At 32.4% G+C, this 72,089-nt stretch overlaps 2 protein-coding genes across 2 annotated transcripts; one reads left to right on the top strand and one right to left on the bottom strand.

Moving 5' to 3' along the window:
• Positions 1 to 43,665: 43,665 nt before the first annotated feature.
• On the bottom strand, positions 43,666 to 47,715 carry LOC133036015 (uncharacterized). Its single transcript, XM_061112482.1, has 3 exons — positions 47,584 to 47,715; positions 46,237 to 47,270; positions 43,666 to 46,129 (listed from the first exon to the last, which is right to left on the bottom strand). Exons 1-3 carry the CDS (start codon positions 47,713 to 47,715, stop codon positions 43,666 to 43,668), a joined length of 3,630 nt encoding a protein of 1,209 aa, XP_060968465.1.
• A 21,452-nt stretch (positions 47,716 to 69,167) lies between these two features.
• Positions 69,168 to 69,785, top strand: LOC133036014 (uncharacterized). Its single transcript, XM_061112481.1, has one exon. The coding sequence runs from the start codon at positions 69,168 to 69,170 to the stop codon at positions 69,783 to 69,785; it is 618 nt and encodes a 205-aa protein (XP_060968464.1).
• Positions 69,786 to 72,089: the final 2,304 nt, after the last annotated feature.

Here is a 72,089-nt window from a genome sequence, read left to right as displayed (position 1 = left end):
ACGGGACAACACTGAATTCCAATCTTGATCGAATAAAAGGTTGCTAGAATGTTTAACATTTTAGATGAGCTGACAACTCTATTCAATGGATGGTAGCTTTGACTCTCGCCTAAACAGGACACTGATATCAGTTTGTTGAAAACCTTGGAAATTATTTAGGATTGTAAGTTTTAGTATTTTCACTTGTCATTCCTACTTGCTATATGTTTATAATTGCTGAATTGTGTATGAATTTATATTGAACCATGTTATTTTCTGTTATTAAGTTGTAGTTTAATTTTGAATCTTTATTGTTGGTCTAACTTGGCTTGTTTATCTAATGAGATAAATCCCTAGTGGATTTTCACCATTAGACATACATAATAGTGTTAGATCTCGAAAGATAAATATTGTATATGCGACATCTAGTTGTTCATCAATTGATGACACCTTAGACTAGTATTTTTACGACATGAAACAAGAAGATTGTATAAATAAGATTACTTTGACATTCGCTAATCAAAGCATCGTTGGATTCTTATTTATAAACGAAATTATCCTAATTCCTCTTAGCTTATTCATTGCGAATTAGCTCAATAACATATCATTGGATGAATGGTCTATAAATCATTTCATGTCATTATATTTTCTCTTAAGAAATTAAATGACGCATATGATTATAATCCCGAAATTCTATTCCCAATTGATATAAATCCTCAATCTTAGAAATCTCCTACTTGTATGGGCAAATCTGACTTAGAGTTTAAATAGTAGTGGTGGTCCAAGAAAGAATTACTCATTATATTTGGTTGAATTTAAGTCTTTGACTTTAATTTTAGAATCCAAACAGAAATTTTCTTATATTTCAAATTCCAGATAAATACAGTTACACTTTCTCAAGTGTTTAATATCCATCTTTTATTAATGGATTCAAACTGTATGGAATATGAGTTAGGTATTCTAAGACCAGGATCCACTTGCACTATTCTAAGAATTCTTTGATGTAACTAAACCTAAGTCATCAAAAGACACTACCACATTTTTTTAATCTATGGCATTTGTATCTTGTTCATAGTGGTTTTGACAAGATCAATCTCTGCAAAGAGTTAATATGCCTATATCCACTGAAAGTAGTTCATCTCATTGGCAGATGGATGTACATTCAGGGGTGGATATGAGTTTTTCGTTGTATTCCTAAAACGTAACTCTACATTATACCTTATGCAAAGAAATTTGAAATGTTTGAAAAATTTCATTAATTTCTAGCAATGGTTAAAACCATTAAGGTAAGTGGTTAAAGATCTTGCGAACTGATAGGGGTGGAGAAATAGTTAGTAGATATGCAGTTCAAAGATCATTAAATTGATTTTTTAATTATATCCAAACTTACCTCCCCAGAAATTTCGAGTTGCATGTTGATGATTAGTTACTAGAAATTTCTATGCTAATACAATTTCAGAATGATGTAATTGTTGTATACTTAATGTAAATCATTACTAGATTCATGGATGACCTAATCAAAATCTTAAGAAAAGCTAGAACTGTTAACCATGGTTTGTTAGCTATTCTAAGTGATTAGGGGTGGACCATCCCATAGTCAATAGATAAGAAAGTGTTTGTTCAAACAAATACTACTTTTCTAAGAAAATGACTAAGTCTGAAAAATAAAGTAGCAAATAAAGGAGATATTTTTTCTTGATTCCAATAGTGTTCTATCATCTTATATGACATATGATGATCCCACTGCCTCTGTTGTCTTGTCACAACCAAAGAGGTTAATACCATTTAGTTTTCTTAGACATAATTCACGGTACCTTGTCGTAGTGGGAGAGTTTCTAGGAACTCACCTTCTTATGACTTGGGAGACACTAGTGATTAATATCCATTGTTAGTTTAAACAAATAATGGATTGTCAAGATAAGAAACTAAGAAGAAAAGCCAATAGAACTATGGTTTAATCCATTCACATGGAATAACCTAAAGTTTTCTATTACAACGACATAAAAGGAAATTCTAGTTAATAAGTCTATTCTATGGACTTAACAAACTTCCTGTTCCTAGTATTATAGGTTTGAGTTTATCTAAACCTATGGCTTGTTGTATACCTGGTAATTACTTGCTCTAATGCAAGCAACTTACTTTAGTAAGAAGCATTTTCTTTCTAATGGCAATCTATAGAAGCTTCTCAACTTCTTAGGCATAGATTTTATTTATCTAAGGAAAAGTCTCAACTATTCTAGAAAAGATAAAGCCATGAAAGAATTTCTTAAATCAACAGTGAGAGGTCTTAGATATGCTTTTGTATGCCTTAGACCAGACACCTGCTGTTGAGTAGGAGTAATGAGTAGGTATCAGATTAATCCAGGAGAAGAACATTGGAAGACAATCAAGTAAATCTTAAGATTAAGAAGAGGAACTATATGTTAGTCTTTAAGGGTGTGTTTAAAAACTCTTAGACTACACCACATCAGATTTCGAAATTTGCCTTTGTGCTAGAAATTCTTTCTGATAAGATGGTGATTACTCTGGGGGTGGAATAGTGATTTTGGAGAAGTGTAAAAACCTATCTGAAGTCTCTAGGTGTACCAGAAAGGGACTGAATGTTAAGGTTGCAGGAAAAGTACTTATTCAGTCTAAGGAAAGTTCTATACATTTTTGGCATCATTCCAAATTGCCTTAAACTACTAGTGTTAATTTCCTGATTAACCACAAAGTAGTTGCCAAAGATATAGAATCCAGTATCCCAAGAGAGTAGACATATAGAGAGGAATTTCACATTATCAATGATTTTGTGATTAAGGAAGAGTAATGGTGGAAAAAGGTTGTGTTTAATTCAACCTTTCAGATCCTATTACGAGGAGTTTACTACTACTACACTTGATTTGTATATCAAGGTGTTGAGATTATTTGAAATGCACATTTTGTTTTATATTAGTGCAAGTGGGAGTTTGTTGGGTTTTATGCCCTAAATAAAACTCATTTCAATATAATCAGATTTACTTATTAATATAGATCAGAAATAACATTTAATGTTGCATGGTTCACATGATTTATTTCATGATTATATGTACATTATGTATAAATTCATCTGAAACCCTTTTCACATACTTGATCCTGTTTATTGTGCTGTCAACACATTGGAAAGTAAACATGACTATGTGAATAAAGTTTCCTAGATTTATCAGACATAGGGTTTTACTGATATGATAATCTACAACAGAGTTTACTTGCATTTGGAGAAGTGCTATGTTCTTTCCAGAGCATTGGTTAAAGTAAAGCTCAGGTTGGATGCATGGAGTATGCATCGGAAGGGAGCGATATTGAACTTTGACTTAGATTTATTAAACTTACCGTAATATCTATTCAAGTCAATATCGCCTAGTTGATCCTAGATCAAATGTTCTTAATCCTGTTATGATTAGGCTCAATCTTGAAAGGCTATTTGTGTTCTTTGATTTGTTAGTTAAGCCTACTTTTAGGTTAGGGTGATACGTACATTTTGGGAACACGGTAGTGCAATTGAGTGGGAGCGCTATCCTAAACATGGAATCTATAGCTTCTATCTGGCGAATAGTAAGCAAAGGATGATCTCCTTCGAGCTTGACCAAACGAACATAAATGGTGGAGTACTCATTTCACATAAGCTGAAATATCATTTATACGGGGTTAAGTGTTTTAAGGAATAAATACATTGTAGAGTGTAACGGTAATCTAATCCCTTTATAGTGTAGATCATTCATATAGAGGATCAGTGATCAAATTAGGATTATAACAATGGATAACTAATGATGTGTCTATATGGTGGAACATATAGAGCATTCTATATACTGAGAGTGCAATTCTAAGTTCTATGCGTGGATTCAACGAAGAATTAATAAGTTAGCGAATTTTAGTGCTAAATTCTTGATCTACTTATTGGAAGCTCGGTTATATAGACCCATGGTCCCCGCACTAGTTGAGATAATATTGCTTGTAAGACTCATGTAATTGGTTTTGATTAATCAATTATAATTCTCAAATTAGACTATGTCTATTTGTGAATTTTTCACTAAGTATGGGCGAAATTGTAAAGAAAGAGTTTTAGGGGCATATTTGTTAATTATTATACTTTGTATGGTTCAATTAATAAATATGATAAATGACAATATTATTTAATAATTATTTATAGTTATTAAATAGTTAGAATTGGCATTTAAATGGTTGAATTAGAAAATTTGCGTTTTTGAGAAAATCAGATGCAGAAAAGGTAAAACTGCAAAATTGCAAAAAGTGAGGCCCAAATCCACTAAGCATGGCCGGCCACTTTTGTAGGCAATTTAAACAGATATTTTCATTATTTTAATGGCAAATAATTTAAACATAACCCTAGTGGAATGCTATAAATAGATAGTGAAAGCTTCAGGAAAATTACACTTTTCTTCTGACACTTCTAATTCAGAAAAAACTGAGCCTTCTCTCTCTCCCTATCTTTGGCCGACCCTTCTCTTTCTCCTTCCCTCTTCAATTTCGAAAATCTTAGTGTGAGAGTAGTGCCCACACACAGCAAGTGATACCTCAATCATAGTGAGGAAGATCGTGAAGAAAGACTTTCAGCAAGAAGGAGGTTTCAGCATCAAAGATTCAGAGAAAGAGATCCAGGTTCAGATATTGATAATGCTCTGCTACAGAAAGGAATCAAGGGCTAGATATCTGAACGGAAGGAGTCATTATATTCCGCTGCACCCAATGTAAGGTTTCCTAAACTTTATATGTGTTTATTTCATCGTTTTAGAAAGTTCATATTTAGGGTGTTAATCAACATACTTGTGAGTAGATCTAAGATCTTGGTAAAATAATTTCCAACAAATGGGTCGTCTTCAATACCGTCACCAACGACCATATTGATTTCACCATCCAAGCCATAACTAGCTGGTTTTGTTGAAACCCTCCCACTACGACGAGGAGCGGTGATCTTTTGAACAGGAACTTTAGTAGTAGTTTTCTCAGTTGGTTCGACAAAGGGAGTCGGATTATCCTCTTCTTGAGTGGAAGAGGACGGAACATTGGAAGGACTTATATCTGAAAGCATTTCCTCCAACACTACTTTACTTTGTTGTTTGAAATTTTTAATATAGTCATCTTCAAGGAAAGTGGCGTTTGTGGAAACAAACACTTTATCATCCTTGCGACTATAAAATAGTCCACCCCTAGTCTCCTTAGAATTTCCGACAAACATGTAAACTTCAGTTCGTGATTCAAGTTTGCCTTCTTTCTTTCTCAAGACATGATCAGGGCACCCTTAGATTCTGTAATGGCGTAAACTAGGCGTACGACCATTCCATAGTTCTAAAGGTGTCTTATGGATTGATTTAGATGGAACAACATTTAAAATGTCGGTTGCCATCTGAATTGCATATCCCCAGAAGAACGTAGGTAGAGTTGAATAACTAAGCATGGACCTAACCATTTCCAAAAGCGTGCGATTCCATCTTTCTGCAACTCCATTTTGCTGTGGAGTGCTAGGGGCGGTTAATTTGGATTCAATTCTAAGTTCAATTAAATGATCTTTGAACTGCATATCCATATATTCTCCACCCCTATCAGTTCGCAAGATCTTTAATGTTTTACCTAATTGGTTTTGAGCCAAAGCATGAAATTCTTGAAACTTTTCAAACGTTTCAGATTTCTTATGCATAAGGTAAATATGTCCATATCTAGATTAATCGTTAATGAAAGTGACAAAGTACTCATAACCACGTCGGGCTTTTACATTCAAAGGTCCGCAAACATCTGAATCCACTAACCCTAGGGGTTGTTTGGCATGCTCTCCCTTTGCAGAGAAAGAACGTTTGGTCATCTTTCCTTCTAGGCAAGACTCGCAAACAGGTAATTCACCTAAGACGACATCTTTCAATGGACCATCTTTGGTTAGCTTATTTAGTCTGCCATAGCCTATGTGACCCAAACATAAATGCCATAGATATGTTTCATTATCATCATCGATCTTTTGCTTTTTGTGGTTTCTAGGTTTAGCTACTTTAAAAAGTTCGTTATGTAGGGCAAATGGTGTTTCTGGTCTAAGAACATAAAGCCCCTGTTCCATGGATGCAACACAAATATGAATGTCATTTCGAGAAATGGTAGAACCAAAACTCGAAAAATCTAATTTGTATTGTTGCAATTGTAAGCATGAAACAGAAACCAAGTTTCTACTGAAATTTGGAATGTATAAGACATTGTCTAATTCCAAAATTGTGTTTTGAAACTTGAGTTTGGCTTTTCCTCTAGCTCTAACCGAAACCATTTCGCCATTACCAACCTTAAGTTTCAACTCTCCGGATTTCAAATAATTCCATTTCTCAAGAAATTGCAACGAACAACTTACATGGTTTGTAGACCCAGAATCAAGAATCCAAATGGATTTATCATTCTCTAAAACACATGATTCGAAGACTAAAGCATCACTGCTTATTCGTTTGAGAATTATTGTTCTTGCTGGTTCATTTTGTTGTGAAGTATAACTTGAGGAAGTGGAATCACTTTCTCTTATCTTCTCAACTAAGCTTGAAATAGTAGGATTTATGGAGTTATGAACTATTTGCTCTTCAGAGTGAACAATTCCCAGCTTACCTGCTTTCTGGAATTTCATGTTCATCATGAGCACATTTGAAGTATTACTCTGACCAGGAGTTTTATTCATATCTTCAAGTTCATTTGCTAAGATATTAACTAGGAGTGGATTGGGATGAGGGTTATTGGCACTACGATACATCAATAAAACAGAAGTAAGGTTTTGGTTCAAATTCATACACAAGTTCAGAAAATAACGAATAATAACATATGTTATAAAAATACTAAATCTAACATACTTTATTTTCCAAGGTTTCCAACATAATGAAATACAGTGTCCCGGTAGGCGAGAGTCAAAGATAACATTATTTGAATAGAGTAGTCAGCTCATCTAAAATAAAACCATTTTAGCAACCTTTTATTCGATCAAAATGAGAATCCAACGTTGTCCCGGCAGGCGAGAGTCAAGGTTATTCTCATTTTATGAGCTTCCACCATTGTTTCATGTTTTATGAGTTTATCTCTAAGTAGTCACCGTAGGGGAGAGTCTAATAGAGACGAAAACTCACAAAACACTTATCAAATGAAATCTTACGGTGTTAAAAGTTTTCAACGAATAACCATCCATAAGGGGGACGAAGTCTAGCGTCTTGAGGTTATATTGAAAAAATTTAACTATCGTAAGACCAACAATGGAGATCGAATATCTTTTGATTAAAGCTCATTATTTAAAAAATATATGTATTTTATTTAATCATCTGTTCCATATTTTAATAATGAAAAATTACAAATTAAAGTTGGTTTAAATTAAAAATCAACTTTAATTAAATTTCAATTATTATTTAAATTCGAAATTAATGGAACAAATTTGAAAATATCTGGTTTAAGTTGTTTAGAAGAATCTAAAAAAATCAACTTAAATATCTTTCAAATTAGATTTAATTAAATATAAAATTAAGTTGTAACCACTTAATTTGAAAATATTCCATTTTAAGTTAATATTTGAAAAAATATCAACTTAAAAAATATCTAAAGAATCTTAATAACCAATTCCTAAAATTCATCAACTTTATTTTGAAATTTGAAATTCAAAAGATATTCAGATTTAAGTTGATTAGTTAGAGATAACTAATTTTCAACTTAAATAGGAATATTTAATGAAAATTTTAAATTAAGCTTCAGAAAGAATCTAGTTGGTTATAATTTTATATTTAATTAAATACAAGAAAATACATATAGTTTAGCTTAGAATATAATTTATTAAACTATATTTTTCTTAAATTAATTTCAAAATAAATGAAATTAATTATGTTGCTAATCAATTTTATTAAGTTAAACTAATTTAATTAACCTAGTACAGTTATCCAAATCAGGCAAATGAGCCTTCACAATTGGGGTAGTTCATGTGAGGGGGAGCTGGGTTCAGTATGTCGTACCCACTTCTATGGCCCCCAACTCTCACACAAGGCCCAAAAGAGAGAAAATTAACCTTAAAATGAACAACTGTTATTAATTGAATAGGCCCCAAAACTAAATGGGCATAAATAAAATCTATCAAAAACTATGATATTTTATTTAGCAACAACAACCTATATGCATCTATAACAAAATTAAACATATAGGCTCACACATGCACACATTTGGATGGATCCTATCATGTTGTTAGGTCATACACAGATGAAAGAAGATTGTAAAATTTACATGTTACAAATTATTTACTTGACCTATTGACAATTGAACCATGGGTTAAAATTAGATCATTGGATCTGTCAACAAGTTAACCATGGCAATTTAGATGAAGCAATAATAGGTTTTATAAAACTTACAAACAAGCTAAAACACATACTCCTGCAACAAGATGAATTGGATAGTTGGATGTAGAAATTATTTAATTTTAAATAAAATTTTGAAAATAATTAAATATAAAAAAATATTTCGGTTTTTAAGAATAAAATAATAATAAAAAATTTAAAATTAAACCTACAATTTTTGAAAAAATAGGTTTCAACTAACCTAAATATCATTTCAAAAAATAATTGCTAACCACCTTTTAAATTTTAAAGTTATTTTATAAATTAAATATAAAATAAAAAAAATAAATATTTTTCAGATTTTATAATTTAATTTAAATAAAAAAAACAAAATTTAAAAATTAGCAAAATATCTTACTTCTATTTAAAATTACATGATTATAGTAATCTTATTTTAAATTTAAATAAGGTCAAATAATTTTAAAAAAATTAATTTAAAAAATATTTAATATCTGACCTTTAAATTTAAAAATAAGATAAACTAATCAAATTTAAAAATAAGATATAAAATCAAGCAAAAAGATAGATTTTTACTTGTTTTCAAATTCAAATTACACTAATATCTAAAATTAAATTTAAAAAATTCAAATTAATTTATTTCTGATATTAGATTTGAAAATTGAAAAGTAAAAATTAAAATACAAAACTACATAAAAAATCGGAAGTTAAATCCATGAAATAGCATGAAAAATCGAAGGCTTGACTGAGAAAACTCGAAAACTCGGTGCAAGAGGCTGCTAGCAGCCTCTCCGCGCGCAAAGGCTTGGTTTCAGACACGAATTCGTGTCCGTGCGCGTGCTGTCTGAAGGAAAGTCCCTCATGCGTGTGCGTGTGACAGTTGCACCATCCCGATATTTTTCGAAACAAAATCATAACTAATTCACATTGAATCGAAATTGAGTTCTGTAAAAAAGTAAATTGCTTAATTTTTCCCAAACTATCCAATAAAAATAATTCCAGAAACCGATATTCAATTATTTTTCACGAAAATTCACAAACATCAATCAATCATCATACAACACACAAAACAACATGATACCATCCAAAACACAAACAAATCGTTTTAAGTCCAAATTTCTTGCAAGAAAATCAATTACCATGGCTCTGATACCAGTTGTTGGAAATTATTTTACCAGGATCTTAGATCTACTCACAAGTATGTTGATTAACACCCTAAATATGAACTTCTAAAACGATTATAAAATAAACACATATAAAGTATGAGAAACCTTACATTGGGTGCAGCGGAATAAAATCTCTCCTTCCGTTCAGATCTCTAACCCTTGTATCCTTTCTGTCGCAGAGTATTATCAAGATCTGAACCTGGATCTCTTTCTCCCCTTCCTTTAGTGTTGAAACTCCTTCTTGTTGAATGTCTTTCTTCGTATCACTTGCTGTGTATGGGCACTACTCTATCACTAAGAGGTTCGAAATTATTCAAGGAAGAAGAAGAGTATGAAGGTGGCGGCTAGAGTTTAGAAAGAGAAGGCTCAGGTTTTTCTTTGAAGGAAACCAGAAGTGAAAAGTGTAAATTTCGTGAAGCCTTCACTATCTATTTATAGCATTCCACACAGGGTTAGGTTTGAATTATTTGGCATTAAAATAATGAAAATATCAGATGATAATGCCTATAAAAGTGGCCGGCCATGGCTATATGGATTTGGGCCTCACTTTTTGCAATTTTGCAGTTTTATCATTTCTGCATCTCATACTTTTCAAATTCAACAATTTAAATGCCAATTCTAACTATTTAATAATTATAAATAATTATTATATAATATTGTAATTTATCATATTTATTAATTGAACCATACAAAGTATCATAATTAACAAATATGCCCTAAAAACTCTTTCTTTACGATTTCGCCCTTACTTAGTGAAAGATTCACAAATAGACATAATCTAATTTGAGAATTATAATTGATTAATCAGAACCAATTAAATGAGTCTTACAAGTAATATTATCTCAAAAAGTGGGGGGACCATGGGTCTATATAACCGAGCTTCCAATAAGCATATCAAGAATTTATAACCTAAATTCACTAACTTATTAATTCTTCGTTGAATCCACACATAGAACTTAGAATTGCACTCTCAGTATATAGAACGCTCTATATGTTCCACCATATAGACACGCCATTAGTTATCCATTGTTATAATCCTAATTCGATCAATGATCCTCTATATGAATGATCTAGACTGTAAAGGGATTAGATTACCGTGACACCCTACAATGTATTTTATCCTTAAAACACTTAACCCCGTCTAAATGATATTTCAACTCTGTGAAATGAGTACTCCACCATTTATTTTCGTTTGGTCAAGCTCGAAGGAGATCATCCTTTACTTACTATTCGCCAGATAGAAGTTATAGATTCCATATTTATGTTAGCGCTCCCACTCAATTGCACTATCGTGTTCCCAAAATGTACGTATCACCCTGACCCAAAAGTAGGCTTAACTAACAAATCAAAGAACACGAATAACACTCTTGAGATTGAGCCTAATCATATCAGGATTTAGATTATTTGATCTAGGATCAACTAGGCGATACTGACTTGAATAGATATTACGGTAAGTTTGATAAATTTATGTCAAAGTTCAATATCGGTCCCTTCCGATGCATACTCCATGCACCCAACCTGAGCTTTACTTTAGCCAATGCTCTGGAAAGAACATAGCATTATACCAAATGCAAGTAAACTCTGTTGTAGATTATCATGTCTTTAAAACCCTGTGTCTGATAAATCTAGGAATCTTTATTCACATAGTTATGTTTACTTTCCAATGTGTTGACAACACAATAAACAGGATCAAGTATGTGAAAAGGGTTTCAGTTGAATTTATAAATCAAATAGACAAGCAATTGATAAGATGAACCAAAACATACACAAATGAATGAAAAATACTTCTGTTTCTTTATTGATGTTGAATAAAATGGATTACATTGAATTGGAGTTTTATTTAGGGCATAAAACCCAACAATACGTACATTTTGGGAACACGGTAATGCAATTGAGTGGGAGCGCTAACATAAATATGGAATCTATAGCTTCTATCTGGCGAATAGAAAGTAAAGGATGATTTCCTTCGAGCTTAACCAAACGAAAATAAATGGTGGAGTACTCATTGCACTTAGTTGAAATATCATTTATACAGGGTGAAGTGTTTTAAGGATAAAATACATTGTAGGGTGTTTCGGTAATTTAATCCATTTACAGTGTAAATCATCTATATAGAGGATCATTGATCACATTAGGATTATAACAATGGATAACTAATGACGTGTCTATATCATGGAACATATAGAGCGCTCTATATGACTGAGAGTGCAATTCTAAGTTCTAAGAGTGGATTCAATAAGGAATTAATAAGTTTGGGAATTTACTTGGTAAATTCGGTTCCACTTATTGGAAGCTCGGTTAGATAGACCCATGATCCCCATACTAGTTGAGAACATACTACTTGTAAGACTCAGTTAATTGATTTTAATTAATCAATTATAATTCTAAAGTTAGACTATGTCTACTTTATGAATTTTCACTAAGCAAGGGCGAAATTGTAAAGAAAAGAGATTCTAGGTTTATTTATTAATTAAGATACTTTATATGTCTAAATTAATAAATCTATTAAATGGCAGTATTATTTAATAATTATTTTAAAGTTATTAAACAATTAGAATTGGCATTTAAATGGTTAAATTGGAAAATTGACATTTTTGAGAAAATGGGAATGAGAAATAACAAAATGGGAAAGTTGCAAAGTGAGGCCCAATTTCCTTATATGAGCCGCCCACTATGCAAGAGGTTTACCATTTTATTTTTTCCATTATTTTAATGCCACACAATTCTAACCTAAACCTAGAGGGCATTTTATAAATAGAAAGTGTTGGCTTCAGGAAACTCATAACTTTGCACATTGTTTCCTTCAGAGAAAAGCCAAGCCTCCCCTTCTCTCTCTTTTCTTCTTATCTAATTTCGAAATTCCCTTGAGTGATAGAGTAGTGCCCACACACATCAAGTGGTACCTCAATCATAGTATGTAAGACTGTGGAAAATCAGCATCAAAGAAGGAGAGAAAGAGATTCAGATTCAGATCTTGATAATGCTCTGCTACATAAAGGAATCAAGGGCTAGAGATCTGAATGGAAGGAGTCATTATATTCCGCTGCACCCAATGTAAGGTTTTCTTAAACTCTTATATGTTTATTTCATTGTTTTAGAATTCATATTAGGATGTTAATCAAACATACTTGGTAGTAAATCTAGATCCTGGTAAAATATTTCCAACACTTACTACCTCTAACAATTGGAGAAAGTCCCACAACAAGAATGCTTATGGCACAATTTGTGGTAATTGACGTAACATCGACCTTCAATGTAATGATAGGTCAGCTAGCCTTATTTAACCTGAAGGCAGTAACAATAATTTACCACCTATGCCTAAAGTTTCCAACAAGGCATGGGGTGGGATGCCTAAGGGGAGATCAAAAATATACCCAACACTATTACAACCTGGCTTTGTCTAAAGCCAAGAAAGAGAAGATGTCTGCCAAGAGTGGGAAGCAACAATAGATCCTCGCTTTGGGGATCCTGTAGAAAGCTTTGGACCTGTGGAAGAATTAGAAGAGGTGGAGATCAACCCCACTCTTCCAACCAAAAAATTGAAGATTAGAAAGGGTTTAGTGCTAGAAATAAAATAAGCATTGATAAAATTTCTAAGAGAAAACCTCGACCTCTTTGCATGGTCACATAATGACATGGTAGGAATAGACCCATCTGTAGTGACTCATGCACTAAATATAGATTCGAACTTTTGACTTGTACAACAAAATAGGAGGTTGCTAGATAAAGAGCATGCACAAGCTCTGAAGGATGAAGTCAAAAGGCTAAGCGCCAATGAATTCATCAATGAAGCTTACTACCCACTTTGGGTATCCAACCCTGTGTTGGTATCCAAACTAAGCAACATGTGGAGAGTGTGCATAGATTTTACCAAATTGAATAAGGCATGTCCAAAAGACTGCTTCCCGCTTCCAAGGATCGATTAGCTAGTGAATGTTACAACTAGTCATGAAATCCTAAGCTTCATGGATGTTTATTCAAGTTACATTCGAATCAAAATGCACCCACCAGACCAAGAACATACAAGTTTCATGATAGACCTAGGTTTGTACTACTATAAGATGTTGGTCAAGTCCAAAAAGCTTGGGGGGCACGTGGAGAATCTAAATGAATACTTCAAGGTCATTTGAGTGTAAAATATGAAGCTCAACCTTCTCAAGTGTTTGTTCGGAGTAGGCTCAAGAAAATTTCTTGGCTTCGTAGTCAATGCAAGGGGAATAGAAGCAAACCTAGACTAGATGTAAGCGTTTTTGAACACGAAGTCACCCACAAATATAAAAGAATTACTAAGTTTGACTGGACACATTGTAGCATTAAGTAGATTCGTCTCAAAATCCATCGACAAGTGTGTCCCTTTCTTCAACATACTCAGAGGAAAAAAAAATTGAATGGACAGAGGAGTGTGAAATAGCATTCCAAGAGCTAAATAAATAACTAGCTCAACCTCCCATCCTATCAAAGCCTTTGGACAATGAGTAATTAGGCATATACTTGGCTATTACAGAATATGTTGTCAGTTCATTCCTAATCAGAGAAGATGATGGCACCCAGCATCCAGTATATTGTGTCAGCAAAAGGCATATTGACGCTGAAAGTCGATACCCACTTATGGAGAAGCTGGTATATTGCTTACTCTTAGCATCAAGAAAGTTAAGGTCATACTTCCAAGCTCACCCAATAAGGGTGTACACGGACCAGCCCTTGCCGTAGGTGCTATAGACAACACTTAAGTGGGTCATTGAGATTGGCCAATTCGAGATAACATACCAACCAAGATTGACCATAAAAGGCCAGACTCTCGCTAACTTTGTGGCTGAATGTACAGACATATCTTCTGAAATATCTCATGATTTGGAAGAAAAGAAAAAGCTAGAGAAGAAGCAAGAGCAAGAGAAGAAGAAAGAGCACAAAAATTAAGCTTGGAAGTTACATGTTGACTGAAGCTGTATTGACCACCTGTCTGGTACAGGCATTGCCCTCGTTACACCTGGGGGTAACAACTGCATGGGGCAATCAAGTTTGGTTTGAAGGCCTCCAACAATAAGGCTAAATATGAAGCCCTAATTGCTGGCCTCAAGCTAGAACACGAAATATGGGCTGACCACCTAGACATATACAACGACTCTCAAGTAGTCATAAATCAAGTCCTAGGCGAGTATACAACTCGAGGTGAAAAAATAATATCATATTTGAGCAAGATTCAAGACTTAATAAGTTGGCTCAAAGGATATACTATAAGGCAAATCCCCAAGGCTGAGAATGTGACAGTTGATGCACTCGCTCATCATGCAAGAAGTACCTTGACTGACAAGGAAAACTTTGTGCCCATACACTTCTTAATAGAACCAAGAATTAATATTCTAGAAGAAGTTGAAATGTTGGACGATAGTCCAACCTAGATGACGTCCATAACAACATACCTCTAGACATGAATCTTGTTAGAAAACAAGAGTGAAGTAAGAAACATGAGGAGGAAATTTGCTCCGTATTTAATCTTAGACGGAGTGATGTATCGATGTGGCCTCTCAATGCCACTTCTAAGATGCATCACCAAGATATATGCTGAGAGGATATAGGTGGATGTGCATGAAAGCTTTTGCGGTAATCATGCTGAAGGGCAAAGCCTATCCAAAAAGATACTCAGATAAGAGTATTTTTGGCCTACCATGATCGATGATTCAATGGACTGTGTCAAAAAGTATGACAAGTGCCAAAGATTCTCAAAAATCCTGAGAGGTTTACCAAACGAGCTCACATTCATAAATAAGACATAGTCTAATTATAGAATTATAATTGATTAATTAAAATCAATTAACTAAGTCTTGCAAACAGTATTGTCTCAACTAGTATGGGGACCATGGGCCTATATAATCCAGCTTCTAATAAGTAGCTTTAGAATTTACCAAGTAAATGCTCTAACTTATTAATTCCTCCTTGCACCACTATAGATTTGGAATTGCACACTTAATTATATAGAGCACTTTATATGTTCCACGATATAGATAAGCTATGAAATTATCCATTGTTATAATTCTAATAATCAATGATCCTCTACAGATGATCTACATTGAGTAGGGACAAATTTACAGTTATACCCTTCAATGTATTTTATCCTTAAAATACTTAGCTACCTATAAATGTTTTTTCAGTAAACTAATATAATCACTTAAATGAGTACTCAACTATTTATCCCTATTAAGCCAAGCTCGAAGAAAATCATCGTTTCACTTCTATGTCCAGATAGAAGCTATAGATTCCGTATCTATGATTAGTGCTCCGACTCAACTAAACTACCATGTCCTTAATCTATATGTCCTGAGAAGATCCATTAGTCGAATTTAACGAACCGATTGAAGAACATAAATAATACAAATGAACTACAACCTAACCATGTCATGATTGAGATCATTTGATGTAAGATCAACTAGGTGATATTGAATTGACTAGATATTATGGTAAGTTTATTATATCTTATCCAAGTTCAATATCTGTCCCTTCCGATGCATACTCCATGTATCCAACCCAAACTTATTTTAACCAATGCCTTAGAAACGACATAGCACTTATCCAAAGTGAAAGTAAGCTAAATTGTAGATTATCCTATCGATTAAACCCTGTGTAATGATAAATCATGGGAATACATTTAATCACACAATCTTGATTACTTTTCACTATGTTGACAACACAATAAATAAGAATATCAATGTGATAAGGATTTAGATTAATTTATAAATCAAACAAGTGATCACATAAACCAAATAACACATTAAATAAGTAATGAAATAAATTTATTTCTTTATTGATAAATGAATATAAAAGATTATATTGAAATAGAGTTTTATTTAGGGCATAAAATCCAATACTAAACCACTCATTTGGGCATGAGAATGGGCCTCCATGAGGTTAGACGAATCTTGGAAGTAGACGTGTAACCCTGCTGAAAAATACAGATAACAATTATTATTATTCCTTTTAATACATTTTTGCTTCAATTTATTGCTAAAAAAACTTTTATTTACATTGTGTTTTTTAAAAATATATTATTATATTTTTTTATAGAGCTTTAAATAAATATTTTTTTCATGTCAAAAAAATATTTTTCAATTTGGTTTGGCAAAGTAAAAGTCTTGTTGTTAATGGCGTAATCTTATCTAATATAGCATATATTATAATTAAATGCATACATTATTATTAAATAATAGTTATATTTCAAGTTAGAATGCTTCTTCTTGTTTTATTGTAGATAATTTAGAGGTACCTAATTTTGATATGATTAAGATTAATGTAGGTACGACTGTTATTAGTAGGATTGACACTTTTGGTATTAGTTTGCTAGTCCGTGATAATGGCAGCAATATTTTGCACATTTGCTCTACATTGGTTCCTAGGTGTGTTCAGCCTAACATGGCAGAGGCAGTGGGGGTGAAAGAAGTTCTTAGTTTAATCAAACAACAAAACCTTCACAACAGTGTAGTGCAGCCTAATTGCAAGGTTGTGGTTAATACAAATTTTAGTTCTCTTCAAATAATTTAACTGGTTTAATTATCACATATTGTATTTCTCTCCTTTCTTTTTAAACAATATTTTTAATTGTCTTTGTAAAACGGTCTGTGAACATAGCTACCAATTTCTTGGCTAAGAGTGTTTGTTGTTTCCTAGATCATAACTACAATGAGAGGGTGGGGATTTGTCCCTGCTAAGATGCATTTTATTTCGCTTACTGATTTGCTATAATATTAATAAAGCATCATTTTTCAATAATAAAAAAACATATTTTTTTTAACTAAAATAATATTATTTATTTAATTAAACTATATATTTTTATCTTAACATTTAAAAATCAAAACACATAACCTAAAAAAAATTATAATATAATTAAGTATAAAAAAATTATTAATACCATGTAATCATAAAATAAAATATATTTAACAATTATATTTATATTATTTTTAATAAAATCTAAATAAAAAAGTATTAAATATTTATATTATTAATTGATAAATACTATTTATTTGTAAGATTCAATAAAATATATGTATATGCATTTATAAAATGATAGTAATAATACTTTATTTTAAAATATATATAATACATATTAAAAGTTTTCAAAAAGAAAAATTTCATTTAATATACATAAAAAATATTTCTATTTCAAAAAAAAAACCCTTAAATATTTTATACAATATCATCCTATTAACTTCTCACTTTACCCGAGGTTATTCTATTGGCAAGAGTAGTCCTTAATCAATGGAGAAATGCTCAACAAAGGAGAATGGGGTCTTTATTTGTTCCTTCGGGTTCGAACATAGACTTGGAGCATTGGGTGAAACCGGTTATGGGAAAGATTAAGGTAAATGTTGATGGCGCAATCTTTGCAAATGACGGAAAATTTGGAGCGGCTGGCGTGGCTCGAGACCATGATGGGCGGTTCATTGAAGCCTTCACGGTCCTCTTGGAGGGGTGCGTGGACCCGGTCATAGCTGAAGTTGTGGGGGTTAAGGAGGCTCTGAGTTGGATAAAGAGACACCAATGGGGTCGGGTTGATGTTGAGACGGATTCTTTGGTTGTTGTTCAAGCAGTTCGAGGTTCGGTATTCATTCCATCTCCTTTTGGTCAACATGTGTCTGTTTGTCGTACATTGTTGGCTTCCTTACCTTTAGTCACTATTAATTTTGTTAAACGTTCTGTAAACAAAGCTGCACACTGTCTTGCTCGTAGCTCTTGTTTGTATTCAGATCGTATTTTCAGTGAGAGTACTGCTCCTACTGATCTTTTATCTATTGTAATGGTTGAACGTTCATTCTAATAAAGTTTACCATTTTCCTTCAAAAAAATAAAAAAAAACTTCTCACTTTACCCAAAATACCCTTATTATTACTTTATTTATAAAACATAAATAAACCTAAAATAAAATTCTCTATCCCAACCCTAACATAACACCCGCTCCCTTTATTGAGCCCCCTCCGCCCACTACCAACCCCGATCGCCTCCCCCAGCCACCACTCGTGTGTTGTAGCCCCCTCCGCCCACATTTTAACCAAATTCATGATTCCCACCAACTCGTCTAACCCCAACGTAGGCATCTAGCCACCCGCGCGAAGAACGAAGAACAATCTTCGTGGGTTTCTGTCCACCAATTATCTTTGTGGGTTGCCGTCCACCAACGATTGGAAAATCTTTCGTCCACGCCGATCTTTTGCCATCCACGCAAGGTATTGTTAAAAAAAATTGTTGCTAGTTTTTTCGTGGTTAATTTAGAGCGATTATATATCATTTGTGTTGAAATAAACTTCATTTTAATGAAGTTTTCTTAATTTGTGGTCGGTTTTATATGGTGGTTATGGTGTTTTCTAATCTAGTGTGGTGGTGGTTCAGAAAAGTAAATATGGTGTATGCTCTCGATTATTTATCGAAAGATTCTCGATAGATTATCGACAAGGTTTTGTTAAAAAAAGTTTGTTAGTTTTTTTTGTGGTTAATTTAGAGCGATTATATATTATTTGTGTTGAAATGCACTTTATTTTGATGAATTTCTCTTAATTTATGGTCGGTTTTATATTGTAGTTATGGTGTTTTCTAATCTAGTGTGGTGGTGGTTGAGGAAAATAAAAATGATGTATGTTCTCGATTATTTATCGAATGATTCTCGATAGGTTATCAACAATGTTGTTGGGTTTTATGACCTAAATAAAACTCATTACAATATAATCAGATTTACTTATTAATATAGATTAGAAATAACATTTAATGTTGCATGGTTCACATGATTTATTTCATGATTATATGTACATAATATATAAATTCATCTGAAACCCTTTTCACATACTTGATCCTGTTTATTGTGCTGTCAACACATTGGATAGTAAACATGACTATGTGAATAAAGTTTCCTAGATTTATCAGACACAAGGTTTTACTGATATGATAATCTACAACAGAGTTTACTTGCATTTGGAGAAATGCTATGTTCTTTCCAGAGCATTGGTTAAAGTAAAGCTCAGGTTGGATGCATGGAGTATGCATCGGAAGGGAGCGATATTGAACTTTGACTTAGATTTATTAAACTTACCGTAATATCTATTCAAGTCAATATCGCCTAGTTGATCCTAGATCAAATGATCTTAATCCTGTTATGATTAGGCTCAATCTCGAGAGGCTATTCGTGTTCTTTGATTTGTTAGTTAAGCCTACTTTTAGGTCAGGGTGATACGTACATTTTGGGAACACGGTAGTGCAATTGAGTGGGAGCGCTAACATAAACATAGAATCTATAGCTTCTATTTGGCGAATAGTAAGTAAAGGATGATCTCCTTCGAGCTTGACCAAACGAAAATAAATGGTGGAGATCTCATTTCACATAAGCTGAAATATCATTTATACGGGGTTAAGTGTTTTAAGGATTAAATACATTGTAGGGTGTAACGGTAATCTAATCCCTTTACAGTGTAGATCATTCATATAGAGGATCATTGATCAAATTAGGATTATAACAATGGATAACTAATGATGTGTCTATATGGTGGAACATATAGAGCATTCTATATACTGAGAGTGTAATTCTAAGTTCTATGCGTGGATTAAACGAAGAATTAATAAGTTAGTGAATTTTAGTAATAAATTCTTGATCTACTTATTGGAAGCTCGGTTATATAGACCCATGGTCCCTGCACTAGTTGAGATAATATTGCTTGTAAGACTCATGTAATTGGTTTTGATTAATCAATTATAATTCTCAAATTAGACTATGTCTATTTGTGAATTTTTCACTAAGTAAGGGCGAACTTGTAAAGAAAGAGTTATTAGGGGCATATTTGTTAATTATGATACTTTGTATGGTTCAATTAATAAATATGATAAATGACAATATTATTTAATAATTATTTATAGCTATTAAATAGTTAGAATCGGCATTTAAATGGTTGAATTTGAAAATTGGGGTTTTTGAGAAAATCAGATGCAGAAAAGATAAAACTGCAAAATTGCAAAAAGTGAGGCCCAAATCCACTATGCATGGCCGGCCACTTTTGTAGGGAATTTAAACTGATATTTTCATTATTTTAATGCCAAATAATTCAAACCTAACCTTGGTGGAATGCTATAAATAGATAGTGAAGGCTTCATGAAATTTACACTTAAATTTTCTATTTTTCCTTCAGAGAAAAACCTGAGCCTTTCTCTCTCCCTATCTTTAGCCGCCACTTCTTCTTTCTCTTCCCTCTTGAATTTCGAAATTCTTAGTGTTAGATTAGTGCCCACACACAGCAAGTGATACCTCAACCATATTGAGGAAGATCGTGAAGAAAGACTTTCAGCAAGAAGGAGTTTCAGCACTGAAGAATCAGAGAAAGAGATCCAGGTTCAGATATTGATAATGCTCTGCTACAGAAAGGAATCAAGGGCTAGATATCTGAACGGAAGGAGTCATATTATTTCGCTACACCCAATGTAAGGTTTCCTAAACTTTATATGTGTTTATTTCATCGTTTTAGAAAGTTCATATTTAGGGTGTTAATCAACATACTTGTGAGTAGATCTAAGATCCTGGTAAAACAATTTCCAACAACTCGCCTCATAGCCATGGTAATTGATTTGCTTGCAAGAAATTTGGACTTTAAAACGATTGTTTGATGTTTTGGATGGTATCATGTTGTATTGAGTGTTATTTGATGATTGATTGATGTTTGTGAATTTTCGTGAAACATAATTGAATATCTGTTTCTGAAATTATTTTTATTAGATAGTATGGAAAAAATTAAGCAAGTTACTTTTTTACAGAACTCAATTTCGATTTAATTTGAATTAGTTATGATTTTTTGAAGTTTCGAAAAATCGGGGATGAGCAACAGGGCACGTGCGCGCGCGGAGAGGATGCTAGCAGCCCCTGCGCCGAGGTTGCACGCCCATGCAGCCCCTTGCGCGCCCATGGACAGTATGCTTGGCATACTGTCCGTACAGTTTGCAATTTTTTTCGTTTTTCTTCGTTTTTTCATGCTTTTTTATGAAATTAACTTCCGATTTTTTGTGTAGTTCTGTATTTATACATTTACTATTCCTAATTCAATTCTAATTATCATTATGAATTAATTAAATATTTTTTAAATTTAATTCTAGATATTAGTGTAATTTAAATTTAAAAATAGTTAGTATCTATCTTTTTTGCTTAATTATCTATCTTATTTTCAATTTTGATTATATCTTATCTTATTTTTGAATTTAAGGTCAGATATTAAATTTTTTAAATAATTTTTTTTTTAAATAATTTGACCTTATTTAATTTAAAATAAGATAACTATAATCATGTAATTTTAAATAGATGTAAGATATTTTGCCAACTTTTAAATTTTGTTATTTTATTTATTTAAATTACATTTAAAATGTGAAAAAGATATTTATTTATCTTTTTTAATTTTTTATTTAATTTTTATTTATAAAATAACATTAAATTTTTAAAAAGTAGTTGGCAAATTTTTAAATGATATTTAGGTTGGTTGAAACCTAATTTTTCAAAATTGTAGGTTTAATTTTAAATATTTTTTTTATTAATTTCGAAAATATTTAAATTTTATTTTATTTTATTATTTTTTCGAAAATATATTTTTTTATTTTTTTAATTATTTTTCGAAATTATTTATTTAAAATTAAATAAATCCTTCATCCAACTATCCAGCTAACCTTGTTGCAGGAGTATGTGTTTTAGCTTGTTTGTAAGTTTTCAAAACCTATTATTGCTTGATTGCAAATAGCCATGGTTAACTTTTTGCCAGATCTAATGATCTGATGGCTCCCTTGGTCAAGTCAATAATTTGTAACAGGTATATTTACAATCTTCTTTCATCTGTGTATGACCTAGCAACATGATAGGACCATCCAAAGTGTGCCTGTGTGAGCCTATGTGTTTAATTTCATTATAGATGCATATAGGTTGTTCTTGCTAAATAAAATGTCATAGTTCTTGATAGATTTTATTTAGGCCCATTTAGTTTTTGGGCCTATTCAATTAATAACAGTTGTTCATTTTAAGGTTAAATTCCTCTCTTTTTGGCCTTGTGTGAGAGTTGGGAGACATAGAAGTGGGTACGACATACTGAACCTAGCACCCCCTCACATGAACCACCCCAATTGTGAAGGCCCATTTGCCTGATTTCAATAACTGTACTAGGTTAATTAAACTAGTTTAACCTAATAAAATTGATTAGCAACATAATTAATTTCATTTATTTTGAAATTAATTTAAGAAAACCATAGTTTAAAGAATTTTATATTCTAAGCTAAACTATATGTATTTTCTTTTATTTAATTAAATATAGAATTATAACCATCTAGATTCTTTCTGAAGCTTAATTTAAATTTTTCATTAAACATTCCTATTTAAGTTGATATTTAGTTATCTACAACTAACTAACTTAAATCTGAATATCTTTTGGATTTAAAATTTCAAAATTAAGCTGAGAAATTTTAGGCATTGGTTATTAAGATTCTTTAGATATTTTTTAAGTTAATATCTTTTCGAATATTAACTTAAAATGGAATATTTTCAAATTAAGTGGTTACAACTTAATTTTTGATATTTAATTAAATTTAAATTTGAAAATATTTAAGTTCTAGATTTTTTCTAATACAACTTAAATTAGATATTTTTTCAAATTTTGTGGAAAAGATACTTAGTCAAATAAGATATTTTTCTAGATAGTTATTTCTAGACTACTTATTATTTCTAATATTAAATAGGAAAATATTATACATTGTGAAATTAATTATTTAAAAAATATTTTGGTACAATTTATTTTAAGTATATTTTTCCTAGTATTAAACTAGAGATTAATAATTAAGCCTTCTCTACACTTAATTATTTATTTCTTGAATTTAATACATTTAATTAACTTGAAAATTAAATATCTAAGTTGATTTTCATCATGATACTTAAATAGTTCTTTTTCATGACACTTAATTAAATAGAAAATTATTTTTAGTTGAAATTTATTTTTTCAACTAAATTTAAATAATTTTCAAAATATATTTTTTCTTTATTTATTAATCAAATTTCGAAATTGTATTTCTTAAATGCTGGAATTTCGAATTTTATTTGAAAAATAGATTAATGTTGTAAATTATTTATTTTAATTTTGGACCAACTTAAATCAATGATTTTTCATTAATTGATTAATTTAAAATAAATGAATTAAAATATATTATTAGAAATTGAATTAATCAGTCAAAGGAATCTAGATAGGTGATATTTTTGCTTGAAGTATTTTTCTAGTGTATTTAATTAAATAGAAAATTAATATTTAAGTTGATTTTCATCATCATACTTAAATATTTGAAATTTTCCTTATATATATTTAATTAAATAGGAAAATTATATTTTTTGTTGTAAATTAATTTTATTACTTAATTTTGGGCCAACATTAAATTAGAATAATTTTTTATTTTAACATGCATTTTCGAAAATTGTATCCTTGAATACTTTAATTTTTTGAAATGCAATATATATTTATAGAAAATTAAATTTGAGTTGTAAATTAATTTAAATTAATTTTGTAACAACTTAAATTGAATATTTTTCTGAATATTTATTGGAAATTATTACTAAGATGGAATAATTCATGTTATTTTCATATCCATCTAAGTAAAATTTATAAATATTAAATTAAAATTTATATTTAGAATTTTTCATTCTAAATTGGAAATTTTAATTAAATAAATATATATTTAAAATAAATAGATTAAATAAAGAGTATCAAAGAAAATACAACTCTCTTTAAATAATGAGGTTTAATATTAAGATATTCGATCTCCATTGGTTGTTTTACATCGCGTTTGTTTTATTGAGTAATCCTCCCTAATGGAGGAACGTTCATTAGCAATTTCACACCGTTTAATCTCGAAAGATAAGTAGTTTGTAAGTGTTTTATATGGTATGGATCACCCTAATGGTGGCGACCATATTTGACTTGCAAATTGCGAAATAATGGTGGAAGCTCATAAGATAGAATTGCCTTGACTCTCGCCTAAACGGGACAACGCTGAATTCCAATCTTGATCGAATAAAAGGTTGCTAGAATGTTAACATTTTAGATGAGCTGACAACTCTATTCAATGGATGATAGCTTTGACTCTCGCCTAAACGGGACACTGATATCAGTTTGTTGAAAACCTTGGAAATTATTTAGGATTGTATGTTTTAGTATTTTCACTGGTCATTCCTACTTGCTATATGTTTAATAATTTCTGAATTGTATATGAATTTATATTGAACCATGTTATTTTCTGTTATTAAGTTGTAGTTTAATTTCGAATCTTCATTGTTGGTCTAACTTGGTTTGTTTATCTAATGAGATAAATCCCTAGTGGATTTTCACCATTAGACATACATAATAGTGTTAAGATCTCGAAAGATAAATATTGTATATGCAACATCTAGCTGTTCATCAATTGATGACACCTTAGACTAGTATTTTTACAATATGAAACAAGAAGATTACATAATAAGATTACTTTGACTTTCGCTGATCGAAGCATCGTTGGATTCTTATTTATAAAAGAAATTATCCTAATTCCTCTTAGCTTATTCATTTCGAATTAGCTCAATAACATATCATTGGATGAATGGTCTATAAATCATTTCATGTCATTCTATATTTTCTCTTAAGAAATTAAATAACGCATATGATTATAATCCCGAAATTCTATTCCTAATTGATATAAATCCTCAATCTTAGAGATCTCCTACTTTATGGGCAAATCAGACTTAGAATTAAATTAGTAGTGGTGGTCCAAGATAGAATTACTCATTATATTTGGTATAAAATTTAAGTCTTTGACTTTAATTTTAGATTCCAAACAGAAATTTTCTTATATTTCTAATTCCAGGATGCAATACATTTACACCTTCACAAGGGTTTAATATCCATCTTCTATTAATGGATTCAAACTGTATGGAATATGAGTTAGGTATTTTGTGACCAGGATCCACTTGCACTATTCTAAGAATTCTTTGATGTAACTAAACCTAAGTCATCAAAAGACACTACCACATTTTTTTTAATCTATGGCATTTTATCTTGTTCATAGTGGATTTGACAAGATCAATCTCTGCAAAGAGTTAATATGCCTATATCCACTGAAAGTAGTTCATCTCATTCGCAGATGGATGTACATTCAGGGGTAGATATGAGTTTTTCGTTGTATTCTTTAAACGATCACTCTAGATTTTACCTTATGCAAAAGAAATTTGAAATGTTTAAAAATTTCATTAGTTTCTAGCAATGGTTAAAACAATTAAGTTAAGTGGTTAAAGATCTTGCGAACTGATAGGGGTGGAGAAATAGTTAGTAGATATGCAGTTCAAATATCATTAAATTGATTTTTGAATTATATCCAAACTTACCTCCCCAGAAATTTCGAGTTGCATGTTGATGATTAGTTACTAGTCGTTGCCTAATTCCTTCTATGGTAATACAATTTCAGAATGATGTAATGGTTGTATACTTAATGTAAATCATCACTAGATTCATGGATGACCTAATCAAATTCTTAAGAGAAGCTAGAACTGTTAACCATGGTTTGTTAGCTATTCTAAGTGATTAGGGGTGGACCATCCAATAGTCAATAGATAAGAAAGTGTTTGTTCAAACAAATACTACTTTTCTAAGATAATGACTAAGTCTGAAAATAAAGTAGCAAATAAAGGAGATATTTATTTCTTGATTCCAAAAGTGTTTTATCATCTTATTTGACATATGATGATCCCACTGCCTCTGTTGTCTTGTCACAACCAAAGAGGTTAATACCATTTAGTTTTCTTAGACATAATTCACGGTACCTTGTCGTAGTGAGAGAGTTTCTAGGAACTCACCTTCTTGGGAGACACTAGTGATTAAAATCCATTGTTAGTTTAAACAAGTAATAGATTGTCAAGATAAGAAACTAAGAAGAAAAGCCAATAGAACTATGGTTTAATCCATTCACATGGAATAACCTAAAGTTTTCTATTACAAGGGCATAAAAGGAAATTTTCGTTTATAAGTCTATTCAATGGACTTAACAAAACTTCCTGTTCCTAGTATTATAGGTTTGAGTTTATCTAAACTTATGGCTTGTGGTATACCTGGTAATTACTTACTCTAATGCAAGCAACTTACGTTCGTAAGATGCTGAAGCATTTTCTTTCTAATAGCAATCTATAGAAGCTTCACAACTTCTTAGGCATAGATTTTATTTATCTAAGGAAAAGTCTCTAGGTCTACCAGGAAGGGACTGAATGTTAAAGTTGCAGGAAAGGTACTTATTCAGTCTAAGGAAAGTTCTATACATTTTTGGCACCATTCCAAATTGCCTAAACTACTAGTGTTAATTTCCTGATTAACCAAAAGTAGTTGCCAAAGGTATGTATAGAATCCAGTATCCCAAGAGAGTAGACATATAGAGAGGAATTTCACATTATCAATGATTTTGTGATTAAGGAAGAGTAATAGTGGAGGAAAGGTTGTGGTTAATTCAACCTTTTAGATCCTATTACAAGGAGTTTACTACTACTACACTTGATTTGTATATCAAGGTGTTGAGATTATTTGAAACGCACTTTTTGTTTTATATTAGTGCAAGTGGGAGTTTGTTGGGTTTTATGCCCTAAATAAAACTCATTTCAATATAATCAGATTTACTTATTAATATAGATCAGAAATAACATTTAATGTTGCATGGTTCACATGATTTATTTCATGATTATATGTACATAATGTATAAATTCATCTGAAACCCTTTTCACATACTTGATCCTGTTTATTGTGCTCTCAACACATTGGAAAGTAAACATGACTATGTGAATAAAGTTTCCTAGATTTATCAGACACAGGGTTTTACTGATATGATAATCTACAATAGAGTTTACTTGCATTTGGAGAAATGCTATGTTCTTTCCAGAGCATTGGTTAAAGTAAAGCTCAGGTTGGATGCTTGGAGTATGCATCGGAAGGGGCCGATATTGAACTTTGACTTAGATTTATTAAACTTACTGTAATATCTATTCAAGTCAATATCGCCTAGTTGATCCTAGATCAAATGATCTTAATCCTGTTATGATTAGGCTCAATCTTGAGAGGCTATTCGTATTCTTTGATTTGTTAGTTAAGCCTACTTTTAGGTCAGGGTGATACGTACATTTTGGGAACACGGTAGTGCAATTGAGTGGGAGCGCTAACATAAACATGGAATCTATAGCTTCTATCTGGCGAATAGTAAGTAAAGGATGATCTCCTTCAAGCTTGACCAAACGAAAATAAATGGTGGAGATCTCATTTCACATAAGCTGAAATATCATTTATACGGGGTTAAGTGTTTTAAGGATTAAATACATTATAGGGTGTAACGGTAATGTAATCCCTTTACAGTGTAGATCATTCATATAGAGGATCATTGATCAAATTTGGATTATAACAATGGATAACTAATGATGTGTCTATATGGTGGAACATATAGAGCATTCTATATACTGAGAGTGCAATTCTAAGTTCTATGCGTGGATTCAACGAAGAATTAATAAGTTAGTGAATTTTAGTAATAAATTCTTGATCTACTTATTGGAAGCTCGGTTATATAGACCCATGGTCCCCGCACTAGTTGAGATAATATTGCTTGTACGACTCATGTAATTTGTTTTGATTAATCAATTATAATTCTCAAATTAGACTATGTCTATTTGTGAATTTTTCACTAAGTAAAGGCAAAATTGTAAAGAAAGAGTTATTAGGGGCATATTTGTTAATTATGATACTTTGTATGGTTCGATTAATAAATATGACAAATGAGAATATTATTTAATAATTAGTTATAGTTATTAAATAGTTAGAATTGACATTTAAATGGTTGAATTTGAAAATTGGCGTTTTTGAGAAAATCAGATGCAGAAAAGATAAAACTGCAAAATTGCAAAAAGTGAGGCCCAAATCCACTATGCATGGCCAGCAACTTTTGTAGGGAATTTAAACTAATATTTTCATTATTTTAATGCCAAATAATTCAAACCTAACCCTAGTGGGATGCTATAAATAGATAGTGAAGGCTTCAGGAAATTTACACTTAAATTTTCTACTTTTTCCTTCAGAGAAAACCTGAGCCTTTCTCTCTCCCTATCTTTAGCCGCCACTTCTTCTTTCTCTTCCCTCTTGAATTTCGAAATTCTTAGTGTTAGAGTAGTGCCCACACACAGCAAGTGATACCTCAACCATAGTGAGGAAGATCGTGAAGAAAGACTTTCAGCAAGAAGGAGTTTCAGCACTGAAGAATAAGAGAAAGAGATCCAGGTTCAGATATTGATAATGCTCTGCTACAAAAAGGAATCAAGGGCTAGATATCTGAACGGAAGGAGTCATATTATTCCGCTGCACCCAATGTAAGGTTTCCTAAACTTTATATGTGTTTATTTCATCGTTTTAGAAAGTTCATATTTAGGGTGTTAATCAACATACTTGTGAGTATATCTAAGATCCTGGTAAAATAATTTCCAACAAATGTGTGGTTAAAAAAAAGTTTATTGTTAGTTTTTTTGTGGTTAGATCGATTATATATTATTTGTGTTGAAATACACTTCATTTTGATAAATTTTTCTTAATTTATGGTCAGTTTTATATGGTGGTTATGGTGTTTTTCAATCTAGTGTGGCGGTAGTTGAGGAAAATAAAAATAATGCATATTCTCGATTATTTATCGAAAGATTCTTGATAGGTTATCGGCAATGTGCTGTTTAAAAAAAAGTTTATTGTTAGTTTTTCTGTGGTTAATTTAGATCGATTATATATTATTTGTATTGAAATACATATTCTCAATAGTATTTAATTAGTCTTTTAGTTGACATGTTTGGCCCTACGTTTACTGATTATCAATGCGTTCTCTGCAGGTTCTTTATAAATATTGATTGCAATTGCTCAAAAGTTTTGGAAATGAATGATACTTTCTTTTAATTTATGTATGCTTTATTATCAACGTCTTGTCGATACATTATCGATAGCATTAATTAGTCTTTTAGTTGTCATGTTTGGCCCTATATTTACTGATTATTGATGGGTTCTAAGCAGGTCCTCTATAAATATTGATTGTAGTTGTTCAAAAGTTATGAAAATTAATGATAACTTCTTTTAATTTATGTATGCTTGATTATCAACATATTGTCAATAAGTTCTCGATAGTATTAATTAGTCTTTTAGTTGTCATGTTTGGCCCTACATTTACTGATTATCGATGGGTTCTCGGTAGGTTCTCTATAAGTATTGATTGCAGTTGTTCAAAGATTATAGAAATTAATGATAATTTCTTTTAATTTATGTATGATTGATTATCGACATTATCGATAGGTTCTCGATAGTATTAATTAGTCTTTTAGTTGTCATGTTTGGCCCTACGTTTACTGATTATCGATGGGTTCTCGGCAGGTTCTCTATAAGTATTGATTGGAGTTGTTCAAAGGTTATGGAAACTAATGTTAATTTATTTTAATTTATGTATGCTTGATTATTGATATACTGTCGATAGGTTCTCGATAGTATTAATTAGTCTTTTAGTTGTCATGTTTGGTCAGTATTTACTAATTATTGATGGGTTCTCGGCAGGTTCTTGATAGGATTTAGCATTTATTATCATGTTTTCTCTTACGTTTTTTTTTAATTATTGTATTGTTTATCTTTTACAGATGGCTCCAGAGCTTATTATTCCCACTTCAGCCCACTTTTCAGGTCGTGTGAGATATAGAGGGAGTAGAAATTCACTTCAATCGTCCAAAAGTTTAAAAAATGTGAAGGATTAATTGAAATAATGAAGGGAACCCAGTATGGTTTTACATTGGAAGAAACGAGGCAAGATTTGGCATGGTTGAGTTAGCTCTCATAACCAGGTTGAATTTCATGCAAGGACCATCCATTGAGGAGAAAAATGCTCACTTGGGAAACGACCGGTTGTTGAACCTTTATTTCAACAAATCTTGGAATGTGAAGATGGAACATCTTAATGCCCAATTCTCGAACTGTGAGATTGCCAAGGAAGTTTACAAGCTAGGGTTAAAATGAAGGCTAAAATGAAGGCTTATGTATTCTATTCAGAAAGACATGGTTAAAATGAAGGCTAAGTTAAATAAGAAGGAAGTCACTGAGTCGGCGGGGTACACAATTTATGGCTACAACAATACAATATTGGGCCTACGAGGCAATTTTAGAAGTTGGAAAGAAGTTCGTTGTTAATCATGGGATACAAGATTCCAGAATGCTTAGCTGGAGCAGTAAGGATATTGATGGAAGTTATGACATTCCAAAGAAAATACTTGCTTCAATATTTTCTAAAAGGGTATGATTTTTTCTATTATTATTGTATTATTTATATTTTATTGATATCATTAATAAGTTGGATTTTTTTCTCTCTGTTGTATTCTGTTTATTTTTTTTTTTTGTTTGCGAAATGATTCTAACATGTTTTTTTCAACGGCAACTGATTGTTTTAAGAGTGTTACTTTCTCGCTCTAATGAAGAAGCGTATGCCAGAACAATCACTTACAATGATGTTGAAATAGTGATTAAGATGGGTGTCAACGAGACCCATCCTGAATATGATGCCCAGGACCCTAGTGTTTTTCAAAGCCATGCAGAAAAAGTCGCATAACATATCAAATATGCTACTATTCCATTTTCTTCAGGCCTCGATCGTGTGGAGTTCCAAGATTCGGTACAGAGGTTAGACAGGATCGAGGCTGAGCATAAGTGTCTTTCCACTTGTCAGGCCCAGCTGAAGGATGCATACCAAGCTAGCCACCTAGAACTGAAGGATGGTCAGAACCTTATTATGGAGCAACTCAGGGTCATTTTGAGTACAATACATAATAGGTCAGGAGCAGATGCATGTCCTCAATCGCCTCTTATGGAAGATGTTGACGTAATGCTTGACGACTATGATCCTTATGTTGCTGAGAATACTTCTACTCTAGGGGGTGCCACCAATATTTCCATAGTTGAGAGCCAGTCACAGGGTGAGGTACAACCCTTAGAGAGACCACTAGAAGATATTCAGTTTCGCAAGAGGAGGAACACGCCTCCTACATGGTTTAAAGACTATACTTAAATGAAGAAAAAACTCAAGTCGTCTACGCCTTTGATACTCTCATCCCACCAGATGATAGGCTGTTGGAAAGTTTTTGTAGGTAATTGTGTGGGAGTATCCCCAACCATCGTCTTCGGGACGTGAAGATTGGTGATTACGGTCCTATATGGTTTACGAAGATGTTGACACGACAGGATTGGATTGAAGATTCTGTAAGTAAACATATATTCTTTTATTATTATAATATAATTTTAGTTTATTTAATTTACTATTGTAACTGCTCATTTGTATCATTATATGGAGCATGTAGATGCATGTGTCCATATGCTTAGGAGGCGATGCCACTTCTTTCTAGAAATGTTTCCATAGAGAGATATCATTCTTTCCACCTATGTGGTTGGGATTATCCATGGCGCTTGGAAAACACACAAGGGTCCCAAGGCCGACTTCAAATGGGAAGATGATGTCCTCAACTACTGCAGAGGTGTTAAGGTACCATTATTTGGCTCTTGCTGTCATGTTTTGTTGTTATCGATAGATTGTCGATGAGTTCTCGATAATATGTAGTCTTGTGTGAGTTGCCATCAAATTTCCCTATTCTCGACTGATTATCAAAAGTTTCTCGATAGGTTCTCGATAGGAATAAGAAATTTTTTCTTACAATAATGTTTAGTTGTTATGGATAGATTCTCGATGAGTTTTCAACAAAATTTGGGTTAATTTTGATGATTATTGAATGTATCTCGATAGGTTCTTGATAGGATTAAGAAATTTTTCTTGCTACAATTTTAGTTATTATCGATAGATTCTCGATGAGTTCTTAATAATATTAAACCTTTGTGGGTTGCCGTCAAATATGGTTATTCTCGACTGTTTATCGAAACTATCTCGATAGGTTCTTGATAGAAATAAGAGTTTTTACGTGCTATGTTTAGTTGTTATCGTCATATTATCGACTGAATCAGTTGTTTGTCATTATTTTAATGGTACTATTTATACAGGACCAATTCTACCCAAAATGGAGGAAAAATGATTACCTTTACTTTATGTTGAATCTTCCAACAAATTCACATTGGGTAGCTGTTGAGGTAGACATCGAGTTGTGAAAAATAACAGTGTATGATTGTGATTCCACCATTTTCCCTAAAAAAGACTTAGCAGCCTTCATGAAGATGTGGCAAGATCTACTCCCTACGTTGTTCCATGCATGTGGAGAATTCCCAAACAACAACCAAATCCTTGCAGTTGAAATGAATGACTACAGCAAGCTTCTAAAGATGCATTTTGATAGAGTTAGTCACAAAATTGTTCTGAAGGCAAAAATCAGGTAACTTTGTTTTTTATTGTGCCTAATTATTTTTATTCTTACTTATTTTACACTAATTTCTTCATGGCTGCTTGATGCAGTGTTGATTGTAGTGTTTATTGTTGGAAATTATTTTACCAGGATCTTAGATCTACTCACAAGTATGTTGATTAACACCCTAAATATGAACTTTCTAAAAAGATGAAATAAACACATATAAAGTTTAGTAAACCTTACATTGGGTGCAGCGGAATAATATGACTCCTTCCGTTCAGATATCTAGCCCTTGATTCCTTTCTGTAGCACAGCATTATCAATATCTGAACCTGGATCTCTTTATCTGAATCTTTAGTGCTGAAACTCCTTCTTGCTGAAAGTCTTTCTTCACGATCTTCCTCACTATGGTTGAGGTATCACTTCCTGTGTGTGGGAACTATTCTCACACTAAGAATTTCGAAATTTCAATGAAGAATAAAGAGGAGAAGAGGTTGGCCAAAGATAGGGAGAGAGAGAGGCTCAAGTTTTTTTGAATCAGAAGTGTAATTTTTCTGAAGCCTTCACTATCTATTTATAGCATTCCACTAGGGTTAGGTTTGAATTATTTGGCATTAAAATAATTAAAATATCAATTTAAATTCCCTACAAAAGTGGTCGGCCATGCATAGTGGATTTGGGCCTCACTTTTTGCAATTTTGCAGTTTTATCTTTTCTGCATCTAATTTTCTCAAAAACGCCAATTTTCTAATTCAACCATTTAAATGCCAATTCTAACTATTTAATAACTATAAATAATTATTAAATAATATTGTCATTTATCATATTTATTACTTGAACCATACAAAGTATCATAATTAACAAATATGCCCCTAAAAATCTTTCTTTCAATTTCGCCCTTACTTAGTGAAAAATTCACAAATAGACATAGTCTAATTTGAGAATTATAATTGATTAATCAAAACCAATTATATGAGTCTTACAAGCAATATTATCTCAACTAGTGCGGGGACCATGGGTCTATATAACCGAGTTTCCAATAAGTAGATCAAGAATTTATTACTAAAATTCACTAACTTATTAATTCTTCGTTGAATCCACGCATAGAACTTAGAATTGCACTCTCAGTATATAGAAGGCTCTATATGTTCCACCATATAGACACATCATTAGTTATCCATTGTTATAATCCTAATTTGATCAATGATCCTCTATATGAATGATCTACACTGTAAAGGGATTAGATTACCGTTACACTCTACTGTTGGAATTTATTTTACTAGGATCTTAGATCTACCCACAAGTATGTTGTTTAAACACCCTAAATATGAACTTTCTAAAACGATAAATTAAACACATATAAAGTTAAGAAAACCTTACATTGATGCAGCGGAATTAATGTCTCCTTCCACTCAGATCTCTAACCCTTGTATCCTTTTTGTAGCAAAGTATAATCAAGATCTGAGCCCGAATGTCCTTCTTCTTCAAGTTTGATCCTTCACAGTCTTCCAATCTATGATTGAGTTACTGCTTGCTGTGTGTGGGCACTTACTCTCTCACTAGGGTTCGAAATTGATGAAGGGAAAAGAGAAGAGGGATTTCGCCCAGGTATAGAAAGTGGGGAAGGCTCAGTTTTTCTGAAGAGAGAAATTTCTGTCAGAAAGGCTTGTGAAAACTTGTGATTTGAATGAGCCATCACTTTCTATTTATAGGCAACTACTAGGTTTAGGTTAGGAATTATTTGGCATTAAAATAATAAAAATATTAATTTGAAAATCCACAATAAGTGGCCGGCCATGGTGTTGTAGTGGGCCCCACTTAATTTTGCAGTTTTATCAAATTTTATTTCTATTTTCTCAAAAACGCCAATTTTCCAATTCTAACCTTTTAAATGCCAAAACTAATTATTTAATAACTAAAATTGATTATTAAATAACATTGTCATTTAATTTAATTATTAATTAGACATATAAAGTCCATTAATAAATAAATAAACCTAGAAACTCTTTTCTTTACAATTTCACCCCTGCTTAGTGAAAATTCATAAAATTAGACATAGTCTAACTTTAGAATTATAATTGATCAATCACGAATCAATTAATGAGTCTTACAAGCAGAATGTTCTCAACTAGAATGGGGACCATGGATCTATATGCTGAGCTTCCAATAAGTGAACCAAATTTACCAAGTAAATTCCTACTTATTAATTCTTCGTTGAATCCACTCTTAGAACTTAGAATTGCAGTCTCAGACTTATATAGAGCATATTATATGTTCCATGACATCAATATGCTATCTCATTTAACCATTGTTATAATCTTATTGTGATTTAAAGATCCTCTAAATAGATGATCTACATCGAGATGGGATTTCTTTACCGTTCTCACCCCTCAATGTATTTTGCCCCTTCAAACACTTAGCTACTTGTAAATGGTGTTTAGTGATCTAATAATTAGTCAGATAAACAAGAGCTCATCCATTTACTTCTATTTGCTATGCTCGAAGGGAATCATCACTTGACTTCTATACACCAGTAGAAGCTATAGATTCCATATTTAGTTCAGCACTCCCACTCAATCATACTATCATGTTCCCAAAATATACGTATCACCCTGACCTAAAAGTAGGCTTAACTAATAAATCAAAAAACATGAATAGCACTCCTGAGTTGAGCCTAAGCATATCAGGATTTAGATTCTTTTAATCTTAAGATCAACCACTGATATTGACTTGGAAAGATATGTATAACGGTAAGTTTGTAATATCTTAACTTAGTTGCAATATCGGTCCAGAACTCCATACATTCGAAACTAGTATACTTTACTAATGTCCTGGAAAGAACATAACACTTACTCCAAGTGTAAGTATACATCATCGCTGATTATCACATTAGTGTAAACCCAATAACACTGATCAAACAAGGACCAAATCTTTTGATTCATATGATCACAATCACATTCCACTGTGTTGACGATACTGTAATTGTAAATAAACATATGATCTGGATTTAACTGATTTTGTGTGTAAATGTAATAAATATATTTAAACCATTAGCATGTAGAATTCATGCAAACATCAATCACTTCAAATTTCTTATATTGATAACTAATCAGATTGTAAAGAGTTTTATTTAGGGCATAAAACCCAACAAACTCCCACTTGCACTAATATAAAACAAACTGTGCAAATAGATCAATCTGATGTCTTGATCTTCAGATCAAGTGTAGTATATTTGAATCCACCCAAACTTCTGGAAACTAGTTCATAAATACTTATGAAACATCCTTTACTATATGCTTTACTCATCAAGGGATACTGAAATCTTTACTGTTTTTAAAAGTACATCTGAATAAACAGAAGACATATCTCTCATATTTTAAAATATGTAATTGAGATAATACAGTGTAGACTTTTCTTCAGTGATATAACTTTCTTGGATTTCGAATACACAAAGTTATAATTCTTCTCTGGTAGAGCTTGAATTATTATACAATAATTCCTCCACCCCCAAAGTAAATACCATCTCATAGGTTTCGAGAATTAGATGGTGAGATACAAGGACAACTGATACACAGTTCCTTAATATCTATCATATAGATCACTTTCATAAATCTTTCTTGACTATCTTCTAATGTTCCCTATTTGATTACATCTCAGATAGCTCCCACTCAATAGTAGATGTCTGGTTAAATAATACTTTTAACCTCTGATTGTTTAGAGAGTTACCTAGTTGTGACTTTTGTATTAGTCTAAAACTTTAAGTTAAGACTAAGTCATCAACATAGCAGACTAGTATTTGAATTGAAAAATACATGCCAGAGATAAAGTAATCAAAATTAAGATGCCATCAAATTTTATGAGGATTAAGAATTCTTGGTTCAAGTTATTCGAATGGACTGAACTAGAGTTCTTTATCTTATTCTCATAATTCTGATAAGTTATACCTATCCATGTGAATAGTTAGATTTGCTTTTCAGTAGAGTTCTTAAGTACCTATCACAAGTTCAACCTAATGAAGATGGGTATAGAATTTTAAAATTCTCCCACTCAATTAAGGTAGTGTGAAACTTTAACAAAGAACTTTCAAAGGTATCAAACTTTTACTTACAACAGTAAAATCAAAATGGAACATACAATCAAGATCAAGAATTTATATTGATAATAGCTGACTCATTATATTACTTCCATGTTTAAAGAAGATATGTGTTACATAGGGAATTGTGGAATATGCTCCACCCCTAAGAATATACATATAGGGTACTTGTGGATAACCTCCACCCCTAAGTATATAGAGATTATGATCCACCCTTAAAGGTTGTAAAGATCATGATTCTCTTAGTGTGATAGAGTTTATGTGGAGTTGAATACTATCCAGAGTTCATTAGATATAAAAGATCGTTGAACTGAATAGTTTTCTTAACTTTTCTCCACCCCTATCAGATCAAAAGATCCTTTTATTAAACAAATTCTTAATAATTGTATGAGAATTAACAATTATTGATAAACATAGAAATAGTTTCTAGTGTTTATTTATTATAACTCTACGAAGAGTTGTAAATATAATAGAATTTGCATCAATAATAAAAACACTTACACATACAAACATACAAATATAATGTGGTAATTGTTGATGAAGATAAAATGAATGAAGCTCAATCTCATATTTGCAATGATGATTTCGAAAATAAAGAATACTTTATTAATAATAAAATAAAAAATGTATTGCAACAATATGAGAAAAACATGGATAAATATCCCTAACTAAAATTTGAAATCCAAATTGTCTTTAAACTAAAACAATTAATTCAAAAATAAATTGAAGAGCTTCATCTTCATCTGGACGATTTCACCCTTTGGTCCAGCTTTCTGATCCAACTCATCTGAGTTCAAGTAGCTTGGCCTATAAGAAGAAGAAAACAAATAAACAAAGTTAGTCCAGAATCATAAATCCAATTGGATAACAATTCACTAAAACTCTTAAAGTTTATAAATAGAAATACCTTGTTTCTTTGCAAGAAGTTTAGGACACTGGGGTTTCCAATGACCTTTCTCATTGCAGTAGAAACACTTTCCATTAAGTGTAGCATCACCAGAAGGAACAACCTTTTTATTCTTCATGGCTTTTGTTCGCTTCTTGGTGTTCTTCCACTTCTTCTTCGATTTGGGCTTCGAAGCAGAGGCAACATTTGCTTCAGGTTTTATCGTCCCATTACCATTCCCAGGATTGTGAGGTTTACTCCCTTTCTTCTTGGGTCTTCCAATCAAATTTTCATAAGTTTGAAGGTCATTGACTATTTCATGAAAGTCAATTTCCTTCTTATTCATGACATAATTTGAAGTGTATGGTAGAAATGCTGGAGTTAGGCTATTCAAGATAAGACTTACTTCAGTAGCACTATCCATTTCAGCACCATGATCATGGGCTTCTTGGAAATAACTTGACATAAGGAGAACATGGTCACGCACGTTTTGATGAGGTTCCATCCGTGCATTAATGTACTTCTTAGTCGTGTCAAAGCGTGACTGAAGTGATGCCTTACCGAATAGCTCATTTAACTTCGTCATAACTTCAGCAGCCTTCTCGGTTTTAGAAAACCGAGTTTTGAGGGTGTCAACCATGCTAGAAAGCATAAAGTATAGAGCTTTGTCAATTGCTTTCTGCCAACGCTCATACTTTTCTTTCACAGCTTTGGATGCATTGTCCCCAGGCACTTCAGGTGATGGATCAGTTAAAACAAACAAGGCACTTTCTCCTATGAGAGCAATATTAATGTTCTCATTCCACTTATTAAAGTTAGATCCATTCAGCTTATTTTCAGTCAACAGTGATAACATGGGATTCATTTTGATAATACAGGATACTACAAAATAATAGAAATCAACAAATAGAAATTAATAATGGTTTAACACAAAATCAATTCAGAAATTATAAGCACATAGCAAGTAGGAATGATATGAGAAAATACTTAAAAAATTCAATCCTAAATAATTTCCAAGGTTTTTCAACAAACTGATATCAATGTCCCGTTTAGGCGAGAGTCAAAGCTACCATCCATTGAATAGAGTTGTCAGCTCATCTAAAATGTTAAACATTCTAGCAACCTTTTATTCGATCAAGATTGGAATCCAGCGTTGTCCCGTTTAGGCGAGAGTCAAGGCTATTCTATCTTATGAGCTTCTACTATTGTTTCGCAATTTGTAAGTCAAATATGGTCGCCACCATTAGGGTGATCTATACCATATAAAACACTTACAAACTACTTATCATTCGAGATTAAACGGTGCGAAATTGCTAATCAACGTTCCTCCATTAGGGAGGATAACTCACTAAAACAAACGCGGTGTAAAACCCACAATGGAGATCAAATATATTAATAATAATAAAGCTCATTCTTTAAAATGTATTTTCTTTATTATTCTAATAAGTAAATTCTCATTAAATTCAAAATTTAGAATTGAAATTCAAAAATAAGAATTTAATATAATATTTATAAAATTACACTTAGATGGTGATTGAAATAAAATTAATTATTTCCATCTTAGTAATAATCTTAAATATAAATATTAAGGAAATTAATTTAATTTGAATTAAATTAGATTAATTAGCAACTTAAAAATTTCCTTTGAGAATATAATTATTGAATTCGAAAATTAAGTATATATTAAAAAAAAAATATGTACAAATTTCAAAAAATAATAAAAATTAGAAAAGAAATACTTCAAGCAAAAATATCACCCATCTAGATTTTCTTTTGACTAGTTAATTCAATTTCTAATAATATATATATATTAAATTCATTTATTTTAAGTTAATCAATTAAATAAAAAAATTATTGATTTGAGTTGGTCCAAGAATTAATTAAAATAAATAATTAATTTACAACTCAATCTATTTTTCAAGACAAAAATTCGAAAATATTGCATAATTAAAATGCAATTTTTCGAAATTGATTAATAAAATAAAGAAAAATATATATTGAAAATTATGTAAATATAAGTTGAAAAATTAAATTTCAACCTAAAAATAATTTTCTATTTAATTAAGTGTCATGAAAAATAAATATTTAAGTATCATGATGAAAATCAACTTAGATATTTAAATTTTTCAAGTTAATTAAATGTATTAAATTCAAGAAATAAATAATTAAGTGTAGAGAAGGCTTAATTATTAATTTCTATTTAATACTAGGAAAAATTTACTTAATAAAATTGTACCAAAATTAATTATTTAAATAATTAATTTCACAAAGTATATTATTTTCCTATTTAAATATTAGAAATAATAAGTAGTCTAAAAATTACTATCTAGAAAATATCTTATTTGACTAAGTATCTTTCAAAAATTTGAAAAATATCTAATTTAAGTTATATAGAAAAAATCTAAAACTTAAATAATTTCAAATTTAGATTTAATTAAATATCAAAAATTAAGTTGTAACCACTTAATTTGAAGATATCTTTTTAAGTTAATATTCGAAAAGATATTAACCTAAAAAATATCTAAAATATTTCATTTTAAGTTAATATTCGAAAAGATATTAACTTAAAAAATATCTTAAGAATCTTTAATAACTAATGCCTAGGATTCCTCAACTTAATTTAAATTTAAATAAAATATTCAAATTTAAGTTAGATAAGAAAAATCAGTTGATACAACTAATTTATAACTTAAATAGGAATATTTAATTAAATAAGCTCCAGAAAGAATCTTAGTTAGTTAAAATTCTTTATTTAATTAAATACAAGAAAAATACAAATAGTTTGTCTAGAAATAATATCTAAAACTAAAAGTGTTTTTCTTAAAATTAACTTTAAAATATTAAAATGAAAATAAATTTCATATATTTTAAAAGTTAATTATGTTGCTAATTCAATTTTATTAGGTCAAACTAATATAATTAACCTAGTACAGTTATTCAAATCAGGCAAATGGGCCTTCACAATTGGGGTAGTTCATGTGAGGGGGTGCTGGATTCAGTATGTCGTACCCACTTCTATGGCTCCCAACTCTCACACAAGGCCCAAAAGAGAGGAATTTAACCTTAAAATAAATAACTGTTATTAATTGAATAGGTCCAAAAACTAAATGGACCTAAATAAAATCTATCATGGTGTGACATTTTATTTAGCAACAACCTATATGCATCTATATAATAAAATAAACACATAGGCTCACACAGGTACACACTTGGATGGATCCTATCATGTTGCTAGGTCATACACAGATGAAAGAAGATTGTAAAATTTACCTGTTACAAATTATTAACTTGACCAAGGGAGCCATCAGATCATTAGATCTGGCAAAAAGTAACCATGGCTATTTGCAATCAAGTAATAATAGGTTTTGAAAACTTACACACAAGCTAAAACCATATACTCCTGCAACAAGGTTAGCTGGATAGTTGGAAGTAGGATTTATTTAATTTTAAATAAATAAATTTCGAAAATAAATATTTAAATAAAAAAATAAAAAATAAAATTTAATTTTTGAAAAAAATTTAAAAAAATGTAATTATTTTTTAAAATAAAAGGAAATATTTATTTAAATTTCGAAATTATAAAAAATAAATATTTAAAACCAAACCTACAATTTTGAAAAATTAGGTTTCAACCAACCTAAATATCATTTCGAAAACTTGCTAACTACTTTTTAAAAATTAAATGTTATTTTATAAATAAAAAATTAAATAAAAATTAGAAAAGATAAATTAAATATCTTTTTCAGATTTTAAATTTAATTTGAATAAATAAAATAACAAAATTTAAAAGTTAGCAAAATATCTTACATCCATTTAAAATTACATGATTATAGTTATCTTAGTTTAAATTTAAATAAGGTCAAATTATTTAAAAAAAAAAATTAGTTTAAAAATATTTAAAAATCTGACCTTAAATTTAAAAATAAGATAAGATATAATCAAATTTAAAAATAGGATAGATAATCAAGCAAAAAGATAGATATTTACTAATTTCAAATTCAAATTACACTATTATCATGAATTAAATTCAAAAAATATTAAATTAATTCATTATGATAATTAGAGTTGAATTAGGAATAGTAAATCTATAAATACAAAACTACACAAAAAAATCAGAAGTTAATTCCATGAAAAAGCATGAAAAAACGAAGAAAAACGAAAAAATTGTGAGCTGTACGGACAATTTCGCGATCGCAGGAAAATTTCAGCACAACTCCGATTTTTTCGAATCTTCAAAAAATCATAACTAATTCAAATTAAATCGAAATTGAGTTCTTTAAAAAAGTAACTTGCTTAATTTTTTTCCATACTATCCAATAAAAATAATTCCAGAAACAGTATCGCAATTATTTTTCACGAAAATTTACAAACACCAATCAATCATCAAATAACACTCAATACAACATGATACCATCCAAAAAATAAACAAACAATCGTTTTAAAGTCCAAATTTCTTGTAAGTAAATCAATTACCATGGCTATGAGGCCAGTTGTTGAAATTTATTTTACCAGGATCTTAGATCTACTCACAAGTATGTTGTTTAAACACCCTAACTATGAACTTTCTAAATCGATAAATTAAACACATATAAAGTTAAGAAAACCTTACATTGATGCAGCGGAATTAATGTCTCATTCCACTCAGATCTCTAACCCTTGTATCCTTTCTGTAGCAGAGTATAATCAAGAACTGAGCCCGAATGTCCTTCTTCTTCAAGTTTGATCCTTCACAGTCTTCCAATCTATGATTGAGTTACTGCTTGCTGTGTGTGGGCACTTACTCTCTCACTAGGGTTCGAAATTGATGAAGGGACAAGAGAAGAGAGATTTTGGCCAGGTATAGAAAGTGGGGAAGGCTCAGTTTTTCTGAAGAGAGAAATTTCTATCAGAAAGGCTTGTGAAAACTTGTGATTTGACTGAGCCATCACTTTCTATTTATAGGCAACGACTAGGTTTAGGTTAGGAATTATTTGACATTAAAATAATAAAAATATTAATTTGAAAATCCACAATAAGTGGTCGGCCATGGTGTTGTAGTGGGCCCCACTTAATTTTGCAGTTTTATTTCTATTTTCTCAAAAACGCCAATTTTCCAATTCTAACCTTTTAAATGCCAAAACTAATTATTTAATAACTAAAATAGATTATTACATAATATTGTCATTTAATTTAATTATTAATTAGACATATAAAGTCCATTAATAAATAAATAAACCTAGAAACTCTTTTCTTTACAATTTCACCCCTGCTTCGTGAAAATTCATAAAATTAGACATAGTCTAACTTTAGAATTATAATTGATCAATCACGAATGAATTAATGAGTCGTACAAGCAGAATGTTCTCAACTAGAATGGGGACCATGGATCTATATGCTGAGCTTCCAATAAGTGAACCAAATTTACCAAGTAAATTCCTACTTATTAATTCTTCGTTGAATCCACTCTTAGAACTTAGAATTGCACTCTCAGACTTATATAGAGCATATTATATGTTCCATGACATCAATATGCTATCTCATTTAACCATTGTTATAATCTTATTGTGATTTAAAGATCCTCTAAATAGATGATCTACATCGAGATGGGATTTCTTTACCGTTCTCACCCCTCAATGTATTTTTCCCCTTAAAACACTTAGCTACTTGTAAATGGTGTTTAGTGATCTAATAATTAGTCAGATAAACAAGAGCTCATCCATTTACTTCTATTTGCTATGCTCGAAGGGAATCATCACTTGACTTCTATACACCAGTAGAAGCTATAGATTCCATATTTATGTTCAGCACTCCCACTCTTTTTTTTTTTTTTTTTTGAAAATAAGCGTAGTTATATATAAAAGAAACTAGTCCTCTCGGTCATTACACAAAATGTTCTCCGGTAAAGAGTCGATCGGAATAGATCCGTACATCTGGTTGTTAAAAGCCCAATAAGCCACATTATGGGCCATAAAATTACAAGACCTACTAATGTTAGAGAAATTACAACCAATGAAAAAAGGAGAAGACTTAGTGCAAAATGAGACATAGTTCTCTAGAGCCCAATGGGACGCCTTCCCATTAAGGGCGTTGATCACTATCCTCGAGTCACTCTCCACTATTATAAACTTATGCTGGAGCTCTATCGCCAAGCAGCAGGCTGCAGCTTCTCCACAAAGAGCATCACAGAAACCCAACCGGGACGTGTGAACACTCATCACCCTTCCCAGATGATTCCTTGCAACAACAGCTAAACACATACTCTCTAATCCCACACGAACATTACAATTAAATTTGATCCACTCCAGAGGTGGTGGGATCCAGCTATCCCTCACCAACGGCGAAGGACTCGGCAAAAAGGTAGTATGTATCTCTGCAAAAGAAGAACAAATAATGTCAATGCATTTCAGAATATCCGGAGGGATGTTGTTGTGAACAGCATCATTTCGCATCCGCCAGATATTGTCAACAACAATGGACGCATAGAGAAAGACATCCTCAGCCTTAACACCTCTATTATTAAGGCTCCAGATGAACTTCACCCAATCCCAGACTCGAATGCCCGAATCACACATAGGAAAAATACCCCAAGGAGACGAAGGCCACAAGTGCATCGCCACATCACAAGTAAGAAAGAGATGCTCCATGGTTTCCTCCCCCCCTCCACAGAGAGGACATTTTGAATCATCAATCGGAAATCTTTTTCTAATGACTGCTCTAACCGGAAGGGCATTAGAGAGGATACACCACCAAAGAACCTTTTGGCGCTCCATAATTTTACTATTCCAGAGTTTATTCCACAGAGAAGGAGCGACATCGCAGTAGGGGGCTCTCTCCAAAGCCTGGGCAAGGTAAGCAGATTTGCAAGAGAATTGCCCATTACTTTCCAAAGTCCATAACCAACTATCCTTGCCACTACCTGGAGGAAATCCATCCTTAAGAATAGCTGAAATGGTCTCGTGGTCAAAGAGATTATGAAGCTTTCCCATATCCCACCCACCCCCGGGTGTCAAGAGATCAGCAACATAATTGTTATCCTGCACCACACCTTCTTTTGGTTTCGGAACAAAACCTTTCAAGTGAGGGATCCAAGGATCCCTCCAGATACTAATATCTCTTCCATCTGCCACCCTTTTACACGCTCCTTTCCGAAGGATTGTGCTTGCTTTAACTACATTCTTCCAAAACCAGGAGTCAGAATCTTTATAACTACAGTTGAGAAACTCTCTCCCCCTCAGGTACTTGGCCTCCAGGATCTTAGAGCATAACGACTGCTTTCCTGATAATAAGTTCCATCCCCACTTAGCCAAAAAGGCAAGATTCATTTCCCTCGTTTTCCGAAAACCCAGTCCTCCCAACGATTTGGGAAGGCAAAGTTTGTCCCATGCTCTAAGATGAAGACCATGGTTTCCTTTCTCAAAACCCCACCAGAAATCACGAATTAGACCATCAATCCGATTCACAAGGCGATTAGACAATTTAGTCGTTTGCATGGCATAGATAGGCATAGACAAGCCCACCGACTTAATAAGAGTAGCCCGGCCGCCTTTTGATAGAGTTTTGGCCTTCCAGCCTTGTAACTTTGACGTGAGATTGTCAAGAATGAAGTTAAAATCAGCATCTTTTTGTCTAGATCTGAAGAGGGGTAATCCCAAATACTTAGTAACCCCTTCAGGAGAATCTAAACCCAGAGCTTCTTTAATTCCTCTCCTCATGCCATCAGGGGTATTCTTGCTAAAGAATATGGAAGTCTTAAGCTTATTGACCTTCTGCCCAGACCACTCGCAAAACTTCTCAAGACAATTCCAAAAGCCTTTGGCCTCAAGTAAGTTGGCACGACCAACCAGAATTAGGTCATCCGCAAAGAAAACATGGGATAGCACCGGGCCCCCTCTACTTAATTTAATACCATGAATAATTCCTTTTCCTAACTCTTCCTCCAACAGCCTAGACAGCACTTCCGCTGCACAGATGAACAGATAGGGAGATAACGGGTCCCCTTGACGAAGGCCACAAGAAGGAAGAATCTTACCAACAGGGCCACCGTTAAGGCAAATATTGAGGGAAGAAGTGGTAATACATTGAGAAACCCAACTACAGAATTGTTGTGGAAATCCGAAATTCTGTAGAACGTGATCAATAAATTTCCAGCTCACTCTATCATAAGCTTTAACAAGGTCAATCTTGATCGCAAAAAAACCCTCTTTACCTTTCTTCCTATTGAAGGAATGAATGATTTCTTGCACCATAACATTGTTATCCTGGATATTCCTTCCTGGAACAAACGTAGCTTGAGTAGGGCATATTAGAGAAGGAAGAATAGGTTTTAATCTATTTGCAATAATCTTCGATATAACCTTATACAGCACATTGTAGAGAGAGATAGGTCTGAAATGGTTTGGTTTCTTCGGGTTCTGCATTTTAGGTATGAGAACAACATTCGTCGAATTAACCCCCTGTGCATTCGACCATTGACAAAGAAATCTTCAACAGCATCGCAAAAGTCATCTCCAACGGACTCCCAGTAGTGTTTGAAGAAAAGCACTGACATTCCATCAGGGCCGGGAGCCTTGTGGTTACTCATGGCAAACAAGGTTCTTCTAATCTCTTCACGGGAAGGACAACAAACAACATCAGCTTGATTCTCAATAGAAATCTTCTCTCGAAATAGATGACCACAGTCCATCAGTCGATTACTATCAGAACTAGAAAAAATGTTATTGAAAAAGTCCAGGAATTCGTGTCCTATCAGCGTTCGGTCATTAATCCATTCATTGTTTTTATTCAGAATGCATTCAATGGCATTTCTTCTTCCTCTTATAGCAGCAGAAAGGAAGAAAAATTTAGAGCATTTATCACCATCCTTAAGCCACGAAATCCTAGCCCTTTGCTTCCAATAAATCGCTTTTTTGGCTCGGGCTTCATTCAATCTTCGTCTAACTTCAATCTCTGAATTCCAGTTTCTGGAACCAGCTGGTAGTTGTTGCATTTGGTCCAGATTTTGTTCTAGCTCTCGAATGACCCCGTCGATTTTACCAAATTGGGTTCTATTCCATTGAAGGAGGGCTACCCGAGTAGCGCCAATCTTTTTAAAAACTCGAGCAGGGGCCCAAGGATGGGCCACCGAATCCCAGGCATTGGCAACAATAAGGTTGCTTCTGCAATCCCGCGTCCAACTTTCCTCAAACTTGAAACATCTGGAGAATTTAGGACCAATTCCTCCCGTGTCCAAGCATAAAGGTCTGTGGTCAGAAGTACTCGTCTGAACAGACCACAAAGCAGTTTTTGGAAACAGCTGAAGCCACGCTCCATTCACAATGCCTTTATCCAGAGCAGATTTCACATGGTTTTTCCCAGATCGATGATTATCCCAGGTCATCATATCTCCTTGAATATGCATATTTATTAGGCCACGAGACTCCACTAGTTGAGAAATGAAAGGGATGAAAGGGTCACGTCCCATAGATCCTTCCTGCTCCGAGGGACTAAGAACAAAATTAGTATCCCCAAAAAATCAGCCAAGGACCACCAAATCTATCCCCTAGCGCCATAATCTCTGAGCAGAAGTGTTTTTTTGCATGATTATAAGGCGGACCATACACACACGAGAGGAGCCACGGGTGGGAAGGGGGGTCCGAATAGACAAGCCCCGAAATATGGTTACGAGAGCAAGAAATACATTCAAAACAAAATCCAGACTTCCAAGCTAATATAATACCTCCCGCAATACCAATAGGCGGCACAAAAACATTAAAGTAAAAATGAGAGGCTTTTAGAATACGTACCAGCGGATTAGCATCCACCTTGAGCTCAGTCAAAAAAACAAAATCAGGAGAGCGCGATCTGAGCAGAGACTTCAGCTCGCGAACTGTAGAGGTCTGCCCCAACCCTCTACAGTTCCAGGCTACACCTCTCATGGCTCCTGTGGAGGAGATATGACATTCTCCTCCACAGGGTTAACCGAGTGCACGGAAAGACTGGAACCAGATTCTTCAATTACAAAAGAGCCAATCAGATTGCTCCTCCTAACTCCATTATTACAGCTTGGCGAGCTCGACACCTCAGTAGGTTCTTCAGAAATATCATCAAACTCTGCCTTCGACCCAAGGTCCCTCTCACAAATGTCCCAGGGAAAGTCTCTAACAACATCCGGGTGACGTCTAACGATTTTGTTAGGACGGGTGTAGAGTGAAGCGGAGCCCTCAAATTTCCTTTTCTTGAAAGGAGTGGTACGCTCATTAGTTTCCGACGATGGCTTCACTCCAATATCACCTCCAATTTTCTTAATTTCATACAAATCCAATTTCCCAAAATGCTTAAGATCAAAAAGTAACTCTTCTTGTGCTTTAAGAAAATGAGATAAAGCTCTCTCCTCATCATCTTGGTTCACGGCTCCACTAGCAAAAATCTCTTGTGAATTATTTTTATTCACCAAATCCACCAATTCACTCCCATTCCCACGAGGCCCAACATTACCCTCAAAACTTTCCTTACCAATTAAATCCTTAAAGACAATCGGCCTCACTAAATTAATGGACCCATCAGTCCATTTATGTTCCAAATCTTTCCCACGGCCTGGCCCACCAACCATAACACCCTCACTAGCAAAACCCACATTACTTATCATTTCAAGCCTTTTACTCAAGTGAACCTCTCTACTCGGCCCAACAACCCCAAGGCCCAACCCACTCTTGTCATTACTCGGCCCACCTTCCAATATTACAACATCAGTACACAACCCACCATTGACCAACGGCTCTCCAGGACATTCTACTAATTTCGAGGACTCTAAACAGGGAAAGGACTCAGACAACTTTCCCTTAAGATTCAAATTCACATCAACCTCTTTACCACTAACGGCAACAACTGAAGCACGCTCGCCTGAACCCGCCTTCTCTTTCACGCCATCCACGGCCTTGGGGACCCAAACGGCAACCGCACCATGGTGGTGCACTGAACGAGGACCACGAGAAGTCGCTTTCGTCTTACGCAGAGCCACCGCCGACGAAGACGCACCAGCAACCACTTCCATTCCGACGGCTGGGTGTGCGATCAAAGGAGGAGCACGCCGCCTCAACCGAAGACCATGGGCCGAGGATGAAGAAGCCCTCAAAGGAGCAGACAAATTCTTGGATTTCCCAGCAAAGCAGTCCAAATACAGAGAATCAGTATTTAACCAAGGTCCAAATAAGTGGAAGGATCGACCATGCATATCCGAAACCGTGTTTGGGGCTGAAAGAGTACACTCCGAACGTTGGTGCCCCAACCGTCCACAGAAGTAACAGAAAGCTCCAACTTTTTCATATTTAAATTGAACCCACACATTCTCCTCATCGCCTACGTTGATGAAGCAACCTGAGAAAAGAGGCTTCTCAATGTCAATCTCCACCAACACTCTTAGCCATTTCGCCCACGATGCGGGGTTTTCCTCGTCCAAATCCACAACCACTACGTTGCCCACCCGAGCTCCCAGTTTATTACCATTGGTGACAGAGAAAAATTCCACGGGGAGTTTATGAATCTGGACCCAAAGGCGGGTATGGTAGAATAGTGAACCAATCTGCACACTCGGTTCCCAAGATTTGAGTAAAAGAAGCTTACCACGGATGTTCCACGGGCTCCTAAGAAGAGCCCAGTTCCTATCATCCACCTTTTCAAAAATCAGTTCAAAGGAGTTGTTATTGATGGTGGTTGCAAGAACCGGGACCACACGAGCAGGGCGCTTCCACACGTTTTTCACAAGGTCAATAATGAAGCTTTCCTTCACGTGCACAAGGGATAGCACTTTACCAAAGAGACACAGATTAGTTAAGCTTTTGACAGTGGAATCACAGGGAGTTAATGACAAAGTAGCCTCATCATGGGACATATTTTTACCAACCACTGAACCAGAGTTACCCACCAACTCCATACCAAACAATAAATGAGAACCACACAGGATTTACCACACCACAGAAAAGGGAAAAAAAACCAAAATCCCACAAACAAAGGAAAGCAAACACAGTGATATTGGAGGAAACAAAGGAACAAAAAAGGGGGGGGGGGGGAGGAAATTGAAACAGTGAAACTGGAAAGGAGAGGAAAAGAAAGGAAAGTCAAATAGCAACAAAAGAAAAAGAGATGGCAAACAAAAGGGGCACGGCTCAAAGACTAAAGTAAAACACACAGAATTTACCACAACACAGGGAAAAGTTCAAATGTGAAATAAAGGGGACTGGGGTTAAAACCAGAAACAACATGGCAAAGACATGCCACGGACCAGAAGAAACAAGAGAGGTAGAAGTCCTCATTTAGTTGTCTCCATCTATGTGACGTTCAGCACTCCCACTCAATCATACTATCATGTTCCCAAAATATACGTATCACCCTGACCTAAAAGTAGGCTTAACTAATAAATCGAAAGAGAACATGAATAGCACTCCTGAGTTGAGCCTAAGCATATCAGGATTTAGATTCTTTTAATCTTAAGATCAACCACTGATATTGACTTGGAAAGATATGTATAACGGTAAGTTTGTAATATCTTAACTTAGTTGCAATATCGGTCCAGTCCAATGTATACTCCATACATTCGAAACTAGTATACTTTACTAATGTCCTGGAAAGAACATAACACTTACTCCAAGTGTAAGTATACATCATCGCTGATTATCACATTAATGTAAACCCAATAACACTGATCAAACAAGGACCAAATCTTTTGATTCATATGATCACAATCACATTCCACTGTGTTGACGATACTGTAATTGTAAATAAACATATGATCTGGATTTAACTGATTTTGTGTGTAAATGTAATAAACATATTTAAACCATTAGCATGTAGAATTCATGCAAACATCAATCACTTCAAATTTCTTATATTGATAACTAATCAGATTGTAAAGAGTTTTATTTAGGGCATAAAACCCAACAAACTCCCACTTGCACTAATATAAAACAAACTGTGCAAATAGATCAATCTGATGTCTTGATCTTCAGATCAAGTGTAGTATATTTGAATCCACCCAAACTTCTGGAAACTAGTTCATAAATACTTATGAAACATCCTTTACTATATGCTTTACTCATCAAGGGATACTGAAATCTTTACTGTTTTTAAAAGTACATCTGAATAAACAGAAGACATATCTCTCATATTTTAAAATATGTAATTGAGATAATACAGTGTAGACTTTTCTTCAGTGATATAACTTTCTTGGATTTCGAATACACAAAGTTATAATTCTTCTCTGGTAGAGCTTGAATTATTATACAATAATTCCTCCACCCCCAAAGTAAATACCATCTCATAGGTTTCGAGAATTAGATGGTGAGATACAAGGACAACTGATACACAGTTCCTTAATATCTATCATATAGATCACTTTCATAAATCTTTCTTGAATATCTTCTAATGTTCCCTATTTGATTACATCTCAGATAGCTCCCACTCAATAGCAGATGTCTGGTTAAATAATACTTTTAACCTCTGATTGTTTAGAGAGTTACCTAGCTGTGACTTTTGTATTAGTCTAAAACTTTAAGTTAAGACTAAGTCATCAACATAGCAGACTAGCATTTGAATTGAAAAATACATGCCAGAGATAAAGTAATTAAAATTAAGATACCATCAAACTTTATGAGGATTAAGAATTCTTGGTTCAAGTCATTCGAATGGACTGAACTAGAGTTCTTTATCTTATTCTCATAATTCTGATAAGTTATACAAATCAAAGAACACGAATAGCCTCTCGAGATTGAGCCTAATCATAACAGGATTAAGATCATTTGAACTAGGATCAACTAGGCGATATTGACATGAATAGATATTACAGTAAGTTTAATAAATCTAAGTCAAAGTTCAATATCGGTCCCTTCCGATGCATACTCATAAATCTAAGTCAAAGTTCAATATCGGTCCCTTCCGATGCATACTCCATGCATCCAACCTGAGCTTTACTTTAACCAATGCTCTGGAAAGAACATAGCATTTCTTCAAATGCAAGTAAACTCTGTTGTAGATTATCATATCAGTAAAACCCTGTGTCTGAGAAACTTTATTCACATAGTCATGTTTACTTTCCATTGTGCTGACAGCACAATAAACAGGATCAAGTATGTGAAAAGAGTTTCAGATGAATTCATACATTATGTACATATAATCATTAAATAAATCATGTGAACCATGCAACATTAAATGTTATTTCTGATCTATATTAATAAGTAAATCTGATTATATTGAAATGAGTTTTATTTAGGGCATAAAACCCAACAAACTCCCACTTGCACTAATATAAAACAAAAAGTGCGTTTCAAATAATCTCAACACCTTGATATACAAATCAAGTGTAGTAGTAGTAAAATCCTCGTAATAGGATCTGAAAAGTTGAATTAAACACAACCTTTTTCTCCACCATTACTCTTCCTTTAATCACAAAATCATTGATAATGTGAAATTCCTCTTTATATGTCTACTCTCTTGGGATACTGGATTCTATACATACGTTTGGCAACTACTTTTGGTTAATCAAGAAATTGACATTAGTAGTTAAGGCAATTTGGAATGGTGCCAAAAATGTATAGAACCTTCCTTAGACTGAATAAGTATCTTTCCTGCAACTTTAACATTCAGTCCCCTTCTGGTAGACCTAGAGACTTCAGATAGGTTTTTACACTTCTCCAAAATCATTATTCCAGCCCCAGAGTAATCACCATCTTATCAGAAAGATTTTCTAGCACAAAGGCAAATTTTGAAATCTGATGTGGTGTAGTCTAAGAGTTTTAAACACACCCTTATAGACTAACATATAGTTCCACTTCTTTATCTTAAGATTTACTTGATTGTCTTCCAATGTTCTTCTCCTGGATCAATCTGATACCTACTCATTACTCCCACTCAACAGCAGGTGTCTGGTCTAAGGCATACAAAAGCATATCTAAGACCTCTCACTGTTGATATAAGAAATTCTTGCATGGGTTTATTTTTTCTGGAATAGTTGAGACTTTTCCTTAGATAAATAAAATCTATGCCTAGAAGTCGAGAAGCTTCTATAGATTGCTTACCAGGTATACCACAAGCCATATGTTTAGATGAACTCAAACCTATAATACTAGGAACAGGAAGTTTGTTAAGTCTATTGAATAGACTTATAAACGAAAATTTCCTTTTATGTCCTTGTAATAGAAAAATTTAGGTTACTCCATGTGAATGGATTAAACCATGGTTCTGTTGGCTTTTCTTCTTAGTTTCTTATCTTGACAATCCATTACTTGTTTAAACTCACAATGGATTTTAATCACTAGTGTCTTCCAAGAAGGTGAGTTCCTAGAAACTCTCCCACTACGACAAGGTACCGTGAATTATGTCTAAGAAAACTAAATGGTATTAACCTCTTTAGTTGTGACAAGACAACAGAGGCAGTGGGATCATCATATGTCATATAAGATGATAGAACACTTTTGGATTCAAGAAAAAATATCTCCTTTATTTGCTACTTTATTTTCAGACTTAGTCATTTTCTTAGGAAAGTAGTATTTGTTTAAACAAACACTTTCTTATCAATTGACTATGGGATGGTCCATCCCTCATCACTTAGAATAGCTAACAAACCATGGTTAACAGTTCTAGCTTTTCTTAAGATTTTGATTAGGTCATCCATGAATCTAGTAATGATTTACATTAAGTATACAACCATTACATCATTCTAAAATTGTATTACCATAAAAGGATTTAGGCAACGACTAGTCACTAATCATCAATATGCAACTCGAAATTTCTGGGGAGGTAAGTTTGGATATAATTCAAAAATCAATTTAATGATCTTTGAACTGCATATCTACTAACTATTTCTCCACCCCTATCAGTTTGCAAGATCTTTAACCACTTACCTTAATGGTTTTAACCATTGCTAGAAATTTAAGAAATTTTTAAACATTTCAAATTTCTTGCTAAAAGGTATAATCTAGAGTTATCGTTTTAAGAATACAACAAAAAATTCATATCCACCCCTGAATGTACATCCATCTGCGAATGAGATGAACTACTTCAGTGGATATAGGCATATTAACTCTTTGCAGAGATTGATCTTGTCAAATCCACTATGAACAAGATACAAATGCCATAGATTAAAAAAATGTGGTAGTGTCTTTTGATGACTTAGGTTTAGTTACATCAAAGAATTCTTAGAATAGTGCAAGTGGATCCTGGTCATAGAATACCTAACTCATATTCCATACAGTTTGAATCCATTAATAGAAGATGGATATTAAACCCTTGTGAAGGTGTAACTGTATTGCATCCTAGAATTAAAAATATAAGAAAATTTTTGTTTGGAATCTAAAATTAAAGTCAAAGACTTAAATTTATACCAAATATAATGAGTAATTCTATCTTGGACCACCACTACTAACTTAATTCTAAGTCTGATTTGCACATACAAGTAGGAGATTTCTAAGATTGAGGATTTATATCAATTGGGAATAGAATTTCGGGATTATAATCATATGCGTCATTTAATTTCTTAAGAGAAAATATAGAATGACATGAAATGATTTATAGACCATTCATCCAATGATATGTTTTTGAGCTAATTTGAAATGAATAAGCTAAGAGGAATAAGGATAATTTCGTTGTTTAAATAAGAATCCAACGATGCTTCGATTAGCGAAAGACAAAGTAATCTTATTTATATAGTCTTCTTGTTTCATATTGTAAAAATACTAGTCTAAGGTGTCATCAATTGATGAACAGCTAGATGTTGCGTATACAATATTTATCTTTCGAGATCTAACACTATTATGTATGTCTAATGGTGAAAATCCACTAGGGATTTATCTCATTAGAGAAACAAACCAAGTTAGACCAACAATGAAGATTCGAAATTAAACTACAACTTAATAACACAAAATAACATGGTTCAATATAAATTCATACACAATTCAGAAATTATTAAACATATAGCAAGTAGGAATGACCAGTGAAAATACTAAAACATACAATCCTAAATAATTTCCAAGTTTTTCAACAAACTGATATCAGTGTCCCGTTTAGGCGAGAGTCAAAGCTACCATCCATTGAATAGAGTTTTCAGCTCATCTAAAATGTTAAACATTCTAGCAACCTTTTATTCGATCAAGATTGGAATTCAGCGTTGTCCCGTTTAGGCGAGAGTTAAGGCAATTCTATCTTATGAGCTTCCACCATTGTTTCGCAGTTTGCAAGTCAAATATGGTCACCACCATTAGGGTGATCCATACCATATAAAACACTTACAAACCACTTATCTTTTGAGATAAACGGTGCGAAATTGCTAATGAACGTTCCTCCATTAGGGAGGATTACTCACTAAAACAAACACGATGTAAAACCAACAATGGAGATCGAATATCTTAATAATAAAGCTCATTATTTAAAGAGAGTTGTATTTTCTTTAAATCTCATTATTTAATCTATTTATTTTAAATATATATTTATTTAAATAAAATTTCCAATTTAGAATGAAAAATTCTAAATATAAATTTCAATTTAATATTTATAAATTTTACTTAGATGGATATGAAAATAATATGAATTATTTCCATCTTAGTAATAATTTCCAATAAATATTTAGAAAAATATTCAATTTAAGTTGTAACAAGATTAATTTAAATTAATTTACAACTCAAATTTATTTTTCTATAAATATATATTGCATTTCGAAAAATTAAAGTATTTAAGGATACAGTCTTCGAAAATGCATGTTAAAATAAAAAATAAATCCTCGAAAAATTATTCTAATTTAATGTTGGCCCAAAATTACTTAATAAAATTTATTTACAACAAAAATATAATTTTCCTATTTTATTAAATATATAAGAAAATTTTCAAATATTTAAGTATGATGATGAAAATCAACTTAAATATTAATTTTCTATTTAATTAAATACACTAGAAAAATACTTCAAGGAAAAATATCACCTATCTAGATTTTCCTTTGACTAATTAATTAAATTTCTAATAAAAAATATTTTACTTCATTTATTTTAATTAATCATTAAATGAAAAAGTCATTGATTTAAGTTGGTCCAAAATTAAAATAAATAATTTACAACTTTAATCTATTTTTCAAATAAAATTCAAAATTCTAGCATTTAAGAAATGCAATTTCGAAATTTGATTAATAAAATAAAAAAAAAATATTTTGAAAATTATTTAAATTTAGTTAAAAAAATAAATTTCAACTAAAAATAATTTTCTATTTAATTAAGTGTCATGAAAAAGAAATATTTAAGTATCATGATGAAAATCAACTTAGATATTAATTTTCAAATTAATTAAATTTATTAAATTCAAGAAATAAATAATTAAGTGTAGAGAAGGCTTAATTATTAATCTCTAGTTTAATACTAGGAAAAATATACTTAAAATAAATTGTACCAAAATTAATTATTTAAATAATTAATTTCACAATGTATAATATTTTCCTATTTAATATTAGAAATAATAAGTAGTCTAGAAATTACTATCTAGAAAATATCTTATTTGACTAAGTATCTTTTCCACAAAATTTGAAAAAATATCTAATTTAAGTTGTAAAAAAAATCTAGAACTTAAATATTTTTCAAATTTAAATTTAATTAAATATCAAAAATTAAGTTGTAACCACTTAATTTGAAAATATTCCATTTTAAGTTAATATTCGAAAAGATGTCAACTTAAAAAATATCTAAAGAATCTTAATAACCAATTCCTAAAATTCCTCAACTTAATTTTGAAATTTTAAATCCAAAAGATATTCAGATTTAAGTTGATTAGTTAGAGATAACTAAATATCAACTTAAACAGGAATATTTAATGAAAAATTTAAATTAAGCTTCAGAAAGAATCTAGATGGTTATAATTCTATATTTAATTAAATGCAAGAAAAATACATATAGTTTAGCTTAGAATAAAATTCTTTAAACTATGATTTTCTTAAATTAATTTCAAAATAAATGAAATTAATTATGTTGCTAATCAATTTTATTAGGTTAAACTAGATTAATTAACCTAGTACAGTTATTCAAATCACGCAAATGGGCCTTCACAATTGGGGTAGTTCATGTGAGGGGGTGCTGGGTTCAGTATGTCGTACCCACTACTATGGCTCCCAACTCTCACACAAGGCCCAAAAGAGAGGAATTCAACCTTAAAATGAACAACTGTTATTAATTGAATAGGCCCAAAAACTAAATGGGCCTAAATAAAATCTATCAAGAACTATGACATTTTATTTAGCAACAACAACCTATATGCATCTATAATGAAATTAAACACATAGGCTCACACAGGCACACAATTTGGATGGATCCTATCATGTTGCTAGGTCATACACAGATGAAAGAAGATTGTAAATATACCTGTTACAAATTATTTACTTGACCAAGGGAGCCATCAGATCATTAGATCTGGCAAAAAGTTAACCATGGCTATTTGCAATCAAGCAATAATAGGTTTTGAAAACTTACAAACAAGCTAAAACACATACTCCTGCAATAAGGTTAGCTGGATAGTTGGATGTAGGATTTATTTAATTTTAAATTAATAATTTCGAAAAATAATTAAGTAAATAAATAAAAAAAATTATTTTTCGAAAATTTAAAAAAAAAAATTCAAAATTTAAAAAAAAAAAATTAAATTAAACCTACAATTTTGAAAAATTAGGTTTCAACCAACCTAAATATCATTTCAAAATTTGCTAACTATTTTTTTTAAAAAAAATTAATGTTATTTTATAAATAAAAATTCAATAAAAAATTAAAAAAGATAAATGAATATCTTTTTCAGATTTTAAATGTAATTTAAATAAACGAAATAACAAAATTTAAAAGTTAGCAAAATATCTTACATCTGTTTAAAATTACATGATTATAGTTATCTTATTTTAAATTTAAATAAGGTCAAATTATTTAAAAAAAAGATTTAATTTAAAAATTTAAAATCTGACCTTAAATTTAAAAATAAGATAAGATATAATCAAATTTAAAAATAAGATAGATAATTAAGCAAAAAAGATAGATATTTACTATTTTCAAATTCAAATTACACTAATATCATGAATTAAATTTAAAAAATATTAATTAAATTAATTATGATAATTAGAATTGAATTAGGAATAGTAAATGTATAAATACAGAACTGCACAAAAAATCGGAAGTTAATTCCATGAAAAAGCATGAAAAAACGAAGAAAAACGAAAAAATTGTAAGCTGTACGGACGGGATGCTGTGCATACCCGTCCGCGCGCGTGCATGGGTGATTTGGGCGTGCAAGCTCGGCGCAGGGAAGGAATGCATGATTTTCGCGCGCGCAGGTTTTGATGCTCAACCCCGATTTTTTTTCGAAACTTCAAAAAATCATAACTAATTCAAATTAAATCGAAATTGAGTTCTGTAAAAAAGTAACTTGCTTAATTATTTCCATACTATCCAATAAAAATAATTCCAGAAACAGATATTCAATTATTTTTCACGAAAATTCACAAACATCGAACAATCATCATATAACACTCAATACGACATGATACCATCCAAAACATCAAACAATCGTTTTAAAGTCCAAATTTCTTGCAAGAAAATCAATTACCGTGGCTCTGAGGCCAGTTGTTGGAAATTATTTTACCAGGATCTTAGATCTACTCACAAGTATGTTGATTAACACCCTAAATATGAACTTTCTAAAACGATGAAATAAACACATATAAAGTTTAGTAAACCTTACATTGGGTGCAGTGGAATAATATGACTCCTTCCGTTCAGATATCTAGCCCTTGATTCCTTTCTGTAGCAGAGCATTATCAATATCTGAACCTGGATCTCTTTCTCTGAATCTTTAGTGCTGAAACTCCTTCTTGTTGAAAGTCTTTCTTCACGATCTTCCTCACTATGGTTGAGGTATCACTTGCTGTGTGTGGGCACTATTCTCACACTAAGAATTTCGAAATTTCAATGAAGAATAAAGAGGAGAAGAGGTCGGCCAAAGATAGGGAGAGAGAGAGACTCAGTTTTTTTTGAATCAGAAGTGTAATTTTCCTGAAGCCTTCACTATCTATTTATAGCATCCCACTAGGGTTAGGTTTGAATTATTTGGCATTAAAATAATGAAAATATCAGTTTAAATTCCCTACAAAAGTGGTCGGCCATGCATAGTGGATTTGGGCCTCACTTTTTGCAATTTTGCAGTTTTATCTTTTCTGCATCTGATTTTCTCAAAAACGCCAATTTTCTAATTCAACCATTTAAATGTCAATTCTGACTATTTAATAACTATAAATAATTATTAAATAATATTGTCATTTATCATATTTATTAATTGAACCATACAAAGTATCATAATTAACAAACATGCCCCTAAAACTCTTTCTTCACAATTTCGCCCTTACTTAGTGAAAAATTCACAAATAGACATGTCTAATTTGAGAACTATAATTGATTAATCAAAACCAATTATATGAGTCTTACAAGAAATATTATCTCAACTAGTGAGGGGACCATGGGTCTATATAACCGAGCTTCCAATAAGTAGATCAAGAATTTATTACTAAAATTCATTAACTTATTAATTCTTCATTGAATCCACGCATAGAACTTAGAATTGCACTCTCAGTATATAGAATGCTCTATATGTTCCACCATATAGACACATCATTAGTTATCCATTGTTATAATCCTAATTTGATCAATGATCCTCTATATGAATGATCTACACTGTAAAGGGATTAGATTACCGTTACACCCTACAATGTATTTAATCCTTAAAACACTTAACCACGTATAAATGATATTTCAACTTATGTGAAATGAGATCTCCACCATTTATTTTCGTCTGGTCAAGCTCGAAGGAGATCATCCTTTGCTTACTATTCGCCAGATAGAAGCTATAGATTCCATGTTTATGATAGCGCTCCCACTCAATTGCACTACGTGTTCCCAAAATGTACGTATCACCCTGACCTAAAAGTAGGCTTAACTAATAAATCAAGAAACACGAATAGCTTCTTGAGATTGAGCCTAATCATAACATGATTGAGATCATTTGATCTAGGATCAACTAGGTGATATTGACTTGAATAGATATTACGGTAAGCTTAATAAATCTAAGTCAAAGTTCAATATCGGTCCCTTCTGATGCATACTCCATGCATCCAACCTGAGCTTTACTTTAACCAATGCTCTGGAAAGAACATAGCATTTCTCCAAATGCAAGTAAACTCTGTTGTAGATTATCATATCAGTAAAACCCTGTGTCTGATAAATCTAGGAAACTTTATTCACATAGTCATGTTTACTTTCTAATGTGTTGACAGCACAATAAACAGGATCAAGTATGTGAAAAGGGTTTCAGATGATTTCATAAATTATGTACATATAATCATGAAATAAATCATGTGAACCATGCAACATTAAATGTTATTTCTAATCTATATTAATAAGTAAATTGTATTATATTGAAATGAGTTTTATTCAGGGCATAAAACCCAACATTTATTCCATCGAGTATGTGGAACATCTAATGATAAAACATTCACTAAATGATGTCACATATTAGAGCATACAATTGTTTTGAGATCGGTAGTGTGTGGACCTATTCTATCAGAACCTCAGTTGAGAGAACATTGGGTGTATATTTTTTTGGTGATTGTTTACACATAGTTATTGTCGAAAACATTATCAATTGTTTATCAATAGCTTTGCGATAGGGTGATGCCTTTATCTTTTGTGATAGGTCATTATCGACTGATGCCTTTATCTTTTGTGATAGGTTATTTTCGACAGATTATCAACTGATTGTCGACTTATTGATGACTGATTATAGATTGATTATTGACTAATTATTGACAAATTGCCCACTGATTTTAGAATGGAATAATTATGTGTTCTTTGTTGTGATGGTTCATTATTATCGATCGATTATTGTATTAAGTATGTGTGATGTAATCGACAGGTGTCTATAAAATATCGACAATATATTGATAATATTATGTTGACAAAATCTCAAGATGCATGAATCTTAAATACCTTAAAACCGACATCATACCGACAGATCTCAGCATGCAAGAATCACAAAATACTGGCCATTACATCAATAAAATATCGACAATATTTCGATAATATGTTGAAAAAATCTCAAGATGCATGAATCTTAAATACCTTAAAATCGACATCATATCGACAGATCTCAACATGCAAGAATCACAAAATACTGGCCATTACATCAATAAAATATCAACAATATTTCGATTATATGTCAACAAAATTCAAGATGCAAAAATTTCAAATACACACTTTAACATCTAAAAAATGTTGAGAAATCGTCGATAAACCATCGATAAATTGTCGATAAAAGAAAAACACTAGTTTTTCAACATATCAAAAACCCACCTTCTAACAACCTAATTTTAAAGGAAAACCAGAACAAAATAAGAAGTTTTATATAACAAATCCAGTTCAAAAAACATATTATTACAACTAATAGTAGACTACGCCTCAAATACGGGCCTTCAATCATCCTTGTCACCAGTAAGATTGATGGTATCATCGTAAGTCTTCCTCCACGTATCTTTCGAATAAAAAGGTGAGAAAAGAGTGTACACACTCGTATTTATTTTCAATGCCGAGACACATGCATGAAGGTAAGGGAGTTTCAATAACGTAAACACGCTGCAGGTGCATGTCCTTTCAATTAGGTTCACATCACCACCTCTTTCAATTAGGACGTGCCTGAACCTTCCATTTTCATGATTTTTTCAAAAGGGTTGTACATTTAACTGCATTTTTGAGGTGATCAACGAACCAAAATTGCAGTGTGAATCTGATAAATTCAACCAAAATAGTAATTGGATATTTCCTAAACTCTTTTGTCACATTGTTGAAGCTTTTCGGCAGCATTGTTGGTCATGATGTTGTATCGATCGCCCAAACAATAAGGGTGAGCCCACTTTTCAAACCCTATACTCTCCACGTATACAGCAACGACATGATTCATCTTTCTAAGCTTCTCAAACTGTCTATCACATTCAGTTTTTGACCATGAGTAAGAAATATTATATATTTGGTTGTGAAAAGTATCAGTCTTGAACTTGGAGTTCCCGTTCATAACAATGTGGTGATAGCATGCACAGTGCACTGCTTCGGGGAAAATAAGTTCAACAACATGGTCAATGCTTTGATGCCTATCTGACACAAACATCAAGTTCTCAACCACCCCAATTGCTTCCCTGGATTCTTCTATTCAAACATATGAACAAGTATATATGTAGCTTCATGTATGAAAACTCTGGTGTACCCCTAGCATACATAACTGTCTTCTCCCTGCACCTCCCCGCCATCACATAACTCATCTGGATACCATAAACGTCAAACATGTCCCTCTGTATATCTTTAGCGTTGTACTTAGTTCCATCTTGGGTGTACTTCCCCTTAATAAGATGGTCAATCACCAATGGTACTGCTTGATGGTGATCTGAATGTCTCGCATTCAAGTTACATTTGTATTCGTTGTAAAATACAATAACCTCAAAGTTGTCAAAATGCATCTTCTTCCTCCCCCTAAATCTCCATTTTGTTGGAATATGTTTTACCAGGATCTTGATTTACTACCATGTATGTTATTTAACATCCTAAATATGAATTTCTAAAACAATGTAAATAAACACATATAAAGTTTTTAAAAAACTTACATTGGGTGCATCAGAATATTAATGGCTCATTCCACTCAGATCTCTAACCCTTGTATCCTGTCTGTAGCAGAGTATCACCAAGATCTGAGCCCGAATGTCCTTCTCTTGACTCTGGATTCTTCACAGACTTACACACTATGATTGAGATACAACTTGATGTGTGTGGGCACTCACTCTATCACTCAAGGTATGAAATTATGAAGAAGGAAAGAGAAGTGGATGGTTCGAAAATAATAAAATAGAAGGCTCAGGAAAATTTAACTGAAGTTGAATTTTCATCCTCTTTAAGTGTGAGCCATCACTATCTATTTATAGGCAACCACCTAGGTTTAGGTTAGGATTTATTAGGCATTAAAATAATAGAAATATTAAGTGTAAATCCTCATCCAAGTGGCTGACCATAGTAATGGGCCCCACTTTGGAATTTTTCCACTTTTGACAAATTCCCCTTCATTTTCTCAAAAATGTGATTTTTCCAATTCTAACCATTTAAATGTCAAAACTATTTATTTAATAATTAAAATTAATTATCAAATAAAATTGCCATTTAATATTTATTAATTAGACATAATAAAGTCTCTTAATTAATAAATAAGACCTAGAATCTCTTTTCTTCACAATTAAGCCCTTGCTTAGTGAAAATTCACAAACGAGACATAGTCTAATTTTAGAATTATAATTGATTAATTAAAATTAATTATCTGAGTCTTACAAGCAGTATGGTCTCAACTAGTATGGGAACCATGGGCCTATACAACCGAGCTTCCAATAAGCCGAACTAGATATTACCAAGTAAAAAATGGTTCAATGAACTATAATGTAGATAAGATGTGATGTATAGATTGATTGGGCCCGATTTGGGTGCCTTTAGTTTGTAAATAATGTGTGTGCAATATAATGTCCTGATTTATCAAAAAAAAAAAAAAATCTGAAAAATAATAATATTTAAGTATCAAGAATGAAATCAACTTAAATATTTAATTTTCAATTTAATTAAATGTATTAAATACAAGAATTAAATAATCAAGTATAAAAGAAACTTAATTATTAATTCTAATTTAATACTAGGAAAAATATTCTTAATTTAAGTTGGTCCTAAATTAATTTATAAATAATTAATTTTCAACTTAAAATATTTTCCTAATTAAATATTAGAAAATATAACTAGTCACCAGAAATAACTATCTAGAATATATCTCATTAACTAAGTGTGTTCCTAAAATTAACTTTAAAATATTCAATGAAAAAAAAAATCATATATTTTAAAGCTAATTATGTTGCTAATTCAATTTAAATGAGGTTAGACTAATATAATTAACCTAATACAATTATTTAAATAAGGCAAATGGGCCTTCACAATTGGAGTGGTTCATGTGAGGGATGGCTGGGTTCAGTATGTCGTACCCACTACTATTGGCCACCTAACTATCACACAAGGCCCAAAGGAGAGGAATTTAACAATTAAATGTATAATTGTTATTCATTGAATAAGCCCAATTCTATTTGGGCCTAAATAAAATTACTTATGTGAAATTTTATTTTAGCAACCTAGTCCATTTAATTACTTAAAACTTAAATGGGCTTCCTATATGTATCTAAGCCCAAAAGTAAACATATAGGCTCACACAGGTGAAATGATTTGGATGGGCCCTATCATGTTACTAGATTTACACAGATGAAAGAAATTGTAAAATTACCTATTATAAATTATTTATAAGATCTATTGACAATTGAACTATGATTAAAATCAGATCATTGGATCTGTCAACAAGTTAATCATAGCAATTTAGATCAAATAAATAATAGGTTTGTAAAAAAAAAATTGAATATATAATAAAATAATCAAACAATACAAACAAACTAGTAACAGATAATCTGGAAAATCTGGAAAGTAGGCTGAAATTTCTCTATTTTAAAATTCAAAATTTTTTAAAAAAAATATATCTTAATTAGAATTTAAATTTAGGTTGTTAGAGAATATTTGAAAAAATTCGAAAACCTAACAAACTCCTAAATTCCATAAATTCTAACTAAATTCAAAAAAAAAAAAAATATCTAACCAATTTTTTAAATTTCAAGTTTATTCAAAAATTTAAATTATTTAAATTTCTAATAAGATAATATAATATAATATCTTGAATTTTAAATTTAGATATTCCTAATATTATATTCTAAGTCTTATAATTTAATAAATTTAAATATTACATAATAAACTATTTGAAAAATAAGACATTTTTATATGGTTAGAATATTTCCAATTTTATTAAAAATAATAAAATAAAATAAGTTTGAAAAATTTATGGTTTCAAACCCTAAAATTTCTATTCAAACCTAAACTAACCAATTTTTTAAATTTCATGTTATTTTTGCCAAAATATAATTTTAATAAAAAAAATGTCTAATAAGATAAAATGTTAAAACTAACATATTCCTATCTTATAATTTTAATTAATAAAATATATTTCAAAAATAACAAATTTAAATAAAATGACATGGTTAGCAAATTTTGATTTTTGAACAAGATTATTTTTAAAAAATATTTTAATATCAAAGTAAGATCATTCAAATTTAATAAAAAAAATGTAAACAATATAAGAATACTAAATAGTACAAATAAAATTGTTATCTTCCTTTGCGCTCTCTCTCTTGCAGCTCTCTTTGAGCTGGTGCTATGGCGAAAACAAGGGCTAAAGTTCAGGGGAAGATTCAAGTGTCAACTAAGAAGAAGAAGAAAGGTCCTAATTCTACAGCTGATGCAAAGAAAACTAAGTCAATGGAGGAAATACTGGGTGTTGAACCCATGGAGTTCACTGATGAGGAAGATGGCGTGGTAGCTGCTGGAACTGAAGACGCAGAGGAACCAGATCCATTGCGTGATTTATGATTTACTGCAAGCACCTTTGTCTCCGAAATCATCTATGCAGGCGATTTTGCAGCAAGACATACGATCAGATTTTGCGTTCTTTATGGAGGCTAACAGCAAATGCTCTGCTACAATTGCTAAAGGTAATTCGACTCTCCCTCCTGTTCTCAGATCTGGGACTGTGTTGAGGAATTTAGAATCTACTTTTGATAAATCTGAGAAGGATAACAGAGTCAAAATCACTATGGAAGATATCGAAGAGGAGATCAATTATTGGAAGTCGTCTATAGTCTGTTATGTCTTGGGAGCCAACCCACCTTTATCTGTATTGGATGGGTTTGTGAGACGTATCTGGAGTGGAAAATAAACAAAGTTGGTATGTTGTCTTATGGAGTTTTCTTAATTCGTTTTGATACACTTGAGCATCGAGATGAAGTCCTTAATGGAGGATAAATTTTCTTCAACAAGAGGCCTGTCATCATGAAGGCTTGGGATCCGAGCGTTAACTTCAAAAAGGAGGATATCAGAACAGTACCTATCTGGGTTCAATTACCGGATTTGGAGCTGAATTATTGGGGTCCAAAAGCTTTGTTCAAAATCATTGGCCAAGTAGGTGAACCACTCTTGGTTGATGATGCTACTAGAGAGAGAGAGAGATAAGCTCAGTTATCCGAGGATTGTCATCCAAGTTACAATTCATCAAGAATTGCCAGATTAAATTTACTTTGAAGATGTACATGGCAATAATATACCTGTGGAAGTTTATTATGAATGTAAACCTATATGTTGTGGGAATTGTAAAGGAATTGGGCATGCCTCAGCTGACTGTCGTAAGAAGGAAACAATGAAACAAGAATGGGTGATTAAAAATGATAAGAGGAAGACTGATGAAAAATAGTGACAGCGCCAGGAGAATTTCAACAGGTCACGAAGGGCTGGAAAGGGAAAGCAAAAAAGATTATAACATGCCCATCTACCTCTAATGCATTTAAAGCTTTAGCAATGAATTCTATAGCAAATGAGACAATGACAGTGCTTGTGGAATCAAGACAGGAGACAGAAGTGAAGAACACAGGAGGAGAGGGAGATCCTCCTCTCTCAAATGGATAAGATTCTCTGTTGGAACGTCCGAGGAATCAATAACCAGCAAAAGAAGAATCAAGTTAAGCAATTTATTGCTAGTCAAAAGGCTGGGCTTGTTGGTCTCGTTGAGACGAGAGTTAAGGCCTCAAAATTAGGGGCCTTATACTTAAACATGTTTTTGGGATGGTGTTTTACTACAAATTTAGCATGGCATAAAGGAGGGAGAATAATTTTGGTTTGGAATTCTATACAATATAATGTAAATATAATTAGTTGCTCTAGTCAATACATTCAAACTCGGGTTACAACTACTGAAAACAATTATCAGTTCTTTGCAACCTTCGTTTATGGATTTAATGATGAAAATGGAAGGAAACAATTGTGGCAAGGTTTACAAGATCATGTTAGTGCTGATCCGTGGATAGTACTTGGTGACTTTAATGACATACTCAATAAAGAGGAGCGAATCGGGGACAGAGTTAAGCATGGTAACTCGACTGCATTTAGTGATTGTGTTGCAAGTTGTCAGCTGGTGGACATTAAATGCTCGGAAAGTTTTTTTACCTAGTGCAATAAGCAAAGTGCAGCTTATAGAATATACTCTAAGATTGATAGAGTATTGGTGAATGAAGCTTGGGTTGAATTATTTCCTTCTGCTGAAGCAATATTTTTACCTGAAGGGCTTTTTAACCACACTCCTGCAGTTGTAACCATACATCCTGCTATGGAAAGTGGAAGAAAACCCTTTAAATAGTTTAGGATGTGGTCATCTCATCCCAGTTTTCAGCTGAAGGTTTCGGATGTTTGGAAGCAAAAAAATCAAGGCACAAAAATGTTTCAAGTAGTGACCAAATTAAAAGCTCTCAAGCCTATCTTTAAAAAGCTGAATAGGAATCACTTTTCATATATACATGCTGCAGATATCAAGGCTAGACAGGAGCTAATTGACAACCAACTAAAGCTTCAACGGGACCCCATGAACGCCCTGCTACAGAAGCAAGAGTTTGAACCCAGGGAAAATTATGCTGCAATACACAAAAATTACTGTTCTTTTCTGCATCAGAAATCAAGAGTTGCCTGGATAAAAGAGGGGGATGAAAATTCAACACTCTTTCATTGCAGGATCCGCGAGAGGAGGAACCAGAATAAAATCATGTCAGTTGTCAATTATGATGGAGTCCGAGTTGATGATTCTAAGGGTATCACTGATGCCTTCCTTGCCTATTATCACGACTTATTGGGTTCTACCATGGAGGGGAGGACAAAGGTATCTAAAAGCATCATGGCCAGGGGTCCAGTTATCACAACAACACAGGAAGAAATCTTGTTAGCTGATTTTACAAAAGATGAAGTGAAACAGGCAGTATTCAGCATCCCAGGGAGCAAAGCACCAGGTCCAGATGGATATAGCAGCTATTTTTTCCCAGATAACTGGAAGCTTGTTGGTGATGAAGTATCTGAAGCAATTATAGACTTTCTACATACTGGTAACCTGTTAAAGGAGATCAATTCCACAGTACTCACTCTTATTCCTAAAATCAAATGCCCCAACTTGGTGAGTGACTATCGACAAATCGCTTGCTGTAATGTATTATATAAAACTTCTACTAAACTTATTTGCAGTAGGCTCAAAAGCATTTTACCAGATTTAGTAGCCCAAAATCAGGGAGAATTCATCAAAGAGAGATTCATTGCTCATAACATAATGATCTGTCAAGATCTCATAAGGCACTATGGGAGGAAATCTAACAAGGCTAATTGTATGATCAAGTTGGATTTACAAAAAGCTTATGATACTATGAGTTGGGAATTTTTGGAGGAAGTCTTGAGGGCATTTCGCTTTCCAACAAAATTCATCAGTATTATCATGAAATGTGTCACAACACCAAGGTTTTCCCTTATGTTCAATGGTTCTATGAATGGTTATTTCCAATCAAGACGAGGACTAAGGCAAGGAGACCCGATGTCTCCTTTGCTCTTTGTTCTTAGAATGGAATACCTTAGTAGAATCATGAAAAAGTTGGGGAAAAGGATGATTTCTTTTTTCATGAAAGATGCATAGAGCTTAAACTAAATCACCTAAGTTTCACAGATGATATGCTTTTATTTTGCAGGGGTGATTTTAAAAGCATATATCGACTGCTTCAAGGCTTAAAGCTATTTTCAAATACCTCTGGTTTGCTACCAAACAAAAGCAAATCAGCAATTTCTGCAGTCGTATGAATGAAAGTGAAATCAGAAGGGTGGTTGACATGTCTGGTTTCAGCAGGGCTGAGCTTCCTTTTAAATATCTTGGCCTTCCTATTTGTGCTAGGAGAATATCTAAAGAAGATTGTAGGCTGCTGGTGGAAAAAATGACTGCCCGAATCAAAGTTTGGAGTACCAGACATCTCTCATATGCTGGTAGGGCTGTTCTAATAAACTTTGTACTTCTAACCATACATGCATATTGGAGTCAAGTGATGCTACTACCTAAAAGAGTCATCTATGAAATTGAAGGCATTTGTAGGAGCTTCTTGTGGAAAGGGAAAAGTCTCATGATTGGTTCTGGATGTATAGCTTGGAGCAATATTTGTAAACCAAAAAACGCAGGTGGGATAGGCTTAATGAATATACAGGAGTAGAACAAGGCAGCGGTTATTAAAAATATTTGGGCGCTTGCAACAAAGAAAGACAATTTATGGGTGAAGTGGGTGCACAATGTATGCATTAACAACGAAGATTGGTGGGAGTATGACGCTCCTATGCACAGTAGCTGGTGTTGGAGGAAGATTATTGAGCTTAAAAATGATTTAAAATGCAAGATAACCCCTCGGGATTTCATGGCTGAAACATGTAAAATTGCTGAAGTCTACAAAATACTAACAGCTCCTACAGAAAGCTATCACTGGAGTAAGCAGGTTTGGTCGAGACTAAACATCCCCAAGCATAGCTTCTTGATATGGCTAGCAGTTCAAGACAGACTGAAAACCAGGGAGAGGCTATTTAGATTCAATGTTGCAGCAGAGGCTACTTGCATTCTCTGCAATGATCTAAATGAAAATACTTCTCACCTATTCTTTGACTGTAAGTTCTCTCAGAGTTGCTTAAGTCAAATTAAAGTCTGGTTAAATTGGAGAGTAGTATCTGTCTCACTACAAGGACTATTGAGATGGATTAACAGGTCCAAGGCTAGCAAGTTCAGAAGAGGTATTTTTGCTGGTACAATTGCAGCTCTAGTTTACCACATTTGGAAAGCAAGAAATCTCAAATTGTGGCAAGCAAACACAATCGATCCAGACCAGGTTGTTCAAGAAGTCAAATGGCAAGTCAAAACTAGGATCACCTATGTGATGCCTAAGCAAGTTTTAAACACAGATTAAGAATGGTTTAGTAATTTGTAATTAGATTACAGTATGGAAGAATCATTGAGCAATTTGTAATTAGCTTATAGATTGGAAATGTACAGAAATATTCTGGTCTTTAATGTCCTTTAGATGTGTTGGTTACTTGTTTGATTAATGAAATCCCTGATTCATAAAAAAAAAATGTAATATCTGATCTTATAATTAAAATAAATAAAATAATCTAAATTAACCATAAGACTATTTTTGTGAGAAATCAAATTTTTAAAATTCAAAGCCTACTAATATCTAATACTAATTTTAATTAATTAAAAAAATTAATAAAAATTAATTTTATTCTGACAATTATATTTTTAATTGAAAATTCAGATCCTAATCAAAATTCTACCAAAATTTGACTTTTGTTTCAATGAAAAACGATTTTTGAATCAAAAGATATGAAGAAAATAAGTTTGAGGCACAAGGGTATGCATTGCATACCCCTGCGCGCACGGAATGGAGCGTCTGGCCGAGAGACGAGGTTGCATGCAGCCTACTTGGCCGAGGGAGCTCGGCGTGACACGGCTTCAGAGAGCCCGTGTCCGAGTTTCCTCAGTCAGGCTGTCCGAAGGCGTGTGGAAATGCCGGCGTCCCTTAGATGCGCGCGCGTGAGTGCAACCCAAAATCAGATATTTTCATCCAAATTTAAAAAATCATAACTAATTCATAAAAAATCCAAATTAGGTTTTGTGAAAACAAAAATTTATTAATTTTTCCTCTACTTTCCAGTAAAAATATTTCTAGATTGAAATAAAAAATATTTTTACAACATATGCAGTAATTTCCAAACGATCATCATATAAGCACATAAACCCTCATGAAACCATCCAAATCAACACAAAACATCGTTTTAATTCATATTTCATGAAAGTAAATCATTACCATCGCTCGGAGGCTAGTTGCTGGAATATGTTTTACTAGGATCTAGATTTACTACCATGTATGTTATTTAACATCCTAAATATGAATTTCTAAAACAATGTAAATAAACACATATAAAGTTTTAGAAAAATTTACATTGGGTGCAACGGAATATTAATGGCTCCTTCAACTCAAATCTCTAACCCTTGTATCCTGTTTGTATCAGAGTATCACCAAGATCAGAGCCCGAATGTCCTTCTCTTGATTCTGGATTCTTCACAGCCTTACACACTATGATTGAGATACCACTTGATGTGTGCGGGCGCTCACTCTATCACTCAAGGTATGAAATTATGAAGAAGGAAAGAGAAGTGGCTGGTTCGAAAATAATAGAATAGAGCTTAGGAAAATTTGACTGAAGGTGAATTTTCATCCTCTTTAAGTGAGCCAACACTATCTATTTATAGGCAACCACCTAGGTTTAGGTTAGGGTTTATTAGACATTAAAATAATAGAAATATTAAGTGTAAATCCTCATCCAAGTGGCCAGCCAGAGTAATGGGCCCCACTTTAGAATTTTTCCACTTTTGACAAATTTCCCTTTATTTTCTCAAAAATGTCATTTTTCCAATTCTAACCATTTAAATGTCAAAACTATTTATTTAATAATTAAAATTAATTATCAAATAAAATTTCCATTTAATATATTTATTAATTAGATTTCCTGCACCATTACATATCCTTAATCAGAAAATCCTTAAAATTGTGAAATTCCTCTCTATATGTCTACTCCTCTAGGGATACTGGATTATTTACCTTTTGGCAACTACTTTTGTGCTAGTCAGGAAGTAACACTAGTAGTTAATAAATGTTGGAACAAATGCCAAAAATGTATAGAACATTCCTTAGATTGAATAAGTATCTTTCTTGCAACTTATATGTGAAGAAAAGAGATACTAGCTCTTATTTATTAATTAAGAGACTTTATTAAGTCTAATTAATAAATATATTAAATGACAATTTTATTTGATAATTATTTTAATTATTAAATAAATAATTTTGGCATTTAAATGGTTAGAATTAGAAAATTGGTATTTTTGAGAAAATAAGATGGAAAATGGGAAAATGGCAAAATTGCAAAGTGGGGCCCAATCCAATTCATGGCTGGCCACTTTGTATGGGATTTGCCACTTTATTTTTCTAATATTTTAATGCTAGTTAAATCTAACCTAACCCTAAGTGGTTTCCTATAAATAGGAAGTGATGGCTTAAGGGAAAAGATGATGATACATCTCATTCCTTCAGTAAAATTTTCAGCCTCCTTTCCTATAGCATAGCCGAAACCCTATCTCTCTCTTTCTCTCTTCATATTTTCACACCTTGAGTGATAGAGTGAATGCCCACACACATCAAGTTGGTCCT

Source organism: Cannabis sativa, chromosome 3 (genome assembly GCF_029168945.1).
Source record: "Cannabis sativa cultivar Pink pepper isolate KNU-18-1 chromosome 3, ASM2916894v1, whole genome shotgun sequence".
Classification (NCBI taxonomy): domain Eukaryota; kingdom Viridiplantae; phylum Streptophyta; class Magnoliopsida; order Rosales; family Cannabaceae; genus Cannabis; species Cannabis sativa.
Note: the sequence above shows the minus strand (reverse complement) of the source record. Positions and strands in the feature narration are given on the sequence as shown.

Bases quoted from the DNA above. Each gene is read 5' to 3' on its own strand.
- LOC133036015 (XM_061112482.1), bottom strand. From the start codon at position 47,715: ATGAGAGGTGTAGCCTGGAACTGTAGAGGGTTGGGGCAGACCTCTACA. The intron at 47,271-47,583 runs GTACGTATTCTA...CCCTCGGAGCAG, and splicing joins AGGTGGATGCTAATCCGCTG to GAAGGATCTATGGGACGTGA. The intron at 46,130-46,236 runs GTTGTTCTCATA...TATTGCAAATAG, and splicing joins AGGGGGTTAATTCGACGAAT to ATTAAAACCTATTCTTCCTT.
- LOC133036014 (XM_061112481.1), top strand. From the start codon at position 69,168: ATGCACAGTAGCTGGTGTTGGAGGAAGATTATTGAGCTTAAAAATGAT.